We start from the raw sequence: 72,089 nt of genomic DNA on the forward strand, positions 1-72,089 counted from the left end.
TTCTAACATGTCTCCAACTAGTTATCTCACCTTGAGCTTGGCACATAATCACTCCATCTTACTTTTGCATCTGTGACACAAGAAAAATACCACCCACCTCAACACAGATCTTATGAAGATTAAAATAAGATTATGAAAGTAAGATGCTCAGCACAATGTCTAACCTAAAATAAATGCTCAGCAAGTAGGAACTACTATAATTATTATCCAGATCAAATATTTTCTCCTCTATGAAGCTTTCTTATTCTTTCCCAGCTAGAATTACTTATTTTCTTCCTTGCTTTCTATACCACACTTTAGTCACCACCATGCTGGCACTTGTCTCACTGCATTATAATTATTTATGTGCCTGTGTCCCATCACCAGAATTTGGGACTTAAGCTTCTTTATACCACCAGCATAATTGTTTCATGTGTGCTCATTAGGTAATGGAATAAAATGGATGAATGAATGAATGAACGGGACTATAGTACTAAATGCTGTTAAAGATGTAATTATTCTAAAGTGATCAAATTGCTGGAACATGAGTAGTTCAGATAATGAGAGACTGTCATAGAATTGCTTGATAAAATCTAGTCAATAAAATGGCTTGACAATATAACCTTTATGATTTCTTTAAACAATCATTCACTTCTTTCTGAAGTTGAGAAGAGGAGATTCCTTCTCCCATCTTTATATTTCAACAATGATAAGAAAACAAATTGATCTCTGGGATCAGTGCCCAATACCATTAGTGGTATGCATCTTACAATTCTTAATTAATTTGTGGCATACACATACCAGTCTCCACAGCCAGCTTCATCTGCATACAGCAGCATAATCACGTTTTCCTTATAGTAAAGACTTTTTATGAATCATAAGTCTTCTCCAGGGGGTGTGGTTATCATCTGGTAATCACACCCTTGGGAGGTTAAAAACACTTATCTTTGGATCATGACTTGCAATGCCCCAGGGGTGTGATTATCTCAGGCAACTCACACTTTCTGTCATGCCTAATTGCTTAATTATTATAGCTGTGAGTTCACACCACCACACTGGAACTCAAGTTGTGTCAGCATTTCCACTGTAAATTCCTTTTCCAAGAGTCTATAACTCAGCCATAAAAAAAAAAAAGAAAAGAAAAGAAAAGAAAAGAAAACCTGTGGTTCACTGAAGCACTGCAGCAAGGCTCTTATTCCAGGAAACATTTCTGCAGTAGATGAATTGTATCTTAAAAATTGGGTCCTGGTCCTCCTAGTTAGGTCACCAAAGAAATAAATGATAATTAAATGTCTCTAAATTATATATTTTTCTGTATGGCTGGGAAAATAATGTAAATCCTAAAGATATAAATATTTTTAAATTTAAATAAGAATGGCTCATACAATTTCCAGTTTTTTGGAAATACACTTACACATATTTATGAAATATTATATAAGTAGAATGAGTTAAACCATAGAGAACATTGTCATATGCAGTCATGTACTACATAACATTTCAGTCAAAGGACAGTATGTGGCAGTGGTCACATAAGATTATAATGGAGCTGAAAAGTTCCTATTGTCTAATGAGATCATGGCTGTCATAGCCATCATGGTGGTCATGACCATCCGAACATTGTAGTGCAATGTGTTACTCGTGTGTTTGTGGTGATGCTGATGTAAACAAGCATCTGCACTGCCCGTTGTATAAAAGTGGAGCATATACAATTATGTACATAGAATTATGCACACACAATTATGTACAACACACAATATTTTATAATGACAATAAACAATTATGTTACTGGTTTATGTATTCACTGTACTATACTTTTCATTATTTTACAGTGTACTCTTTCTACTTATATATAAAAAAAAGTTAACTGTAAAACAACCTCTAGCAGGTCCTTCAGGACATATTCCAGAAGAAAGCATTGTTATCCTAGGAGATGATGGTTCCATGCGTATTATTGCCCCTGAAGACCTTCCCGTGGGTCAAGATACGGAGATAAAAGACGGTGATATTGATGATTCTCACCCTGTGTACGCCAAGGTAATGTGTGTGTTTGTGTCTTAGTTTTTAATAAAAACAGTTTAAAAAGTTAAAAAAAAATCAAATTTTAAAATTAGAAAAAAGCTTATAAAATAAGGATATAAAGAAAAAATATTTTTGTACAGTTATACAATGTGTGTTTTAAGCAGAGTTATTACAAAAGAGTCAAAGAGTTAAAAATGTAAAAGTTTACAGCATAAAAAAGTTATAGTAAGCTAAGGTTAATTTATTATTGAAGAAAGGAAAATTTATAAATTTAGCATAGCCTAAGTGTACAGTGCTTACAAAGTCTACAGTAGTGCACAGTAATGACCTATACCTTCACGTTACTCACTGATTAACCTAGAGCAACTTCCATTCTTTCAAGCTTCGTTTCATTTTCAGTGCTTTATATAGGTGTACCATTTTTATCTTTTATACAGTATTTTTACTATCCATTTTCTATGTTTAGATACACAAATATTTACCATTGTGTTATAGTTGCCTGCAGTATTCAGAACAGTAACATGCTGTATAGGTTTATAGCCTAGGAGCAATAGACTATACCATATAGCCTATGTTTGTAGTAGGCTAGACCATCTAGGTTTTGTAAATACACTCTATGATATTGGCACAATGACAAAATTGCTTAATGATGCATTTCTCAGAACATAATCTCATTGTTAAGTGATGCATCACTGTATATGTAAATTCCAAACCTCAGCCAAATATTTTCTTAGCTCATATACTGTTTATTATCTAGAGGATTGAGTAAAGAGCACAAAACTAGATAATGGAAAACAAAATGTAGCCCAAACACTGTGTCGTTGTATATGACCAGGTGCCTCAGACCGATGAATGTCTCAAAGCCTGGAAGAGGGGTACTCAGGTAGATCAATTCACAAGAGCCCCAAGATTATAAACTACTCAACTAATGCACTAATATGAGAGGTATATTTACCCTGGTAGCTGTTATTCATCCATGGTAACACCATCCCAACAACAGCATTTCTGAGATGCTAATAAAATGTTTTGCTATAAATATGGAATCAGATTAAATAAAATGAGAATGTTGAGTGGTATTTCATACAGATTGTGCTGACAGCTAAATGCTCTTGGTTTTTTTCTCTGGGGGATACCCCTCTTCTGTTAACTCAACAGTCACTAGAATTTCCAGAATTTGACCTTCAATTTTGTTATGCTACAGCCAGTGTGACTCAATGTATGCATTTGAAAAACATATGTCTTGGATTGAAATCTCCCAAGAAATTAAAAGAAAATAAGTTATTACTAATTCCTTAATTCTTCACTCATCCTTTCAGTATATTTTTGTAAGTTTCTTGGTCATCTTTTTCTTTCAAGAGGTGCTACAATTTCTTCATTAAATGGCACAGAGTTGATGAACACCTGACCCTCCAACAGAGACCATGTTTGCCAGACTATTTTTTTTGTATCAATCTGTCTTAATCTATATTTTTTCTTCAAAAAAACCCCTGCATAATGTTTTATATAATTTAGAACAAAATACAAATATCATATTTTCTTATAAATAAAACTAAAATATCTCTGGATAGTAAAAGTATGTGTCCACTTCTCCTCATGTGTAATCAGACCATCTCACATTGTTGTATCCAAGATCAATACATGCAAGTGCATTTCATGACTTTTCTTAAAAAGTTAAAATGTTGAATCCTATCTTACTTTTCTTAACACATAAGCATATGCTCCAAATGTTTTGTTTTGTTTTTCTGATAATAAGGCACTAAGTAGTACATCGGGGAAATAGAAGGAAAAGAAAAATCAAAATAGAAACGCAAAACTTCTTTCTTTTTTATTATTAGAAATATAAATTTTGCTATAACTCCTACTTGGAAAAGTGTCTAATCGCTTTACAGGTACATATGTTGGCAGCACCCACTACACGGTTATTAGTGATAAGGTAACAGCAGATGAAAACACAAAATGAAAACATTTTGTGACTATGGAGATCAAGATGGTTTCTTACAAGACGCAAGAGTAACAGTTGCTAAATGTTAGTCAATATAGAAGCCAATATGTATATGTGTTTATGTTAATGTTTTATGTTGTATTACAAAACAAAAAGAAAAAATAGATTCACCGGTATTTGAAGATGATTTGGAAATATACAAATGAAAAAAACGAGGTATTGAGAGGAAAAATATGTGGCAGAATATTACACAACTATTCTGAAGCAAAAAAGTTATGACTTTATCTTGTTCGGTATTCTTATTTATGCACAAAAACATATCAAGAGTGTTGATGGCAGACATTTTTTAGGTTAAGTGAGAAGGAAAAATAGGTTATTCTACTCTGTGAGGCTTTTAACGGGGGAGAGACTTTCTAATAATATGTGGTTAAACATAAAATATAAAGTAGCCAGGATTTTTTAAATACAGAGAATTTATTTTTTAACCTTTTGGGAGGTCTGGAGGTCTGGCAAAAATAAATATTTGTATATGGATACACACAAAATTTAGCATGTAATTTCAGAGGGCTCATAGATTCTTTAGCACTCATGCAGAGCCATAAGTTAAAAACTTCAACTACACAGAGAAAGCATACAATATATAATTGTTACTGATGACTAAGGTAGGCAAAATCTCTCCCCCCTGCTCCCCCACAAAGTGGTTCAGGAAGATAGTACTTACTTGAGTGTTGATAAATATATACAGCTATTAAACTGCAACCACAAACATGATCTTGGACATCTTCATCACTCCAAAAAGTTTCTTCATTCCCCTTTGCAAGCAATTTCCACCCTGCCACCAGCCCTAGATAACCCAAGACCTACTTTCTGTTCTTGTTAATTAGATTTGGCTTTGTCTAGAGTTTCATATAAATGAATTCATACAGTTTGTACTCTTCTCTGTCAGCTTCTTTTGCTCACCATAATGTTTTTGAGATTCATCCATGTTGTATATAACAGTAGTTTGCTCTTTTTGTTGATAGTAGTCCAATTTATGGATATACTATTGATGGATAATTGTGTTACTTTCAATTTTGGGCTATAACGAACAAACCTGCTATGAACATTTGTGTGTAAGTTTTTGTGTAAACAGATGTCTTCATTTTCTTGGGTAAAGATCCAGGATTACAATTGTTAGGTCATATGATAAAAGTAGATTTAACTTTAGGAGAAACTGCCAAAATGTTTTCCATAGTGGCTGTGCCATTTTACATTCCCACCAGCAGTGTATGATAATTCCAGTTACTCCACATCCATGCCAATACTTGCTACTGCCAGTCTGTAAAATTCTAATGGCCAAAATTAAAAAGGAAAGGGGACGTATACTGGCATCTCATTGTAGTTTAACTTTGTATTTCCTTGATTGCTAATGACGTTGAATGTCTTTTTATATGCTTATTGGCCATTTGAATATTTATTTTTCATGATGTGTCTGTTCAAATATTTTATTCATTTTAAAATTGGATTGTATGTCTTATTTTTGAGATTTTAGAGTTCTTTATTCTGGGAAAAGATCCTTGGGAGATATCTATATCTATATCTATCTATATCTATCTGTATCTATCTATATAAAATTTTATTCCAATTTGAGACTTGCCTTTTCATATTGCCAACGATAAATTTTGAAGAGCAGTTTTTTGTTTTATCAATTCATAAATTAGTCTAAATATTATTATTTTTCTTTATTTTACATGCATTTTGTGTCCGTCCAATAAATTTTAGCTAACTCAAGGTCAGACAGATTCCCCCTTTGAAAGAGAGAGAGAGAGAGAGAGAGAGAGAGAGAGAGGGAGAGAGGAAGAAAGAGAGAGGGAAGTTAAGGGTTGAAGTTCATTTTTCGCCTTACAGATATCCAAAAATGTTCCAGATCAATTTGTTGAAAAGACAGTCATTGCCCCATTGAGTTGACTTTACTCCTTTAGCAGAAGTCAATTGACAAAATATTCATGGATCTATACTGGCAGACTCTTGATTGTCTGCCATTAATCTATTTGTCTGAACTTACATAAATATTATACATTTTAGTATACTTTTATCTTGATAGTAAATTTTGAAGTCTGGTAGTACATTCCTGAACTATGTTCTTTTTCAAAATTATTTGAATTTCCGTATGAACTTTAGAATTAACTCATTACTTTCTAAAAAAATGCTTTGTAGAGTTTTCATTGGAATTGCATTGAATCTGTAGATAAATGTGGAATTTTGTTGAATTCATGGAATTGAATGAAATTGTATTGAATCCGTAGATAAACGTGAATAGAATTGACATCTGACCAATAATAGTCTTCCAATTCATAGAGCGCATATATTTCACCATGTACTTAGATCTTAAGTTTCTCCAGGATTGTTTTATAGCTTGCAGTGTATAGATCTTTCAAATGTTTTATTAAATCTATTCCTCAGTGTTGCTTATTTTAAAAATGCTATTGTAAATAGTATTAAAGTTCCATCTCCATTTTCAATTGTTTGATACTAGTGTATAGAAATAGCATTTGATTTTTGTATACTGATTTATCATCCTGTAACTTTGCTTTGCTAAACTCGGGTGCTAGGTCTAGTAACTTTTGGTTTATGCTTTTTTGTACTTTTTACATACAGAATCAAGTCATCTGTGAGTAAGTATATTTCATTTGTTTCTGTCTGCTTTTTATTTATTTTCTTGCTTTAGTGTAGTAGCTGGGAAGTTGCATAAAATATTTAAAGGAAGTAGTGAAAGGGGACATCTTTAGTGTTTCCTTGACTTTTCAGGTAGGATATTCTGTATTTTACCATTAAGTATGATATTAACTCCAGAACATATTTCATAGATGTCCTTTATTAGCTTGAGGCTATTCCCTTTTTTTCATAGTCTGCTGAGATTTTTCCGTCAAGAGGCTGAATTTTTCAAATGCCTTTTCTGCATCTATTGAAAACATACGTGTCTCTCCTTATTCATTTACTATGATTAATTATGCTGATTAATTTTGAATATTAAACCAAGTTTGTATTCTTAGAATAAACTTCATTTGTTCATGGTATGCTACTCTTTTCATACACTGCTAGTATTGATGGATTCAATTTGCTAATATTTTGATAAGATTCTTTTCTATGTTCAGGAAGCATACTCTAGCTTATAATTTGGCTTTGTTAATTTTTTGCTGTTTAAGTGTTTTTTTGGAATTTTTGGAATTTTTGCCTGGTTTTAGTATCAGGGTAATCTTGGTTTCATAAAACAGTTGGTGTATGTGCTTCCTTCCTCTAATTTTTAAAAGTATTTTTGTAAGACAGTTATTATATCTTTTTTGAATTCATACAATTTATTGTGAAGTCATTTTTCTTTATGGGAAAGTGTTTCATTAGGAATATATATACCTGAGGTAGAAATATACACAATCTACTTTTTCATAAATCAGCTTTTGTAATTTTTGTCTTTCAGTGAATTTTCTCATTTACTGTAAATTGTTGCATTTACTGGCCATATATATATATATATATATATATGCACACACACGTACACACACACACACACACACACACACACACAAAATGTCCCTGTCTCTTTGTCCCTGCTCCCCCTGTGCCTTTTGCCATGAGTGAAAGCCTCTTGAGGCCTCACCAGAAACCATTTATTTATATAAATTCTTATTATTTTATTAGATATAACAGGACTCAGCAAACTTTTTCTATTAAAAGCCTATTAGTATATACCTTAGGCATTGGAGGATGTATGGTCTTTTACAGCTTCTTAAATCTGCTACTGTAGCATGGAGGAAGTCTTAATGAAATTGTATCTATGAAGTGGTTGATAGGACAAGATTTTGCCCATGGGCCATAGTTTGTGATTCCTTGATCCTGTAGGATTTGTCATGTGGTATATGCTTTATTCACTAATGTTGGTAATTTCTGTCTTCTCTCCGTCTTTTTTTTTTTTTTTTTTTTTTTTGATTGGTTAGAGGTTTATCAATTTTATTGTATTAAAGAAGCAAGCTCTAAATTTTATTTCTTAATTCATATTTGTAAATATCAATGTCATAGCATTAATTTCTGCTGTTTATTGTTTTCTACATTCTAATTATTTTTAGTTGAATTTTATCTAGTTTCTCAAGATTGGTACTTAGACAAATTATCTTAAATATTTCATCTTTTCTGATACAACCATTTACAACTGTAAATTTCATTCTAAGTACTGCCTTACGCAGTACTTATGCAGATCTGATGAGTTCATATTTCCCTGAATTTTCTTGATGTTTGTGGACGTATGTTGATGGTTGGGCAATAAAAAATTATGTATTTATTCCAATCTTTGTAACAGTCTTTATTCAGAGGGTCTTCCAGGAATTCAAAGGAGACTGACTGTTGTGCTCCTGTAGTAACTGCAGCCATTCCGGCACAAGAGGACACCCTAAGGCCAAGTTCATCGTGACTCTGGCGGACTCTGAAGTTCCTGGCCTGAGTAGACCTAGGGGAGATGAGGGAGGGTTTTCTGGGTTCCAAGGGAAAGTCTCTTACTCACTTTCCTCCCCTTTCCCCAAGGGAAAGAAGCTTGTCATTACACTGCTGCCTAGAGTTTGAGGAGGGAGTGATGCAGTCAGTGCAAGACTGTTTTTTCTGTCCTCTTTGATGTGTCTTTTATCATTATGCTAAATCGAGGTCCTGTTTATTTAGGTCTTGCGAAGGTATTTTCTTCAGTAATTGTTTCAAATTGATGTTTCTGTGGGGAGATGATCATTAGAGGTTTTTATTCTGCCCTCTTCCAGTGGGAGAAGATTGTTTGTTTAACAATTTGGGGAAATGCCAAACTGTTTTCCATAGCAGCTTCACCATTTTGCATAATTTCCAACAACATAGGATGATTCTCATTGTTCCACATTCTTGCCAAAACTTATTTCTTTTTTTATGTTTTTAATTATAGCCATCCTAGTGGGTATAAAGTGGTATCTTATGGTTTATGTTTGCATTTTCCTGATAAATAAAGATACTGAGCATCTTTTTATTAGGTACGACCATTTGTATCTCCCTTGGAGATAAGTCTGTTGAAGTCTTGGACTATTTTTTAAGTGGTAAGTTTGTCTTTTAGTTGTCGAGTTGTAAGAATTCTTTTTATATATATATTCTAGATACTAAACTCTTATCAAATGGCTTGCAAATATTTTCTCCCATTCTGTAGGTTGTCCTTTTCACTTTCTTGATAGTGTTCTTTTCTGCACAAAATTTTTAAATTTTGATGAAGTTCAATTTAACTATTTCTTTTTATTTTGTTGCATGTGTTTTTTATGATATTTCAAATAATTCATTGCCAATGCCAAGGTCATAAAATTTTACCTCTATATTTTCTTCTAAATTTTATAGTTTTAACTCTTAGATTTAGGCCTTTGATCCATTTTGAGTTCATTTCTGTATATGGTATGAGGTACGGATCCAAGTTCATTCTTTTGTATGTGGATATTCAGTTGTGTCAGCACCAGTTTTATGGATAAATAATTTTTCTCCATTAAATGATTTTGGCACTTGATATGGTTTGGATATTCGTCCCCTTCAAATCTTTTTTTTTTTTTTTTTTCTTTTGAGACAGAGTCTCACACTGTCGCCCTGGTTAGAGTGCAGTAGCACAATTTCGGCTCACTGCCACCTCCGCCTCCCAGATTCAAGTGATTCTCCTGCCTCAGCCTCCCGAGTAGCTGGGATTTCAGGCACCCACCACCACACCCAGCTAATTTTTTTGTATTTTTAGTAGAGACGGGGTTTCACTATGTTGGCCAGGCTAATCTTGAACTCCTGACCTTGTGATCCACCTACCTCTGCCTCCCAAAGTGCTGGGATTACAGACATGAGCCACTATGGCCTTCAAATCTTATATTGAAACGTGATCCCCAATGTTGGAGGTATGGCCTGGTGGGAGGTTGGGTGGTGGTAGTGGATCCCTCATGAATGGCTTAGTGTCCTTCCAGTGGTCATGAGTGACTTCTCACTCCGTAGTTCACATGAGAGCTTATTGTTTAAAGGATCCCGATACCTCCTCCTCCTCTATCTCTTTCTTGTTCCTGTCTCTCTATGTAGTATGCCTGCTCCCCCTGTGCCTTCTGCCATGAGTAAAAGCTTCTTGAGACCTCACCAGAATCCAAGCAGATGTTCATGCCGTGGTTGGACAGCCTACAGAACCTTGAGCAAATAAGACCTTCTTTCTTCATAAGTTTCTATAGTAGTCTATTTTCACATTGCTATAAAGATACTACCTGAGATTGGGTAATTTATAAAGGAAAGAGGTTTAATTGACTCACAGTTCTACACGGCTCAGAAGGTCTCAGGAAACTTACAATCATGGCAGAAGGTAAAGGAAAACAAGGCACATTTTCTCATGGCGGCAGGAGATAGAGAACCCAGAGGACACTGCCACTTTAAAACCATCAGATCACCTGAGAACTCCTTCACTATCATGAGAACAGCATTAGAGAAACCATCCCCATGATCTAATTAGCTCCCACCAGGTCCTTACCTCAACAGGTGGGGATTACAATTCCAGATGAGATTTGGGTGAAGACACAGAGCCAAACCGTATCATTCTGTCTCTGGCCCCTCCCAGATCTCATGTCCTTTTCACATTTCAAAACCAATCATGCCTTCCCAACAGTCCCCCAGTCTTAATGCATTTCAGCATCAACTCAAAAGTCCAAGTCCAAAGACTCATCTAAGACAAGGCAAGTCCCTTCTGCCTATTAGCCTGTAAAATCAAAAGCAAGTTAATTACTTCCAAGATACAATGGGGTTACAGGCACTGAATAAATGTTCCAATTCCAAATGGGAGAAATTGGCCAAAACAAAGATACCATGGGCCTAATGCAAGTCTGAAACCTGGTCAGGCAGTCATTAAATCTTAAAGCTTCAAAATCTCCACTCCTTATCTCACATCCAGGGCACATTGATGCAAGGAATGGGCTCCCACAGCCTTGGGCAGCTCCATTTTGGTGACTCTGTACAGCCCCTATGGCTTCTTTCACAGGCTGACATTGGGTGACTGTGGCTTTTCTAGTTACATGGTGCAAACCATTGGTAGATATACCTTTGTGGGGTCTGGAAGATGGTGGCCCTCATCTCACAGCTCCACGAGGCAGTGCCCCAGTGGGGACTCTGTGTGGAGGCTCCAACCTCACATTTCCCTTCTGCTCTGCCCTGGCAGATGTTCTCCATGAGGGCTCTGACCCATACTATATACTTTGAAATCTAGGTAGAGGTTCTCAAAGCTCAACTCTTGTCTTCTGCACACCTCCAGGTCCAACACCATGTGGAAGCTACCAAGACTTGGGGATTTCACCCTCTGAAGCAATGGCCCCTAGCTGCACCTTGGCCCCTTTTAGCCACTGCTGGAGCTGGAACAGCTGAAATGCAGGGAACCAAGTCCTAAGGCTGCACGGAGCAGCCGGGTCCTGGGCCCAGCCCACAAAATCATTTTTCCCTTCTGGGTCCCTGAGCCTGTGATGGGAGGAACTGCCATCAAGATCTCTGGCATGCCCTTAAGACATTTTCCCCATTGTCTTGGCCATTAAAATTAGGCTACTTATTACTTCTGCAGATTTCTGCAGCCAGCTTGAATTCCTCCCCAGAAAATGGGTTTCTGTTTTCTACCACATGGTCAGGCTGCAAAATTTCTAAGCCTTTATGCTCTGCTTCTCTTTTAAACATAAAAATTCCAATTTCACAACATTTCTTTGTGAACGCATATAACTGAGTGCTTTCAGAATAAGCCAGGTGACATCTTGAAGTTTTTACTGCTTAGAAATTTCCTCCGCCATTTCTCAAGTTCATCTCTCTGAAGTTCAAAGTTCCACAGATCTCTAGGGCAGGGGAAAAACGCCACAAGTCTCTTTGCTAAAGCACAGTAAGAGTGACCTTTTTTCCAGTTCCCAATAAGTTCCTCATCTGCATTTGAGACCACCTCAGCCTGTACTTCATTGTCCACATCACTATCAGCATTTTGGTCAAAACCAATCAACAAGTCTCTAGGAATTTCCAAACTTTCCCACATCTTCCTGTCTTCTTCTGAGCCCTCAAAACTGTTACAACCACTGTCTGTTACTCAGTTCCAAAGTTGCTTTTACATTTTCAGGTTATTTTGTAGCTGTACCCCACTCTGCTGGTACCAATTCTCTGTATTAGTCTTTTCACAGTGCTATAAAGATACTATCTGAGAATGGGTAATTTTTAAAGGAAAAAAGTTTAATTGACTCATAGTTCCGCACGGCTGAGGAGGCCACAGGAAACTTACAATCATGGTGGAAGGCAAAGGGGAAGCAAGGCACATCTTATGATAGGAGAAGCAACAGAGAACATGGGGGAAATTGTCACTTTTAAACAATGAGATCTCCCAATAACTCCTTCACTATCAGAAGAGCAAGGGGGAATCCTCCCCCATGATCCAATTGCCTCCCACCCAGACCCTCCCTCAACACATGGGGATTATAGTTATCCAGTTTCAGGTATTTCTTTATAGCAAGACCAAATAGATTAACCCAGTGTCCTTAATGATAATCAATTCGTCATAGATACATAGATTCACTTCTGTAGTTTCAATTATATTCCATTCCTCTATATATCTGTACTTATTCCAGTACTACACTATTTTGATATCACACTGTAGCTTGGTAATAACCTTGAAATAGGAAAGTGAGTACTCTAAATTATTCTTCAAGTTTGCTTTGACCGTGTGTGGCCCTTTAAAATTCCCTATGAATTCAAGGATAGGCTTTTCTATTTCTGTTAAAAAAAAAAAAAAAATTGTTTCAGTTTTGATAAAGATTGTGTTGAATTGCTTTGAGTAATATTCTATTAAATTATTTTTAACCTTTGTGGGTACACAGTGGTGTATACGTTTATGGAGTACATGAAATATTTTGGTATAGGTATGCATATCATGGAAATTTGGGTATACATTTCCTCAAGCATTTACCCTTTGTGTTACAAACAATTCAGTTATATATTTTTAGTTATTTTTAAATATGCTATTAAATTACTATTGACTATAGTCACCCTGTTAGGCTATCAAATACTGGTTCTTATTCATTCTTTCTGTGTTTTGTTTTTGTCTTTTCCCCATTAACCACCCCTACTGCCATGCCATGTCTCCACTAACCTTCCCAGCCTCTGGTAACCATCTTTCTACTCTCTATCTCTCTATCTTCATGAGTTCAATTGTTTTGATTTTTGGACCCTATGAATAAGTGAGAGTATGTGAAATTTGTCTTTTTGTGCCTGGCTTATTTCACTTAACATAAGGACTTACAGTTCCATCCAGGTTGTTGCAAATGACACAATCTCATTTTTTTTTTTCCTTTATGGCTGAAGAGTACAACACTGTTTATATGTACCACATTTTCTTTATCCATTCATCTGTTGATGGACACGTGGGTTCCTTCTAAACCTTGGCTATTGGGAACAGTTCTGCAGCAAACATGGCAGTGCCAATGTCTCTTTGATATACAGACTTACATTCTTTTGGGTATATACCCAGCAGTGGGATTGCTGGATCCTATGATAACTCTAATTTTAGCTTTTTGAGGAACCTCCGAACTTTTCTCTATAGTGGTCATACTAATTTACATTCACACCAACAGTGTACAAGGGCTCCCTTTTCTCCACATTCTCACCAGCATTTGTTATTTTTGTCTTTTTTATAACAAACATTTTAACTTGGGTGAGATGATGTCTCATTGTAGTTTTGATTTGCATTTCTCTCATGATCAATGATGTTGAGCACCTTTTCATATTCCTGTTTGCCATTTGTATGTCTTGTTTTGAGAAATGTTTATTCAAATCTTCTTCCTATTTTTAAATTGAATTATTAAATGTTTTCCTCTAGAGTTGTTTGAGTTCCTTATATATTATGGTTATTTATCCATTGTCAGATGGGTAGTTTACAAATATTTTTTCTTATTCTGTGGGTTGTCTCTTCACTTTGCTGATTGTTTTATTTGCTGTGCAGAAGTTTTTTACTTGATGTTATCCCACTTGTCCACGTTTGCTTTGCTTGCCTGTGCTTACAGTGTATTACTCAAGAAATTTTTCACCAGATCAATGTCCTGGAGAGTTTCCCTAATGTTTTATTGTAGTTGTTTCATAGTTTGAGGTCTTAGATTTAAGTGTTTAATCCGTTTTGATTTGATTTTTGCATATGACAAAAGATAGTGGTCTGGTTTCATATTTCTGCATGTGGGTATTCAATTTTCTCATCACCATTTATTGAAGAGATTGTCTTTTCTCCAATGTATGTTTTTGGCACCTTTGTCAAAAATGACTTCACTGTAGGTGTGTGGATTTAATTCTGGAGTCTCTATTATGTTTCACTGGTTTATGTGTCTGCTTTTTATACCAGTACCATGCTGTTTTAGTTACTATAGCTCTGTGGTATAATTTGAAGTTGGGTAAGGTGATTCCTCCAGTTTTGTTCTGTTTACTTAAGATAGCTGTGGCTATTCTGGGTCTTTTGTGGTTCTATATAAATTTTACAATTATTTTTTCTTTTTCTGTAAAAAATGTCATTGGTATTTTGATAGGGATTACTTTGAATCTGCTCTGGGTAGTATGGACATTTCAACAATATTGATTCTTCCAATCCATGACTGTGAAATATCTTTCCCTCTTTTATTCCTCTTCCATTTCTTTCATCAGCATTTTATTGTTTTTATTGTAAAGATCTTTCACTTTTTTGGTTTATTCTTAGGTTTTAAATTTTATTTGTGGCTATGATAAATTTTTATGAAACTTTTTAAATTTCATTTTCAGATTGGTCAGTGTTGGCATATAGAAATGCTACTAATTTTTGTGTATTGATTTTGCATCCTGAAACTTTATTGAATTTATTTATTAGTCCTAATAGCTTTTTTGGTGGATTCTTTAGGTTTTTCTAAATGTAAGATCCTATCATTTACAAACGAGGATAAATTTGACTTCTTCCTTTCCAGTTTGGATATCCTTTCTCTTGTCTGATTGCTCTAGCTAGGACTTCCAGTACTATGTTGAATAACAGTGCTGAAAGTGGGCATCCTTGTCGTGTTCCAGATCTTAGGAAAAGGTATTTTGTTTTTTTCCCATTCAGTATGATACTAGCTGTCGGCCTTTTATATATGGCTCTTATATGTTGAGGTATGTTTGTTCTATACCCCCTTTTTTGAGGATTTTAATCATGAAAGGATGTTGAATTTTAACAAATACTTTTTCAGCATCAACTGAAATATTATATGGTTTTGTCCTTCATTCTGTTGATATGGTGTAGCAAATTGATTGATTTGTATATGGTGAGCCATCCTTGCATCCCCGGGATAAATTCCACTTGATCATGAGGAATGATCTTTTCAGTGTATTCATTCAGTTTGCTAGTATTTTGTTTAAGGTTTTTGCATCAGTGTTCATTAGAGATATTGGTCTGTAGTTTTCTTTTTATTATTTGTCTTTGGTTTTGGTTTCAGGGTAATACTGGCTTCATAAAACCAGTTTGGGATTATTTCTTCCTCATTTTTTTAGAACAGTTTGAGTAGGATTGGTGTTAGTTCTTTAAATATTTGATAGGATTCAGCAGTGAAGCCATTGAATACTGGGCTTTGCTTTACTAGGAGACTTTTTACCAACGCTTTGATATTGTTGCTTGTTATTGGCCCATGTAAGTTTTGGATTTCTTCATGGTTCAATATTGGTAGGTAGTATGTGTCTAGAAATTTATTTCTTCTAGATTTTCTAATTTCTTGGTATATAGTTGCTCATCGTAGCCACTAATGATTCTTTACATTTTTGTAGTGTCAGTTGTAATGTCTCCTGTTTCATCTTTTATTTTATTTGGATCTTCTCTGTTTTTTTCTTCATTATTCTGACTGAAGGTTTGTAAATTTTGTCTTTTCAAAAAAAACAGCTTTTTGTTTCGTTGACCTTTTTATTGTTCTCATCATTTCAAAGTCACTTATTTATGCTTTCATATTTATTATTATATTTTCTACTAATTTTGGGTTTGGTTTTCTCTTGCTTTTCTGGTTCTTTAGAATGCATCATTAGTCTATTATTTGAAGTTTTTCTTTGTTTTTGATGTAAGCACTTCTAGCTATAAGTTTCCCTCTTAGTACAGCTTTCATTATACCTCGTAAGTTTTGGAATGTTGTATTTTCGTTGTCATTTGTTTCAATAAATGTTTCAATTTCTATGATTTTTTCATTGACCAACTAGTAACCCAGAAGCATATTGTTTAATTTCCATGTGTTTGTATACTTTCCCAAATTTCTCATATTATTGATTTCTAGTTGTATTCGATTATAGTAAGTGAAGATGCTTGATGTTATTTCAATACTTCTGAATATTTTAACACTTGTTTTGTGACTTAACATATGTTCTATCTTTGAGAAAGATCCATGTGCTGAGGAGAAGAATGTATATTCTACATCTGTTGGATGAAATACTCTGTAAATATCTATTAGGCCCATTTGTTCCATACTGCAGATTAAGCCCAGTGTTTCTTTGTTGATTTTCTGTCCTGGAGATCTGTCCAATGCTGAAAGTGGAGTAATGAAGTCTCTAGCTATTATTGCATTATTGCTCACTAATTCTTTCTTCTGAGGTCTGTCTCTCTCTTTAGCTCTAATAATGTTTGTTTTATATATCTGGGTGCTCCAGTGTTGGATGCATATACATATATAATAGTTATAGCCTCTCACTGAATTGATAACCTTTATCATTATATAATAACCTTCTTTGTCTCCTCTAACAGTTTTTGTCTTGAAATCTATTATTTCTAATATAAATATAGCTACTCCTACTCTTTTTTGGTTTCCATTGGCATGGCATATCTTTTCTCATCTCTTTATTTTCTGTCTATGTGTATCTTTATAGATGAAGTATATTTCCTGTAAGCTACAGACCATTGGATCTTGTTTTTTCCATCCATTCAGCCACTCTGTGTCTTCTGATCAGAGAGTTTAGTCGATTTACATTAAATGTTATTATTGATAAGTAGGGACTGACTTCTGCAATTTTGATAGTTGTTTCCTAGTTGTTTTTCTCATCCATCTTTTTTCCCTTCCTGTCTTTCTTTTAGTGAAGGTGATTTTCTCTGATAGTATGCTTTAACATCTTGCTTCTCATTTGTGTGTATCCTTTGTTTTTTGATTTGAGGTTAGCATGAGACATTCAAATAATATCTTTTACCCCATTGTTTTAAACTGATGACAAGTTAACACTGATTTCATAGCCAAACACAACAAACATGCAAAAATACAACTAACAATAACTCTATGGTTTAACTTTGTCCCCCTGCTTGTTTAACCATTTAAAATTTCTCTTTATGTCTAATTGTACTGTCTGTGACCTGAAAAGTGGTGGTTGTTGTTACTTTTGATAGGTTCATAGTTTAGTCTTTCTGCATATCCTAAGAGTAGTTTACATACCACAATTACAGTGTTAAACCATTCTGTGTTTTTTTGTGTGCTTACTGTTACCAGTGAGCTTTGTACCTTCAGATGATTTTTTATTGATCATTGACATCCTTTTCTTCCAGATTGAGGAACTTTCTTTATCGTTTCTTGTAGGACAAGCCTTGTGTTGATGAAATTCTTCAAGCTTTTGTTTGTCTGGGAAGGTCTTTATTTTTCTTTCACGCTTGAAATATATTTTTGCCAGATATACTATTGTAAGGAAAAAGATATTTTTTCCCTTTAGCTCTTTAAATATGTCATGCCACCCTCTCCTGACCTGTAAGGTTTTCACTGAAAAGTCTACTGCCAGATATATTGGTGCTTCATTATATGTTATTTGTTTATTTTCTCTTGCTGTTTTTAGGATCCTGTCTTTATCCTTGACCTTTGGGTATTTGATTATTAAATGTTTTGAGGTAGTTTTCTTTAGGTTAAATTTGCTTGGTGTCCTATAACCTTCTTGAACTTGAATGTTAATATCTTTATTTAGGTTTGAGAAGTTCTCTGGTGGTTTTTTTTTTATTATTAAACTTTCCACTTCTGTCTCTTTCTCTACCTCCTCTTTAAGGTCAATATCTCTTAGATTTGACCTTTTGAGGCTATATGCTAGATCTTGTAAGCACGCTTTACTATTTTTATTCTTGTTTTCTTGTCTTCTCTGTTTACTTTCAAGCTCACTAATTCTTCACACTCACTAATTCTTCAAGCTCACAAATTCTTTATTCTGCTTAATCAATTCTGCTATTAAGAGATGATGCTTTTTTCAACTCCAGAATTTCTGCTTGATTCTTTTAAATTATTTTCAACTCTGTTAAATTTACCTGATAGAATTCTAAATTCCTTCTCTGTGTTATCTTAAATATCTTTGAATTTTGACAACACAGCTATTTTGAATTCTCTGACAGGTTATATATATATCTCTGTTTCTCCGGAATTGGTCACTGGTGGCTTATTTAATTCATTTGGTGAAGTCATGTTTTCCTGGATGGTGTTTATACTTATAGATATTCATCAGTGTCTGGGCATGGAAGAGTTGGGTATTTATTGTGGTCTTTACAGTTTGGGCTAGTTTGTGCCTATCCTTCCTGGAAAGGCTTTCCAGGTATTCAAAGGGACTTGGGCCCCAACCCCAATGAGGCTATGGTTTTTGCGGACTCATAGAGGGATTGCTTTAGTGGTCTTAAATACGATTAAGAAGAATTCTCTGGATTACCAGACAGATACTCTTGGTTTCCCTTACTTTTTCCTGAATATAAGGGTCTCTCTCTTTCTGTGCTGAGCCATCTGGAACTGGGGATGTGGTGATGTAAGCACCCTGGGGCCACCATCACTGGGACTGCACTGGGTCAGACCTGAAGTCAGCATGGCACTGGGTGTTGCCCAATGCCATTCCCTTCAGAGTAATGAGTTTTCCCAGGTCCCAGTCATGTTCAGAAATTCTGTTTGGAAGTGACGTATTGTGATCAAAATCCTTGGTAATTTACCTGATACTCTCTTATACTGAGACTAAGCTGGTACTCAAACTACAATACAAAGTGCCTCCCACTCTTCCCCCTGATTTCTACAGGTAGAGGAGCCTTTCTTTGTGGCCACAATCACCATCAGTCCCCAGAGGCGTTCTGTCAGGCCACTGCCAGTGTTCACTTAAAACCCAAGGGCTCTTCCACTGGTGAATGCTGCCAGGCCTAGGACTCAACCTTCAGAACACTGGGCTCCCTTCTGTCCCAGAGCAGGTCCAGGAATGCTGCCCAAGAGTCTAGGCTTGAACTTGGGGATCCCAAGAGCCTGCTTATTGCTTTACCCTCCTGTGGCCAAGTTGATACTTAACGTGCAAGACAAGATCCCCTTTACTTTTCCCTCTGCTTTTCTCAAACAGAAAAACTATTTCTTCATAGCCACCACAGCTGTGAATGTGCTGGGGCACACCTGAAGCCAGCATTTCTCAGAGCCCAAGGTATGCGGTATACTCTCTGGGGACCAGTGCTGGGCATTCATGGCCCAAGGACTCACAGGTGATGAATCTTGCCAGGACTGGTTACTTCCCTTTAAGGCGATGGGTTCCCTTTTGGCCCAAGCTGTATCTAGAAATGTTTTCCAGAAGCTAGGATCTGGAAAGGGGGCCTCCCAGCTCTGCCCGCTGCCCTATCCTACTGGGGCTGAGCTGGTATCCAAGATGCAAGAGAAAGTCTTAGTCTTCACTCTTCCCTCCCAATTTTTGGTTCTTGTGATGGCGCTTTCCTGTGTGAGGATAATTGTTAATATTTGGTGATCAGTCGAGGAGAGACAAACAGTGTAGGCTTCTATTCCACTATCTTGCTCTGCTTCTTTGGGTAATCTTAAAATCTTGATGATAGCAAGTCTTCCAAGCCATGAACTTATGATGTCTTTCTATTTATTTAGTCTTCTTCAACTTCTTTCAGCGATTTTTTTTATTTTGTTTTGTTTTTCAGTAATTGAAATACAAATCTTGTACCTCCTTGTTTAAATGTATGCCTATGCATTTTATTCTTTGGGGTGTTATTGTGAATATAACTGTTTTTGTAATTTTTGATTCAGATTTTTTATTGCTGCTGTATGGAAAAAAATAATTTTTGTTTATTGGTCTTGCACTCTGCAAATTTGCTGAAGTCATTGATATGTTGTAATGTGTGTGTGTATGTGTGTTTGTGTGTGTGTATTCTTTGGGTATGTATATAATCATATTGTAAATTGATATATTTTTACTTCTTTCTTTCCAATTTGAATACTTTTTTTTTTTACCTAATTTTTCTAGCTAGAATTTGTTATATAAGATTGCATAGAAGTGGTGAAAGCAGATATCTTTGACTTGTTCGTGATCTTAGGTGTAAAACTTTTGGTCTTTCACCATTAAATGTAATATTACTATGGACATTTCATAAATACATTTTGTCATGTTGAAAAGTTCCCTTCTACTTCTTATTTTTCTAAGTGTTTGTTTTTTAAAAAGAGTGTTCAATTTTGGCATTTTTTTCTGCTTCTGTTGTTATGATCATATTTTTAAAACTCTATTAGTAAACTGTGTCATACTGACTGATTTTGTTATCATGTGGTAATGGTATGCTCTTGGATTTGGTTAACTAGTATTTTGTTGAAGGTTTTTATATTTGTATTAATAAGAATTGTTGGTATATGGTTTTTGTTTTTCTTGTGTGTCTTTGTCTGGCTTTGGTATCAGAATAGTAGTCACTTTATAGGAGGAGAAAGTTTTACCTTCCCTTCTGTATTTTGTAAGAGTTTGAGAATAATACATGTTCTTTAAAAGTCTGCAGAATTTACCATTGAAGATATCTGCGCCATGTGTTTTTTCTGCTGGGAGGTTTTTGATTGTTGATTAATCTTTTTAGTTGTTACAGATATTGTTAGAGAATCTTTTTTTTCTTCAGTTGGTTTAGGTAGTTTGTGCATTTATGGAGATTTGTTCATATCATCCAAGTCATCTAATTTGTTGGTGTACAATTATTGATAGGATATTTTATACTACCATTATTTCTGTAAGATCTGTAGTAGTGTCACCAATTTCATTTCTGACTTTAATAATTTGAGCCTCTGGATCTTCTCCTTTTTTGGTAAGCCTAGATAAAAGTTTGTGAATTTTGTTGATCTTTTAAAAAATAAACTTTTGGTTTGGCTAATCATCTATTAATTTTATTTGATCCATTTCATTAATCTCTACTAATTTTTATTATTTACTTGTTTCTACTAGCTTTAGGTTTAGTTTATTCTTTTCTATTTCTGAAAGCATAGATTTAGGTTGTTTATTTTAAATCTTTATTTTTTCTAATATGGATATTTATAACTCTACATTTTTCTTTGAGGAATACTTTTGTTACATCCTATAAGTGTTGGTATAATGATTTTTTTTTTATTGATCTCAAAGTATTTTATATATTTTTTGACTTACAGGTTTAAGAGTGTGTTATTTAATTTTCACATATTTGTGAACTTTCCACTTCTTCTTTTATTAATTTCTAGCTTCTTTGTATTGTGGTTGAATAAATTTGAAAACTATGTTTTATGATTTCAATCTTTTAAGATTTATTGAGACTTGTAATATGACCTGATGTATAATCTATCCTGGAGAATATCCCATGTGTTTTGGAGTGTGGATCTCTTTTCATTTGTATTATTTGGAGATAACTGAACATCTTGGACTTGTGAATTCATGGATTTCATCAGATTTGGGAAATTTTCAGCCATTATTCTGAAGCCATTATTCTGTTTACCTCTTTCTTCTCCTTCTAAGACTTCCATGGTGTGTACGTTGGTTCACTTGATGGAGTCACAGAAGTTATTTTGGGTCAGTTCACTTTCCTTTATTATTTTTTCTATCTGTTTTTCAGACTGGGTAATTTCAATTGTTGTATTTTTAAGTTTCCTGATTCTTTATTTTTCTGCTCAAATCTACTGTTGGTGCACATTGCATTCTAGATTCCACAGTATACGTAGTGAATCTTCCATACTCTGATTCCTCCAAAAAGTATTCCTCCTCAGCCTCTACCTTTCCAGGCTTTGGGTCTGTATGCTGCTTGTCTTGCCCACCATTTCTTTTCCTGCATGGATATAGATAGTGTACTTCTTTAAATGCTTTTAACAGATGTCACTGAGAAAGTTGCTCCTGATAGGAGTGAAAACAAGATCAACTTTTGTGCTTGTCCCTTAGAGAATAACTCAAAAGGCTAAAACACACAACGACAATTTATTGGGAACAAGGTTTATATTCTGCCCCCCACCACCTACCCCCAGCATGAGTAAGGCACACCCTGAAGGATGATCACCTTTCCAGTGGCCACCACAGCACTGGAGATTGGGAGATGGTAAGCAGCTAAGCAAAAATGCCACAATGTTTTCTTACCAAAAATTCGCAGCCTTTTCTTCAGTAAGTACTTATTTGGTTGATATAAGTTTCTGATTAGATTCTAAAGTTTCAAAATAGTTGATTTTGTCAGTTTTTACCAGCTTAATTGTTGTTTCCAAGGAGGAAATAATTCTTAGAGCATCCTGCTCCAGAATTACAAATTTTGGCCCTGTATTTTTTTTTTTATTCATCAAAAATATTTTTCTAATTTTTCTTGTAATTACTTTTTTTGACTTGTGGCTTATTTAGAATTGTGCAGTTTACATTTCAAATACTTTATCACATTCTTTATACTACTAATTACTATTTAATTGTATTTTGGTAAAAAAGTACTCTATATTAGTCATTGTTTTAAATTTATTGTGACTTGTTTTATGGCCTTGCATATGGTTTATCTCAGTGAATATTTCCTGTGCACTCGAAAAGAATGTGTATTCTGCTGTTTTGGGGCATTGTGTTCAATGATGCCAAATAGGTCAAGTGGATTGAATGGGCTTTTATGTCTGTTTACTTCTAGATTTCTATCTATTTGTTCCATCAATTACTGCAAGATGAGTGTTGAATTCTCCAAGTATAATTGTGGATTTATCTATTTCTGTTTTTCTTTTTGTAGGTAAAGTTTTCTAACCAGATGCAGATACCGTTAGAATTATCATGTCTTTTTTATAAATTGATCTTTTTATCATTATGAGTTGTCCTTTCACTCTGGTAATCTTTATTATTCTGAGTTGTACTTTGTTTATTATTAACATAAATTTCATTTGGCTCCTTTATAATTAGTGTTTGCATGGTATGGTCTTTTCTATACTTTTACTGTTAATGTAGTCTGTGTCTTTATATTTAAAGCTTGCTTTCCTAGACAATATACTCGAATCTTTTAAATAAGATGTTCTACAGTTTAGAGTTTATATACTTATTGAAATGTTTGAGTTTTAGTCTACTATCTTGCTGGTTATTTTCTATATGTTCCATCTCTTCCTTCTTTTATTTTAAACCTTCTTCCTTTGGATTAATTGCATAACTTATAGGATGCCATTTTATTTCTGTTACTGACCGTGGCATAGGCAGCAAGACAGTTACAGAGAATTTTCACTTTTTCTTCATCACTTTTAAGCTTATTTATGACAGTTGTAGAATAACCTTTGTTCTAGTGATATTTTAGTCTCATTACTAAGTCGTAGCACTTCTTGGGTCTCTACTGAATATTCCAGCTCATCAAAGAGAACTCTTCATTCTGGCTGGTTGGAATTCAAATGCCTCCTAGTCCTGTGTAAGCTTTTGGAATCAATCACCTTGGATTTTTAGTAACTCTTTGTTAGGCCCTGTGGAGTTTTGTCTTACACACACACTACTCAATATTCAGCAAAGAATCAGGGTACTCAATGCATATTTCTGGAGCCAGTTTTCTAAATGGCTTCTTTCTTTCTAGAATCCACAACCTTCAGTCACTTCAACCTCCCTAAATTCTGATCTCTATTTCCTCAAATCAGTGAGATCCTCATCCTTCCCTTTGGGAACTTCCCTCATACAACCTTTGTTCAGAATGTTCCTTTGAGTGAAAAGTCAAATCAGTCCCAGGGCTTATGTTTGCTTGCTTATTTCTCTTATTTCAGGTTCTTAGACCTGTGTTTCCTCAAGTATAAAAATGCTTAACATTATATAGAGCAAAATACTTAGCCAACAACTGTTTGATTTTTAAGAATAACCACCTCATATAAGAAAGGAATAATACACGTGGCTACAGGAGAATAGAAAATTCCAGGCAGCAGTTTCACATGACTAGAATAAGGCAACTGTTGAAATAGCTACATAAACTAGGGACTGATAAGACCCTGAAAAACCAACGTGTGGGCTAAGTTAGCTGAGACCAGTTGGACCCAATATGGCACTGGATTTGACCTAGGTTTCACCTAGGACCTCTTATATGCTCACTAACATACTAAATCACAGCCCACCAGTGCCATAACAGTTCTACAAGCACCCATATTTGGTGTTAAATGGGTGGGACAACAGTTCTAAGCAACTGGTGCTATTTTCCAGGAATCTTCGTGAATATTTCACTCCTTGGCTAAAGAAACCCATAAAGGTAGAAGTCCCACCTCTCCATGTGTGTCACTTTCTCTTAAGTGTGCCCATGCTCCCCTTTCTTGAGTGTACTTTTCACTTTGCAATATATCTCCATACTTTTACTATTTTCCAACTCATCCTTGAATTCCTTCTCTCAACAGTGTCAAGAGCCTAGACACCAGATGGGTCAAGATCCCACTGGCATTTGGGGATGTCCCCTAGCCCACTGGTATCACATAGACGAGAAACAGTTTAATTCATTCTGTAAGATACACACACACACACACACACTGTTTTGGGGATGTAACAACATTCATTTAATCTTATAGATCCTTCCTTTTTAGTTTGTGGTTCATTGCTGATTTCATTAATAGAATTTTAATCTTCTCCAGACATTCTTGGGTTTCTTTAAAATAATGGGATCACAGCTGAAAATAAAGTATGCACTGATCACTGATAAGTTTAGGGAGTACCGATATACTTTTTAATATAATAGGTAAAGAGGAGGACTAAATTTCTTTGGAATTATGTAATAGGAATTGTGAAGAGAATTGACATCTACTGAGTGCCTATTAATACTAACAACTTCTAAACTTTTTTTCAGAAATTACTATATATTAGGTACTATGCTAAGCAAGTTACATGTATTAGCTCATTTACTTTCCACAGTAATTCAAAAACAAGTTTCCTAGGTTTAGAGTTGATGAGATCAAGGCTCATAAAACGAGGAGCTGAAGGGCTCAAAAAAGATTGTCTGGTCTTTGAACTTATGAGAGTTACAGAGTCAATTATTCACACAGCTGGAAATGGCAATATCTGGCAAAATATCATGTCTTTCAATTTACTGATTTTCTTCATAACTTATTTATCTTACATTACTAATGTCAGAATATTGATAATGTAAATATATTCTCCCTAGTGTCATAATTTTGATAATTCTTCTAGAAAATGGAATCTACAGATGGATTTTGTAACTTTGCTAAGACACTAGCTAAAGTAGAATTAGAATACATGATACATGATACATGATTCCTGGTTCTCATGGGGCTTTCTCATCACTTGACCACATAAGTTCATTTTTCAATTTTAGAAACTTGGCCAATTCAGATGAAAATATTCTAAATTGCTAATCACCCTCTGAAACAACTGTCCAAGAGAAACAATAACATATGCTGGTAACAAATTCAACCTTGCTTCAAATACATTTTATTATAAATAAAACAATTATTCTGTGACAATTAAAATAATTTTATTCATTATTTTCAGAACAGCTTTCCATTTGCTAAGTATGCTAACATTAATTGCTTACTTTATCAAAACTGCATGTCACTGGTACAGAGTTAACCCTGCTTTATAAATTCATTTGTCAGATGAATTTATATAAATTCATATATGAAAATATATGAATTTATATTTTGCAGCTTAGGTTCGCTATATGCTGAGTGTACATTGTGCAATCAAATAAATGAATTTACATTTTAAAATGCATTTTCTGCTTATTTTAATTTTCTTCTTAATACCATATTTCCTATGGCTAATGTACTACAGGCAATGTAGAAGTTACTAGTGTTGGTGAATGTTTAACTGAATATCTCTTGGATAATGAAGCCTCTTTTTAATACAAGTAAGGAATTAAATTTGTAGAAAGTTTTCTTTTGACATGTAAAGTTTGAGATAGTTGTTTCATATCAATTTTAAACATCTTAATTCTTTTTATAATAATTAATTTTTATTTTTATTTCAATATTTTTTGGGGTACTGGTGATTTTTGTTTACCTGGATAAGTTCTTTAGTGGTGATTTCTAAGATTTTGGTGCATCCATCACCCAAGCAATGAACATATTACTCAATATGTGGTCTTTTATCCCTTACGCACTTCATCCTTCCTGCTGAGTTCCCAAGGTCCATTATATCATTCTTGTGCCTTTGCATCCTCATAGTTTAGCTCCCACTTGTAAGTGAGAACATAACAATATTTGGTTTTCCATTCCTGAGTTACTTCACTTAGATTAATGGGCTCCAGCTCCATCCAAGTTATCATGAAAGACATGATTTCATTCCTTTTTATGGCTGAGTAGTATTACATGGTATATATATACCTCATTTTCTTTACCCACTCATTGGTTGATGGGCACTTAAGTTTGTTCTATATCTTTACAATTGCAAATTGCATAGTTATAAACAGGAGTGTGCATGTGTCTTTTTTATATAACGGCTTCTTTTCCTTTGGGTAGATACCCAGTAGTGGGATAGCTGGATCAGATGGTAGTTCAACTTTTTGTTTTTTAAGAATGTTTATACTGTTTTCCATAATGGTTGTACTAATTTAATTCCCACCAGCAGTTTAGTAGTCTTCCCTTTTCACCATGTTCATGCCAACATCTTTTTTTTTTTTTTTTTTTTTTTTTTTTTTTTTTTTTTCTTTTTTTACTTTTTAATTATGGCCCTTCTTGCAGCAGTAAGGTGGTATCTTATTGTGGTTTTAATTTACATTTCTGTAATAATTAGTGATGTTGAGCATTTCTTCATCTTTGTTAGCTGTTTGTATATCTTCCTTTGAGAACTGTCTATTCATGCCCTTTGCCCGCTTTTGATGAGATTGTTGGTTTTTCCTTGCTGATTTGTTTGAGTTCCTTATAGATTCTGGATATGAGTCCTTTCTTGGATGCCTAGTTTGTGAATACATTCTCTCATGCTGTGGATTGTCTGTTTAATCTGCTGATTATTATTATTTGCTGTTCAGTAACTTTGTAGTTTAATTAGGTCCCATGTATTTATTTTTGATGTTGTTACATTATCTTTTGGGATCCTAGTCATGAATTCTTTGCCTAAGTCTATGTCTAGAAGACTTTCTCCAAAACTATGATCTAGAATTTTTATGGATTCAGATCTTATATTTAAGTCTTTGATCCATCTTGAGTTTATTTTTTATAAGCCGAGAGATGAGAATCCAGTTTCATTCTTCTACATATGGCTTGTTAGTTTTCCCAGCACCACTTATTTAATAGGGTGTCCTTTCCCCAATTTATGTTTTTGTATGCTTCATTGAAGATCAGTTGGCTTGAAGTATTTGGCTTTATTTTTGGGTTCTCTATTCTGTTCCTTTGGTCTATATGCCTATTTTTATACCAATACCATGCTGTTTTGCTGACTATAGCCTTGTAGTATAATTTGAAGTCAGGTAACATGATGCCTCCAAATTTGTTTCTTTCGCTTAGTATTGCTATGGTTATGTGGGCTCTTTTTTGGTTCTGTATGAATTTTAGGATGGTTTTTTCTAGTTCTGTGAAGAATGATGGTGGTATTTTGGTGGAAATTGCATTGAATCTGTAGATTGCTTTTGGCAGTACAGTTATTTTCACAATATTGCTTCTACCCATCCATGACATGGGATGTGTTTCCATTTGTTTTTGTCATCTGTGATTTCTTCTGGAAGTGTTTTGTAGTTTTACTTATAGATTTCTTTCACCGCTTAGTTAAGTATATTTCTAAAAAATTATTTTATTTATATATTTTTGTAGCTGTTGTAAAGGCATCAAATTCTTGATTTGATTTTCAGCTTGGTCATTGTTGTTTTATAGCAGTACTATTGATTTGTGTACATTGATTTTATATCCTGAATCTTTACAGAATTCACATATCAGATGTAGGAGCATTTGGGATGAATCCTTAGGGTTTTCTTGGTATACAATCACATCATTGGCTAACAGTGACAATTTGACTTCCTCTATTTCCATTTGGATGCTGTTTATTTCTTTCTCTTGTCTGATTGCTCTGGACAGAACTTCCAGTACTATGTGGAATAGAAGGTAAAAGTGGGCATCCTTGTCTTGTTCCAGTTCTCAGGGGGAATGCTTTTAGCTTTCCACCATTCACTATGATGTTGGCTGTGGGTTGATCATATATCATTTTTATTAATTTGAGGTAAGTCCCTTCTATACCTATTTTGTTGAGAGTTTTTATCATAAAAGGATTCTGGATTTTATCAAATGTTTTTTCTGCATCTATTGAGATGGTCATATGGTTTTTGTTTTAAATTATGTTTATATGATGTATCACATGTATTGACTTGTGTATGTTAAACCATCCCTGCATTCCTGGTATGAAACACAGTTGATTATAATGTTTTATATTTTTGATATGCTGTTGAATTCCATTAGCTAGTATTTTGTTGTGGATTTTTGCATCTATGTTCAGTAGAGATAGTGGTCTGCATTTTTCTTTTTTTGTTATTTATTTTCCTGGTTTTGGTATTAGAGTGATACTGGCTTCATAGAGTGATTTAGGGAGGATTCCTTTTTTTTCCTATGTTTTAGAATAGTTTCAGTCAGATTGGCACCAATTCTTCTTTGAATGTCTGGTAGCATTCAGCCATGAATCCATCTGGTCCTGGCCTTTCTTTGTTGTTGCAATTTTTAAAATTACAGATTCAGATTTCATTGCTTATTATTGGTCTGTTCAGAGTTTCTATTTTTCCTGATTTAATCTAGGAGGCTTTTATACTATCAGAAATTTATCCATCCCCTCCAGATTTCCTAGTTTGTGAATGCAAAGATGTTCATAGTAGCCTTGAGTGATGTTTTGTATTTATGTGGTATCAGTTGTAATATCTCTGTTTTTATTTCTAATTGTGCTTAATTGGATCTTCCCTCTTCTTTTCTCAGTTAATATTGCAATGGTCTATCAATTTTATTTATCCTTTCAAAGAATCAGCTTTTAGTTTCGTTTATCTTTTGTAATTTTTTTGTTTTAATTTCATTTAGTTCTGATTTTTGTTATTTCTGTTCTTCTGCTGGATTTGTTTGGTTTGTTCTTGTTTCTCTAGTTTATTTAGGGGTGACATCAGGTTGTCTATTTGTGCTCTTTCAGACTTTTTGATGAAGGCATCTAATGCTATGAACTTTCCTCTTAGCACTGCTTTTGCTGTATTCCAGAGGTTTTGATAAGTTGTGTCACTATTGTCATTCATTACGATTTTTTTAACTTCTATCTTGATTTCATTGTTAACCCAAAAGTCATGAGCAGATTATTTAATTTCCATATATTTGTATTATTTTGAGCATTCCTTTTGGAGTTGATTTATAGCTTTATTTCACTGTGGCCTGAGAAGATACTTGATATGATTTTGATTTTCTTAAATTTATTGAGACTTGTTTTGTGACCTATCATATGGCCTATTTTGGGGAATGTTTCATGTGCTGATGAGAAGAATGTGTATTATGCAGTTGCTGGGAATAATGTGTATATATGCTAATTCCATTTGTCCTACAGAATAGTTTATATCCATTTTTTTCATTAACTTTCTGTCCTGATGACCCGTTTAGTGCTTTCGGGGGAGTATCGATGTTCCCCACTATCATTGTGTTACTGTCTGTCTCATTTGTTAGGTCTAGTAATAATTGTTTTATAAACCTGGGTACTCCAGTGTTAGGTGTGTATAAATTTAGGATTGTGACATGTTCCTGTAGGACTAGTCCTCTCATCATTACATAATGTGTGTCTTTGTCTTTTTTTACTGTTGTTGCTTTAAAGCGTGTTTTGTCCTATATAGGATTAGCTACTTCCGCTTGTTTTTAGTTTCCATTTGTGTGAAATATCCTTTTCCACATAAGGACTCACATAAACTTAGGTTAACGTTTTTCACATAAACTTTACCCTAAGTTTATGTGAGTCCTTATGTGTTAAGTGAGTCTCTCGAAGACAGCAGATATTTGATTGGTGGTTTTTTATTCATTCTGCATTCTGTATCTTTAAGTGGAGCATTTAGGCCATTTACCAATGTTAATATTGAGATGTGAGTTACTGTCCTATTCATCATGTTAGTTATTGCCTAGATACTTTGTTTTTCTCATTGTGTTATTGTTTTAAAGACTGTGAGATTCATGGTTTAAGGAGGTTCTATTTTGATGTTATCCCAAGCTCTTTTGCTTCAAGATTTAGAACTCCTTTTAGCATTTCTCGTACTGCTGCTGTGGTACTGACAAATTCCCTCAGGATTCATTTGTCAGAAAGACTTTATCTCTCCATAATTTATGAAGCTTAGTTTTTCTGGATATAAAATTTTTGGCTAAAATTGTTTTATTTAAGGAGGCTAAAGATAGGACCTCAATCCCTTTGACTTATAAGGTTTCTGCTGAGAAATCTGCTGTTAATCTGATAGGGTTTCCTTTACAGGTTACCTGATGCTTCTGTCTCACAGCATGTAAGATTCTTCCCTTCATCTTAACTTTAGATAGTAACCTGATGAATATGTGTCTTCGTGATGATCTTTTTGCAATTAATTTCCCAGGTTTTCTTTGGGCTTCTTGTGTTTGGATGTATAGATATCTAGCAAGGCCAGGGAAGTTTTCCTTGATTATTCTCTCAAATAAATTTTCTGAACTACTTCTAGACTTCTCTTCTCCCTCAGGAACACCAATTATTCTTATGTTTGGCTGTTTTACATAATACCGTATTTCTTGGAGACTTTGTTCATTATTTAAAATTCTTTTTTGTCTATGTCTGATTAGGTTAATTTAGAAGCCCGGTTTTTGGGCACTGAAGTTCTGTCTTCTACTTGTTCTAGTCTATTGAAACTTTCCACTGCATTTCATATTTCCGTGAGTGTGTCTTTCATATCCAGATGTTCTCATACTTTTTTCCCTTTATGATGTCTATTCTCTGGAAAATTTTTATTCATATCCTGAATTTTTTAAAAATTTCTTTAAGTTGGCTTTCATCTTTCTCTGGTATCTCCTTCAGTAGATTAATAATCAACATTCTGAGTTCTTTATCTGGCATTTCAGAGATTTCTTCTTTGTTTGAATCCATACTGGAGAGCTATCTTTTGTGGATGTTACAGAAGGCTGTTTTGTCATAGTGCTAGAATTACTTTTCTGGTTCCTTCTCATTTGAGTAGATTCTTTTTTCAAATTCTTTTAAAATTTATTTTTGATTGAACTGCATTTTTTTGTACTTTTGTTCCTCTTAAGAATTTAAATTTAATGTTTATAGTTTATTTTAGCCTAATTTGATTCTTGGTGACTTTAAGGGTGAAGACTGTATGAGTTACTTTGTTATAAAGTTTTTTTGTACGCTGGCTTTTCCAGATGCTGGCTGCTGGCTGTAGTAGTTACGTACTTGATGGGTAGGCTAGTGCACTGTCTCTTATGGGGTTAGATTGGCAGGAATCTCTTGGAGCTTATTTCATTCTCTTGTGGTGCACACTTTATTTATTTTTCTCAGTATTTTATTTGCTGAGTTGAGGATTCAGGTTTCAAGCCAATAGGCGAGGTATCCTTGGATAAAGCACCATTTATAGCTAAGGCAGGTGAGTAGATGGTCAGAGGCCCCAGCCCTGATGAAGGTGGCTGGGGGAGCTCTCAGTTGGATATGCTGAGGTTTTGTCAAGGTAAAAAGTGAGAGCTACCTCAGCTTCTCTTCCAGGCCAGCAGGAAAGGTATCCACCTCACAGCCTCACACCTGTCACACCCTTCCAGCTATTCAGATCAGACAGATTCATTTCATCTGTAGGAATGTTGATGTTTCAAGTAGGGAGGAATTGTGACTGTGCCTGTCATGCAGGCCTAGATCTGGGGAATGCTCCTCCCATCAGGCTGCAATCACCCTGAATTGTTCCAAGAGGGTTGTCTATAAGTTCCTCTGCACTGCATCCCTTGGGAGAAACCCCAGCTGTGTCTGCAGTGGTGTACTGGGGGAAAAAGGACCCCTTCTCCAAGGCCCTTCACAACCACAGATGCTGCCTGCCTGTTGGGGTAGAAGTGAAGCCTTTCCCTACTGCGCCCAGCACTGCAATTGTGTCTGTTCCCACCAGCAGAGAGATCTGGGACTTAAGACCTGCCATTCAGGTTTTTTTTTCCCCCCACAGAGTGTTCCCTTGATGTGGTGCTCTCCCACTTCCCTAGGAATGGGGCTTCCTGAGAAGTCCTGTACTGCAGTGGTTATTATCGCTCTTCTGGGTCTAGTCCCACCATGGGGCTATGAGGGTCTGGGCTGGTGCTGGAGAATGTCTGCAAAGAATCCAGTGATGTGATCTGTCTTCAAGTCTCCCAGCACTGGATACCAGCACCTGCTCTGATGAAAGTGGCAGGGGAGTGAGGTATACTCTGTGAAATTCCTTGGTTGTAGCTAGGCTTAGTGTGCTGGGTTTCTCACGTGTTGGTTATACTAGTAGTGAACTTGTCATGTGGACAGACTCAGGACTTCTGTTTAGCTAGAGCGTGGCAGGCAGCGGTGTTAGCTGAGATCACCAGCCATTTTCTTCTTCCTGGGAAGAGTAGTCTTCTGCCAAGAGGAATTGTAATACCCTGAGTTGGTTGGCCTCCAGCCAGGATGTGGCACTTCCAGTAGAGCCCCAGCTGCCATACAAGCAGTGGGATGTGAGCTTGCCCTAAGTTGTCCAGGGGAAGTATTCTGGTTCCTCATATGATGGGCAGGGCCGTAAAGCTCTCAAAACTTGATGTATTTTGTGTTAAGCTACCAGAGTGGGTGGAGAAATACCACTCTGTAGGGGCAGGGTTAGGAGGATCTGAGCTCAGTCTCTGCTTGGGTGGGGCTGGCCCTGGCCACTGTGGGGAACCCAGTAGAGGTAGCCACCGGGGTGATGTCCCAGAGGGGAGTACAACTGTCTTTTGTGTAGATGAGTTCCCAAAAGGAATGGGGAGGAGTGGACAGCAGTAAGCCTCACCCAACTCCCATGCAGTCATCAAGACCAGTCTCCTTCCTGCATTTTCCCACTAATAGCACTGTGTTTAGATCCAGGCAGCCTGTGCACAGAACTCAGACCTGTCCCAGGCCATAAGTACCACCACAGAGACAGCAAGCCTGGCTTTGAGGCTCTGCCCCTCCCCCTCTGCCTGCAAGACCAGGCACCCAGTTTCTGCCCTCCTGTCTGTGGCACACTTCCCACTCGCCCCGGTGTTTTGTTCAAGGGCATTCGTTCCCACTTGAAATGATATCACAGCATTTAATTGGGAACTTCTTTAACCTTGTGACTCCTCGCTGAGTCTGTTGGCTGACTTCCCCCGAGGACCCCTGTGAGATACAGTTGGGAATGGCTTCTCTCAGTTCATGACAGAGACTGGGAATGTCTGCCAGGCACATCCCACTGCTGCTTCTACTTCTACATTTCACACTGCTCCCTATGTTCATTCCAGCTCTGGGTAGGGATAAGACCTTCTCCCGTGGTCTGGATTTTCATATTTCCCGGTGGGGATGTGTGTTTAGAGGCCAGCCCTCCCACCTCATACTCTGGAAAATTACAGTTTTTCATCTCCTCACAGAGTAGGCTGTGGCCTGCTGCTTCTTTCAAAGGATGTGTGGATTTTTATGGCTTAGTAAGTTCCTGTGGTGGTTCTTGGAAAAAAAAAAATCACAGTGTGATTCTCTACCAATTATTCTGTCCTTCCAAGTAGGAAGCATAGATGACGCTAACACTGTCATCTATGCACCATCTTGAAAAACAAATAAAACATCTTAATTCTGGAAAGGGCACCTCACAAGAATCCAGGTCTCTTTGGAATATAAATTGTAATATTTGTCCTCATTTTTTATTGGTATCATCAAGAATCATAAAAGTTAGATGACTACTCCAAAGATGTATAAGAAGTATCAGCGACTGTGAAGAGAGAAGAATACAGGTTTTCCATATTCTGGTATATTAATTTGTTATTTTTTAAAAATCAGATTATCATTAGTCCCAGTTATCTGGCCCTAGTATTTCTATTTAAGACTAAAGGAAAGGAGGAATAACTCTGGCTATTTCCACATTATTTTAAGTCTATCAGCAAATAGTACATACTATATCTTTAATTTTGAGACTAAATTGTTGAACACCAGATGGTGAGTATGATGTTATATATCTAAATATTATATTTTCAAATACTGAACATTTGACAAACCAAGAAAAGACATCATTTCTGTATGCCATGTATGCTAGATGAAACAACTGGATCCCCATCTATATCAAAATGTCTTTCTGGGGATAAAAATGATCTTAATTGAACATTACAATCACAATTTCATGTGTCTCTAAAGCATATAAAAGGTTTTTATACAATATTTTAAAAATTCAATTTTAAATTTTCTGTTAGGCATTTGTATAGCCATTTGGTCCTTATAAACATCCCTTTGAATAGGTAGGATAGGTATTACCATCACTCCCACTTGAATGGTGAAAAGAAAAATTGAGGACAATTTAACTTAAATCACTTCCCAAAAGTTGCACTGGAAGTGATAGATGTGAACTCCTTCCAAGTCTTGACTCAAATTATGTTAATGATCCACCATATTCTTATACTAAGACCCTTGTTATACTACGGCCTGCTCATAAGTCAACTATTCATAATTAAGCCTCACTACCTGTGGCAGTAAAATAGAGGGAAATAAACATTCCCTCAAAAACATAGATGCTGAAATAGTAACAGTGAGGTTACAAAAATACTGTCACTGTGTAGTATTTGAGCCACCTGAACTCAAGCACATGTAATTCCCGAGTAATTGTAATCATTTATATTCAGGCTGCATTAATTAAAAACAAAAACTAAAAAATAAATAAGCAAAACAAGTAAATGCATAAATATATAAATACTGATGCAGTACACTCAACATTAAGAAAGAATTGGTAAATACTACAATTAATTCACATTCTTGGTGAAGAAAATGGTGGGTTTAAATGGTGTTGGAAAATGTCTAGAGAGTTTTGATCTATATGATGTTACTTAAAATAGCATAGATATTTGGTATAATATCTATAATATATGAAACACAGTTGTGTTTCTAGTATGTTATCTTCTGACATTTTATAAAGGTTAAAAATGCCAATTTTGCTTTTAACAATTTTGAAATTTCACTCACATATGGTGTCACTCCAAAATACCAAGTAGGTTTTCTAATAATTTTCAACTTAGCTTTGGTTTCTTGGAAGTTAAGAAATACTGTGGAGGCTACAATAATATTTACTTCAAAAAAATTATTACTCTGTCTTCCAAGTGATTTATACACTGGCTCAGATTTTTGCACTGCAATATCAATAAAAATTTAGTGATTTGTGTTTTTGCGAAGCTTCGAAAATATTTTATTCTAAATTGAAGGTGACATTATTGCTATATTGACACTCAGTGTCCTTGAATCTACTCTTCTTCCAAATATAAACTGAATATCTATATCTGTAACAGTTCTCCTTTACTTGTTTGCTTTAGAAACACAAAGAACCTTAAAAATGCCATTAATTGAGTGAAGCTAGTCTTTTCCTCCACAAAACTTGGTTTTTTACAAACTTGAACACTTGAATGAATTCTATTTAATCCCAGACTCTGGCAATCCATTATTTACATGCTTTGCAAGTTCTGTCTAGAATAGCAGAGGTGGCCACTTCAATGAGAAACTGTGACTATGACTGTGTTATAGTGATGTGTCTCTCTTATTCTCTGGTTTCCAAACTACATTGTCATGAACTCAGTTGTGTTCCTTCAAAATTGATATGTTGAAACCCTAAATCCCAACGTAACTGTCTTCGGAAATAGAGCCTTTAAAGAGGTAATTAATCTTAAATAAGGTAATAAAGACACTCTAATCACACTTGACTAGTGTTCTTATAGGAAGAGGAAAAGACACCAGAGAACGAACGCTCTTCAATTGCACAGGACAGGACCTGTGAGGACACAGCGAGGAGATGACCATTGGCAAACCAGGAAGAGGCCTCCTGAGAAACCAACCCTGAGGGCATTTTGATCTTGGACTTATAGCCTCCAGAACTATGAGAAAATAAACTGCTGTTGTTTAAGTCACCTACTCTGTGGTATTTAGTTATGGTACTTTAAGCAGACGAATCCACATATCTATCCAACTTTTCATACCTTTTGTGACATAGACTAAGCCTTTGTTTTTCTGTTTATGCTGTCCTTCTCAGAAGTGCTGCTTCTTGCTGCTTGGCAGTGTCTTTAGCATTTTACCTCCCATAGAAAGATGTCCAAACTTAAAAGATTAGAAATGACTCAAGTTCAAGAAACATTGTTAGAAAATAAAGAATGCAGTAACTATTCATCAAATAATAGATTTATGCAGTCCATATAAAAGCTCTCTCTCTTTTTTAAGAAAGAGAAAAAGCCATCCTAAAATGTATATGAAATCTCAAGGAACCCTGAACAGCCAAAACAATCTTTAAAAAGGAGAACAAAGTTAGAGGTCTCACATTTCCTTATTTCAAAACTTACAAAGTTGAAGTAGTCAAAACAGTGTGTTACTAGAATAAAGACAGAAATATAGTCAGTGAAATGGAATAGACAGTTCAGAAATACAACCTTACATATATGGTCGAAATATTTTCAACAAGGATGCCAAGGTTATTCAATGGGGAAAGGGCAGTCTTTTAAACAAATGATGCTGGGAAAACTGAATGTCCACATGCAAAAGAATAAAGTTGGATCCATATCTTATACCACATATGAAAATTAAGATAGATCAAGATCTAAATATATGAATTAAAACTATAAAAGTCTTAGAAGAAAACATAGGCGAAAAGCTTTATAACCTTAGATTTGGCAACATATTTTTGGATATGATACCAAAACACTGGCAACAAAAGTTAAAATAGGTAAATTGAACCATATAACTTTAAAGAAATGTGCATCAAAGGACACAACAGAGTAAAAAGGCAGAATGAGAAAATATTTTCATATCATATATATAATAAGGGGTGAATATCTAGAGAGAACGACAATTCAACAACAACAACAAAACAACCCAATTTTAAAAATGGGCAAAACACTTAAATAGACATTTCTGCAAAGATACCCAAATGGACAACAGATAGGTAAAAAGATACTCAGCATCATCAATTATTAGAGGAATGAAAATCAAAACCACAGGCAGAAACAGCATCACACCTTTAGGGTGGCTACTATAAAAAAGGAAGTAGCAAATGTTGATGTAGGGAAATTAGAACCTTTGTGTACTATTGGTGGTAATGAAAAGTGGTTCAGCTGTTATGAAATACCAGTGTGTTGGTCTAAAAAATTTAAAAATATAATTACCAAAGAATCCAGCAATTTCACTTCTGGGTATATACCTGTTATGATCTGATGTGTCCCCACAAAATTCTGATGTTGAAGTGTTAGCCCTAATACCTCAGAATGTGATTGTATTTGGAGATAGGGACTTCAAAGAGGTAATTAAGTTAAAATGAGGTCATTAGGTTGAACTCTAATCCAATATGACTGGTGTCCTTTTAACAAGATGAAATTAGGACAAAGATCTACATAGAGGGAAGACTATATGAAGACACAGGGAGAAGATAGGTATCTACAAATCAAGTAAAGAGGCCTCAGAAGACACCAATTCTGCCATTACCTTAATCTTGGACTTCTAGCCTCCAGAATTGTGAGAAATTTCTGTTGGTTAACCCACCCAGTTTGGGGTCTTTGTCATGGAAGCCCTAGAAGACTAATACAATACCCCAAAGAATTGAAAACAGGCTTTCTAATAAATACGTGTACACCATATTCACAGCAGCATTATTCACAATAACCTCACAATAAATATCAACAAAGTGTCCATCGACAAATGATTGGATAAACAAAATATGGTATATACATGCAATGGAATATTATTCAGCCTTAAAAAGGAAGGAGATTCTACCACATGCTACAACATGGATTAACCTAGAGGACATCATGCTAAGTGAAATGAACCCATCACAAAAAGACAAATACTATATTATTCCACATATATGAGGTACCTAGAGTAGTCACATTCACAGAGACAGAAAGTAGAATTGTGGCTGCCAGGGGCTGAGGGTAGGGAAAAATGGGAAATTGTCATTTAACGGATATATACAACAATGTGAATATACTCATCACTACTGAAAGGTACACTTAAAATTGGTTAAGATGGCAAAATGTGTGTTACATGTATTTTTCCACAATTCAAAAAATATGTTTAAAACACACTTAGAAGGAATAAGTTCATTTAAGATTGGTGGAAAAGTCATTGCAATTGTCACCATAAAAGTAATGGCAAAATCCACAATTATTTTTGTACCAACCTAATAGTATCTGATAGTAAAATGGAGAAATTATAGTTAACAATGATTTATTATATATTTCAAAAAATAGCTGGAAGAGAAAGAATTGTAATGTTCCCAACACAAAGAAAAATGTTTGAGGTGATAGATATCCCAAATGTCCTGATTTGATCATTACACATTGTAAACATATATAAACATAGCACATGTACTTTCAAAATATACACGACCATGATATAACAATAAGAAATACCAAAAATCAAAATCAAAATAAATGAAAAACAAGTTTCTGTAATGTGATGGTCCTGTAGCTGTTAGTGGCTGCATGTTTTTAAAATCAATATGAGCATTAATTTGGCTGTAGTATTATCAGAATTGGAGTTGCCAGTTGATATCCAGCTAAATTTGAATTTCAGATAAACAATGAATAATCGTTAGTACTAGTGTGTGTCAAATATTATATGGCACATAATTATACTAAGATAAAATTTGTTGTTTATCCAAAATTTACATTTGACTGAGTATCCTGTGTTTTTATTTGTTAAATGTGGCAAACTTAACAAAAAGAAATGTATAGTTTATATATTACATGTTTCAGATACTTTACCAGAGAAAAGCTCATGTTATTCAATGTAAAAGAGATATAGTATCTTATATTTGAGTATTTGGAATTATAAAGGAAGGAATATCTGGAATGTCAAATTTCCCAGTGCCAGCGACATTTGAATGCCACAGGTGATCCTGGTAAAAAGATACCATCCACAGATACTCTTTCCAGTTTTAACTCTAGTCTCTTATTTACTCTCCTTTGGCCCTTCAAATGTTTCTGTATTTAAACCTCTCCTACCTCTTTTTCAAATACGATTTTTTGGTAGGGGTAATTTTTTTTTTTTTTGAGACAATATTTTAAAAGCATTTCTTTGGATGTAAGATAATTGTTTACATACACACACAGACATTCACAAACACACACACCTTTATTTCTGGGATAAAATAAATCTATTAAATGTTGAGTCAAATTTTTGAAAAGTGTATTTTAATTGACAGCTAATCATTGTCACCTTAAATTAGTCAATCAAACAAAATAGTCAAATACCAAAAAGGTGACAGTGGAAAGCACATGTAACATAATCAGAAAGTCTTTGCTATTTTATTGCACTGGTGATCATGGGCAAGTCATATAGCCTCTTTAGTAACATTGGCATGATCATCATAATACCTACTATTCAGGATTATTGTGAAAATTGTCAACTTGTTTCATATACAAAAATATGTAGAAAGCTATTAGTTTATGACGGCTTTGGGAGGTGTAAATGAGAATGGAATTAATTAGAGTCTGAAGTGCTGCCATTAGGGGAGCGAAGAAGTAGAGTTAGGGTACTCAGGAAGTGAAAAAGAGAAACAGACCAAAAAATAGAAAAGAGGCAGACACAGCGACTCATGCCTGTAAACCCAGCACTTTGGGAGGCTGAGGCAGGAGGATTGCTTGAGCCCTGGAGTTTGGGATTTTAGTCAGCTATAATCACACCACCACACTCCAGACCAGGTGAGAGAGTGACACTCGGTTTCAAGAAAAAAAAAAAAGTTGAAAACTATTAAAGTAACAAGACAAATTACAAACTTTCTATGTATTTCTGGGTCTTTCTCAATTTGGATATGAGAAATTAACAGAGAAACAGAATCAGCTGTTTGGAGTAGAGAAATTAGAAAAGAGAAGGCAGCAGTTAGAGTATAGGAGAGATTTTGGATTTTTCCATTATCTAATTTACAGATTAGTATTAATACACAGAATATACTCTGAAACAGAAAAGAAGAATAAAATATATTGAACAACTGGGGGCCAATTATTTCATTAAAATTTTCACATCCACACACTCAGTACTCAAGAAGATATGCCGATTGTTTTTACTTATGAATCCCATCTTCATGCTAACCAATTTGCATTAGTACATTAGGAGATGGGCAATTTTAAATGAACAGATAATTTTTTTTAAGTTTTAAAATTTTCCAACAATGTGTTTTTGGATCCTATATTATATTGAGCACTTCATCAAAATAATGTTAATACAATAGTAGATGTATTCAATGAGAAAGGGTTGACCTATTTAATAATCAGTGTATCTACCTGGAAGCAATTAAAAATGGATACCCATATTACACTATTTATAAAAGTTAATACGAGTTGAGTTAAATAATTATTTTCTTGCAACACTGCCAAAAAATCTTGGTACCTAATGTGTAATACCAGAAACCTAGAGTGTTTAAAACTCAGAGGTAGCTAAATAAAATTTAAACCATTTTTAGAGCAAAAAAAATGAGCAAAAATAATAAACACGTGATGTATCTGGAAAAAACGACAATGAAAATAACAGGCAATGTGCTCATTTTAGTAATACACAAAAAGTTCTTACAAACTGACAGGAAGATGACAAAATATGCAATATGAAAATGGACAAAAGCTATACATACTCAATGTACAAAAAGCCAACTTAAATACCTAACACTTTGAAAAGGAAAATTCACTAGTTACTGGGAAAATAGAAATGAATATAACAATGATTTAATCTGAAAAACTATATAATGTTCTAAAACCTAATGCTAGTGTGGTTATGAAGTAAAAGGATAGTCTCTTAGATGGCTGGTTGAACTGTAAAGCAATTTAACCTTGTTTAGCCTCTGTTCCAGAGGGCTCAGTGAATTAATCTTTAAAATGAGAATCGGGCAATATCTTTCCTAGAAAGCAACATTTTTTAAAAAAAAAAAACAGTTTCTTTTTGTAGAAAGCTATTCTGTAGAAGCAAATGTGCCAATCTGTAAGAGTCTGTATATAAAGATACCTATTGCATAATTGTTTGGATTAATAAAAAGATAACAAAACAATTCTATATATGTAAGATTGCATATGTGCTTACATAATATGTGTATATATATGCACATATTATATATGTATATGTAAAGAGAGAAAGTTTATAAAATAATTAAAATATGGAGAAAAATACATGTGGACAAAGCTAAGTTGTGAATATTGGGATATTTGAGGGCATGGGGATCAGGATGGGCTGCTGTAATCAGGAAGAAGAAAGACAATAAATCAGTATTTAGAAAATTCCTATGCATGATGTAAAAACTAACTAAAAATTCAATTAGTGAAACCACATTATCAATTGTTCTTTTAAAATACACCTACATGTAGAGGCAATAACCTTTTTTTAAAAAGCTTATTGAAAATAAGTGTAACAATACTGAATAAAATAAAGTTTTGGAGATTAAATTGGCCATACCATCTCTAATAGAGTCTTTACATTATTTAAAATAGGACAAAAGCCGGGAGACTGTTTCAGTCCAAATATTATCTAATTGATAGGAAATGATCTAGGAATCTGTTTATTTAATCTAGGCTTTTGTAAGTCTTAAAGGCAAATTAGAACTATTGAGTAAAATTGCTTTCAAAGTTAAACTGCCTTTATTATTTTTTTTTTCTTGGTAGTTTGCTTGACTTCACTTAATCTGCTGGAAGCTGATCCTTTTCATGTCCATGTTTAAGGAAGTGTTGAAGGTCACATCACTCAAAGCCAACATCAGCAGGCATCCTACCAGGATAATCTCTGAAGAGGTCAGAGGTGAGAATGACACAGAGAAGAGGCAAATTTTACCAGTCCAGTTCAAGGAATTTGTCACTCTTTCTTATGGGGGAACTCTTTTCAATAGAAAAGGAAAGGGTGCCAGTAAAAAGACAATAGAATTCCTTCCATTTTATGTAGATTTATTTTGTTCATGAGAAAAAGGAATAAAACATTTGTTTTCTCAGTGTTTTAAGGAAGGATATAATGTTTTGTTGAAGGTAGGCCATTTTTGTGGGTTTACTAGTGCTGTGGACTAAATTGTGTCCCCTCTCCACACTTCACATGTTCAAACCCTAACCCTCAATGTGATCGTACTGGTCCTGTAAGGATGTAAAAAAGGCTAAATGAATTCATAAGGGTTGAACTCTAATCCAACAGGGCTGGTACCCTTAAAGAAGAGGAAGATATACAAGAACTTTCTTTAGGCAGTGTGAGGACACAGTAAGAAAGGTATCCATCTGCAGTCAAGGAAGAGAGTCCTCCCCAGAAACCAAACCCTGTTAGAATTTTAATCTTGAACTTGCTAGCCTTCAGAACTGTGAGAAAATAAATCTCTGATGTTTAAGCCACTTAGTCTATGTTACTTTAGTATGGCAGCCTAGAACCTACTAAGACAACTTGTAAAACAATGTGTCAACGTGCTTTCTGTTTCATTTGTATTGGCCTCCATTCTTTTGATATCTAACAAGGGTTATGAATGTTCATTTGAGTCAGCAGTTCCATCATTATCATTATTTCTAATTTAATAAGTGTGTTTAATTTCAAATACATTTTGTTCAAAATCTGTGATTTTATATTGCAATTTATTTTTTATTTGTAATGAGTATTAGGAAAATAAGAATTTGGCATTTTCTACTGTTTCTACTTAAAAATCAGATTCATACCATTTATGTAATGTGGAATTTGAAATAAAATAATGATGTTTAAAGCTTTGTTGATGCAAAATTCATCCTTCATATATGTTTGAAGGTGGATAATTAAAGGTTAATTTCTGGGATTCAGTATTTTAATCTTAGATGAATAAGGAGCTTTTTGAACATCAATTCCAAAATTTTAGTTTTACAAACAGAAACTTGGGCTCAAGGAAATTTAAATTACTTACCCTCGGTTATACTTTTGTTAGTGTTGATAAAGGGAAAATTTATTGGCAGAGAGGTCATGAAAGAATAATTAAGAATTGAAACAGAAACCACACTTACAAAGTGTACCCTGAATCATAGAGATAAATGGTATCAGAAAAAAAAATCATGATGTTTATCACAGACTTTTCTAAACTCCCATTATTTTAGCACCAGCAGTTTGTTTAGACTCATGTGGTTTTGATAAGACCACACACAAACTGATTAACAGTGGTTCCACATGGTCTCATAAATTTTAAAGATAAGAACCTCTGACAGTTCCAGCAATACACTGGTTTACACAATCTGACCAGTTTCTCCAGAATCATCCAATGACTCCAGCACCCAAAACTCTGTAAGCAACTTTTCTTCAGTTTTATCCTAACTCCTTTTGATGTATCCTATGTCTCCCATGCTGTGTTTTTTGTGATTTGTGTTTTGTTTTTGCTGTAAGAAGCAATAACTTACCTTTGTTGATCACAGATGTGTTCCTGGTAGTCTTTGAATGATGGGAACAGAGACTGTCCAAATCAAGAATTAGAAAATATGTAATTTTTGGATTATTTTCAAGAAAGACACCCTCCATTAACTCTTAGATTTTATCCTACCAAAGAAACTACTGTTTTTTTTCAAATCTGATTTCTGTCTTTCCATTTCAGCCTTTTATTTATTTTCATTTTGAAGACTATTAATTATGTCACTTAATGGGGGAACATCTTCAAGGATGTTGGTTTCTGAATTCTGCACCTATGGCAAAAACTGTAGATACAGTTGTCCCTTAGTATCCATGGAAGATTAGTCCCAGGACCTCCTGTGGATACCAAAATCTGCAGATCCTCATGTCCCTAATATAAAATGGCACAGTATTTATATGTAACTTAGGGATACCCTCCATATACATTAGATTATCTCAAGATTATTTATAGTACCTAGTACAATGTAAATGCTATGTAAATGGTTGTTGTACCGCATTGTTTAAGGCAGTATGATAAAAATAAATACTATATATGTCAATATAGAAGCATTTTTTTCAATATTTTTGGTTCAAGAACTGGTTGAATCCACAGACGCAGAACCCAGGTACAGACAGCAGACTGTAATCACAAAGCTCTAGAAAAATTATTCTGAATTCTTAATTTAAAATATAATATATTGTTTTGGGTAGATATGTATATTTAAAATAATAAATTATGTACCAAATAAAATTATGACATATTTATGCACCTACATATATAAAATAATGCACTAAATATTACACATTGTACATACACATGTTATAATTTGATAGGTCAATTTAAATAATTATTTTTATTTTTCTGTTTTTCATGACCTTCCATAGATAAGTGAAATTCACAAGCAATATAAATGTATGGTAATACAATCAGGTATTCCTTAACATTGGGTACATTCTAAGAAATGTGTCATTAGGTGATTTTATTATTTTGTGAACATCATAGAGTGTACTTATACAAACCTAGATGTTATAGCCTACTGCACACCTAAGCTATGTGGTATAGCCTATTACTCCCAGGCTACAAATCTGTACAGCATGTTACTGTTCTGAATAGCATAGACAATAATGCATTAGGACAACTGTGACAGCTATAATGGCTGTGACGTCACAAGGCAATAGGTATTTTTCAGCCCCATTATAATCTTCTAGAGTCACTGTTGTAAATGTGGTGCATGACTATATATATTTTTGTTTTATTTGAATGCATAGTATTTCCTAGGCTATTTGTTGTACCAGTATACCCTAAAATGCTGCATTAGGAACAATTTGAATTATTTATTAAATGGTCATGCTAAGAGGGAGTGTGGAAGATCTACCAAATTTGCAATGCTACTGTAACTACTGTCAACAACTAACCAAGTTATCCTCAAAAGACTCCAAACATGCATTTTCAAATTATCTTGGGATCACAAAATTTAGGAATATTTAAAGTAAAATATAGAATAATGCAATTAAATATAGAATAATTCCATATGTGGGAGCATTAGATTTTTGTCAGAATTTAAATATCAAAAGCTGTAATAAAATATACTAGATTGTTCAGAGAAAATATGCAACAGTATTAGCAGAAAAACTTTTGTTGTTTGAGTCTGAAAATAGTATTTAAATTTGGCCATTTCAGATACTTGCAGTATCATCATGGACAAATAACATAAAATCTATAAGATAATGTTTGTTCATCATGTTAATAGATGTCCTCTCTTCAGGATTATTGTAAGGTTCAATGTATATTCCAATTTTGTAAGCTATAATATACTAGGAATCTATGCTCATATTCAATTAAAATTAGAAATTCTAAAATCACAGTGGAAAGTAAGCAATATATTTCAAAACTTAAATATTTCATGATAGAAGTATCATTTTCATGAAAATAAATATTTTATATCGTGTTAACTGTTATGTTCAATTAAATATTGGCTGCAAAGATGTAGTGAAAAACACAGCTCTACCACACTGCAGCTACATGACCTTAGTGAAATCACTTATCCTTTCTGGACTTCAGGTTTCTCATTTGCAAGTTTGGGATAAAAAAGAGAAAAGTTGAAAAATTACAATAAAATGAGGCCTCTAGATATGAAGACTATATGGAAAAACTGTGCCTGAGCCTTTCCACCCTTTCTTCAATTCCCTGGTATGTCAATATTTCCCCATTCTCTTTCTCAGCCTCCTGTTTCCTCCTCATAAGTAGTCCCCCACCTTTCATGTCATGGCTAGAAAACAAAACAAAATAAAAAGCTATTTCCCAGGTCTCTAGGCCAATTCCCCTCAGTCTTCCAAACCAGTTCAGCCTAGACGTACTTATGTTTTCATATAAGAGGTTCTGTTCCACCTGATAAAGAATTATATTCAGCCTTTTCTTCCTATGCAAACAAATTAAAGGTATAAAAACAGAGAACATAAAGAGATGGCTTAACTTTAAAAAATAAATCTTCCCTAGATTTTTTTAATACATGCCATCTCACTAAATATTCTTGTTTATTATTTGGAAGATTATAAGGCACTGCAACTATATATTTTCACAATAAACTTGTTACCGTTTTCATTCAAATGAGAATTCCTTTCCTATTCAATGTAATATTGACTTTTAGAAGCCAACCAAGAGCAGTAAATCAAGGTTAGTACACGTTATGTTGTCCCCTAGCCTGAGAGTCAAATGAATCTTCTGCATCATTGATGATATATTAAATATCTTTGTATTGCTGTGTTTTACTCAGAAATCAGATGCATTATTATCACACATGACAAAATATCTTTTGCTATACCTCAACATTCAGTGTGAGCTTACAAATTACAGAATTATTTTTAAGAAGACTTTAACCTAGTATGAATAACTTTCCCATTTTCTTTTATAAATGTTGATAGGGAAGACTAACAAAAAATGTCTTAATAGCCTGCCAGTTGTAATAGGAACATATACTGAATTAAATACGAATTAAGAAGCATAAGCACTAAGTTGACATAACTAAAGACAGAGAATACCCTATTATGCAATGAATTCAGATTATGTAGGCAATATAGGAAATTATGAGAGAGACATCCCAAAATATGTTTTCCCCTTTTGGCAGCAGAATTTTTAAGTTGTAAATTAATGAGATTGGATTTTATGCTTTCCCCTTCATATTGTCTTACTTTAAATCTCCATAAATCATATCTAAGTTTTTTCTAGCCAAAATGAATGAAATGACAAAAGCTTTTAATAATTCATAAAGCGGCAAAAGAAACAACCTAAAATTATATTCAGCAAGCAAAGCAGAAATTCTATGATTTCTTTTTTTGATTTATACCGCATTTTTATGGTAATTATAAAATAAAACATATGTCTAGTTCACATGGTTTATTTAACTTTCAGTTTTTTACAGAGACTCTGACTCTGACTTTGTGCAGACAGGTAGAACTAAAGTTCATATTTATATTGGGAAAAATCATATTATAGCAAATGTTTTGATTGGAAGAGTGCTTGAGTTTAAATAATAGTGGCTTATTTATATTCCATCACAAATGAATATTTCTTTGGGATTTATTTATTGCTTAGTCTTAAATGAAACTCCATAAATGTTGGTATAAGCATTACATTTTAATCTTAACAGGCTATGACATGTTTGGCTACAGACCTACAGGAAGGCAATCAAGATGTTCTATCAGTTTTAAAGAAAATTGCATGATTTTAGCTGTCACTTTCCTAATCCAGGTTTTTGTGTCACTGACTTCCTAGTTCTAACAGAATTAAGTCCTAAATCCTCAGCCTGCATTGAACTTTTTCTACTTTAAAGACTACTGTGGACTGAATTGTATCACACCCACCCTTTCCCAGAGTGCCCAAGAATTCATATGTTGAAGCCCTTGCCCACCATGTGACTGTTTTGGGAGACAGAGCCTTAAAAGAGGAAATTAAGGTTAAATGAGGCTGTAGGGATTGGACCCTAATCCCTTAAGAGTGGTGCTCTCAAAAGAAGAGGAAGAGACATGAGGAAGCTTTCTCTCAACACATGTGCACCGAGAAAGTCCTGGGAGGGCAGAGCAAGAAGGTACTGTCTGCAAGTCGAGGAGAAAGGCCTCATAGTTACCAAGCCTACTGGCACCTTGAGCTTGGACTTTCAGACTTCTAGCCTCCAGAATTGTGAGCAAATACATTTCTGTTGTTTAAGCCACCCCATCTGTGTGATTTTATTATGGCAGCCTGAACTGACGTATGCATGCACTTAGTCTTCCTTTTGAGTCTCATCTCCCTCTCTTGTAATTACATTCATTTTAGTATCTTTCACTTATAACCTTGCTGCTGCTTATTTGTCTCTCACATTTACCTGCTAGAATTCTACCTAGGTTTTAAAGCCTATCTTAGATGACCTTTCAATATATTTACTTCCTCTTTCCCACGTATTCTCCTCCCCCAATAGCATATAATCTTTCCTACATGGAACCCCTTAACACTTTTGATATTTGTTATAGTATATCAACTCACATTTTAGCTATTTGTCATTTATCTTATCATCTCTATTAGATCTGTTAAACAATACATTACGTTAGTTAATTCTTTCTGCAGGCCTACCATATGCCAACTTATGATTACCTGCTGGGTGTCTTTGTTGCTATGGTTAGGTGGAAGTTAGAAAAAAATATTATTATTATTACCATTAGGTAGAAATTAGAGAAAGGCAAATCTCAAGTCAATGGGAGGAAGTTCTTTCTTGCAGCCAAAAGTGCCAGAAAGTAATCAGTAGTATTTCTCCATCACTGGAGTTTTTCAGACAACATGTCAGAGATGGCAGTCAGTCTCTTATGAGGAACAATGAGATCTGATTACCTCCATGTTTCTTGTCAGTTATTGTCTACACTGCTTTTAAATAAAATATTCAGTAATATTTTGTTCTATTTACTTGAGTTGGTTGAGTAGCGGGGTAGCTAACTAGTACAATCCACATGCAATTATCAGCAAATTGCAAGATGTGTAACTAAACAAAGGTAAGCAACACACACTAATTTATATCTCACTACACTGTATGGCTTTCTTTATGCTGGATCCTTTATGTGGAACTCACGTGAGCTCACTATTGAATTTGTGGGGATAGGAATCAATTCTCTCATTTAGAAAGAAGAAGCTATGTAAAATTTTGCCCCAGATTCTTTACTTAAAATAGTTCCCAGTAGAGAACATTTTCTTTCTAATTTTTCTTCTCACTCCAGCTGCCTAAAAATCCTTTTTTTCCCTTGCTATCATTCTATGAATTATTCTGTGTCTGGCCTTAATATAAAATTTCATGAAACAATGGGATATATAGATATCTTTAGGGATATCTGTGTCTCTATAGATGTACCTACATTTTAATGGAGATTTAGGAATGCAAAGTAAAATATTAGTAGGCTGAAAAGAACTGGCCTGAAGATAACTTTTATGATATTTATATTAAAAATTAAGCTGATAACTAACATAAGTTTCAAGTGACCTACTTGACACACCATTTTAAGTTAATTACTAGTTATTCTTATCTTTCATAGCATGTGTGAAAAATGATACAACAGATCATAGAGCCATTACTTGGATGAGTTTTGCATCTTTAACAGAAAACATATTTTAACACAATGTTTACTAAATTAAATTCTGTTTCTTCCCAATTAATCTAGTTTGAAAATGTTATGATTATTTTAGCATTCTAATTGTTATGTAAAGATTTCACATTTATTCTCTCTCTTCTGAAGGAAGATTATATATCTATACCCTTTACTATGCAGTTTGTCTGCTTTGCGTAAAATAAGTATACCCCTCCACCCAATTGACTTTGGGCTTGGCCATGTGACTTTGCTTGGTCAATAAAATATAAGCAAAAAGGATAGTGCACCAGTTCTGTGGAAAAACTTTACTAACCATTGCACATATTTGCCGGTTTCTATTTTGAATATTACCATGAAGAATGGCATATACTGAGAGAGGCTGCCCCTTTAGCCTTTGCTCCACAATGGGAAAACATGTGGAGTAGACCTACACTCTCAATCAGAAAACCCGAGTCTGAGACACAGCCTTAAATGGAATCATAGCTGACTTGGAGACCATCTACTAAGAGAGACAGAAGTTTACTGTTCTAAGCCTCTGAGATTTGGGATTATTTGACTAACACAAAGAATTTAGATATTCTATTTCCTGTAATGTCTGACAAGCATAGTCTACTATTTAAGACCTAGCAGTTGACTGGGATTCAAGAGACTTCGAAATCTAGCTTAATTTAATGAATTTATCTCTGTTTAGAATATTTAAAAATTCACCAAATTATGTTTTTAGGCTACTATCCTTTAAAATGTGCCCCTAGAGACTTCCATTTCTAGGTAAATAGAGTAGATGTACTTTATTATTTCTATCATGTACAACTATAAACCAGGACATTTTATGCAAAACAAGCATCAGAAGACTATGAAAGATAGAGAGAAGAAGGCAGACTATCCAGAGACCTGGGAAACAGAAATAACAGTGATGACTACTCTGGGTTTTTATTTTGTCTCCTATATTTGAGACTTGAAGCTAAAGAAACTGGCAACACAGAAATACCAATGAACACAGACAAAAGCCTACTGTCTCTAGCCAAAGTAAAATGAAAGGGGTAACTAGGCAGAACAAAAAACTTTTAGACAATCAGTAGTCTAGCCAAATATCATAGGAAAAAATGTCACCCCACCCCACCACTCTAGCCAAGGCGGAGTGGGGAATTTAGACTTCACTCTTGCAAGGTTGTAATGAGGCAATTCAGTGTCTCCACTGGGTTTATGTCAGAGAAGACCAGATAAGAGTGAGAATTTCATCCCTGCTAGATAGAAATAAGGAAGCTTCCCCTTTCCCCACTAGAATGGTGTCAAAGGCAACCTAGTGGAGAGTCATAGCATTTACTACTACCCAGTTGTAATGAGGCCACTCTTACCACCATGTCAATGGAGACCACGTAAGAACCAGGAGCTCCCAATATTCCTGGCAATAAAGATGAACTTTCCTTACCTTTGGGTGTCAATAGAAACTATTTCTACCACTTTTTGTAATAATGGGTCAATATTTCTGTTCCCCCTTTTCCCTGCTAGAGCAATATCAGAAAAAGCCAGCTAAAAGGTTTAAAGTTTAAATAAGATACAGGGTTTTGTAACATAATATGAATATGAAAATGCCCTGGTTTCAATAAAAAATTGCTCATTTTACTGAGAACTAAAAATATTGTAGAGTAAATGCAAAACTGTATCAATTGTTGCCAATGTAGAGATGACAAATAAGTTAGAATTATCTGACAAAAATCTTATATCTGCTATGATAAAATATTTCATGAGCAACTAAAAACATACTTTAAACAAATTAAAGAAAAAGAAAGCAACATCAAAGAAATTTTTTTATAAAAGCAAAAAAGACATAAAGAAAAACCAGAAATTTTAGAATTAAAAAATTAACTAGAATGAAAAGCCCGCGGGATGGGCTCAACAACAGAATAGAGTGGACGATGGAAAGGATGAGTAAACTGAAAAATAGCATAATAGAAATTATTCAATCTGAACATCAAAGAGAAGATACAATGGTGCAGGGAGGAATGCAACCTCAGGAACCTGTGGGACTTTAACTTTCATATCACTGGAGTCTCAGAAAAAGAAGAGAAAGAGAGCAAGGCTGAAAATGTATAGGCAAATTGAAAATAAAATGATATGCCATGCAAATATTTATCAAAGAAAAGCAGTAGTGACTATAATACTGTCAGATAAAGTAGACTACAGGGCAAAGAAAATTACCAGAGAGAGAGAGAAGAAAGAGAGAGAGAGAGAGAGGTATTATTTAATGCTAAGTCAATCCATCTCACTTAGAAGAAATAGCAGTCCTGATTGATTGTATATACACTGAGCAACAGAGCTGCAAACTGAGACAACTGAAAGAAAAAGATAAAACAAATCCACATTGTAGTTTCAGACTTCAACACCACTTTCTCATCTACAACTAACAAGAAAATCAGCAATGGTTTACAAGAACTCAATGACACCATTAATTAACAACATCTAATTGATATTTATACAACTTTCCACCCAACAACACCAAAAACCACATTCTTTATAAGTACTCAAAAACATACACCAAGATAAATAGTATATTGGATCATAAAATCAACAAATTTTTAAAATTTGGAATTATACAGTGTTATCTAACCACAATGAAATTAAACTGAAAATCAGTAACAGAAAAATAAAAAGAAAATTTTCAAACTCTTAAAAATTAGAACACATACTTCCAAATAATCCATATATCAAAAAAGGAAATCATAAGTAAATACAAGTATATTAAACTGAATAAAAATGAAAATATATCAAAAGTTGTGGGTCATAGCTAAAGCAATGATGAGAGGGAAATTTGTAACACTAAATACCTACATTAGAAAATAACAAAAGTCTCAATATAATAATCTAAGTAACCACTTCAAGAACCTAGAAAGGGAAGAAAAAATAGATATAATGAAAACAAAGAAGGAAATAGAAGAAATCAATTAAATTGAAAATAGAAAAACAACAGAGATAATCAATGAACTAAGAGCTGGTTCTTTGTGAAGTTCAGTAAAATTAAAAAATCTTTAGGAACACTGACAAAGAAGAAAAAAGAGATGACACAAATTAGAGTATCAGAAACAAAATGGGGTATTACTGTGGGTCCTGCAGACTAGTAAGAACATACTACAAAGAACTCTATTGACAAAAATATGACAACTTATGCAAAATGGACCAGTTCCTCAAATAACAAACTACTACAACTCACCCAATATGTGTTTCAGATAAATTGAATAGCCTAATAGCTATTAAGAAAATTGAATGTAACACTTAGCAACTCTCAGAAAAGAAATCTCAAGACCCAGATGGTTTAACTTGCAAAAGTTTACCACACGTTTAGGAAAGAATTAATGCCAATTCTACACAATCTCTTCTAGAAAACAGAAGAGGAGGAAACATTCTTCTATTGATTTTATGAAGATAATCATAGCCTGATAGCAAACTAGCCAAGGAGAGCACTACCATCACCAAGAACAACATTATCAACAAAAAACAAAACTAAAGATCCATAGCTTTCATGAATATAGACACAAAAGTCCTTAGAAAATATTAATAAATAGAATTAAGCAACACACAAAAAATTATGTCATGACCAAATGTGGTTTATTCCTGGGATGCAAACTTAGTTTAATATTTGAAAATCAATGTTATTCACCATATTCATAGGCTAAAGAAGAAAAATCACATGATCATACTATTCAATCTAGGAAAAAAATGACAAAATTCAATACCCATTGACGATAAAAGCTCTCAGAAAAGTAGAAATAAAGGAAAACATTTTCTCAGTTGATATAAAAAATAATTCAACTATCATTATACTTAATAATGAAATACAAAACATTTTTCTGCTAAGATTGGGTAGAAAGAAGGATTTTGCTGTCATCACTCTTATTTGACATAGAGCTAGAAGTTCTAACAAATGCAATAAGGCAAGAAATGAAAATAAAAGCAATAAAAACCAAAAAGAAAGACATACAATTGACTCTATGTGCAGATGACATGATTGTCTACATGGAAATCTTCAGGAATCTAAAATTGGCCCCACATTGAACCCTTTATTGCTATTTTATTGATCTTGTTCCCACAGATTTCATGAGAACATGGTATGAGAGTAAGTACAAGATGTGACACTTCAGAGCTTTCAATTATCTGCATCTGTTTTGTTTATCTGCGTCTGTTTAGCATATTTAACTCTATTCGAGACAGGATATATAGCATTATAATGTTTTGAAGTTATAATCAGAGATTATTTAGACCCCTCCACTGTTGCTGTTTATGATAGGGCCACAGTCAAGCCCCAAGGCGAGTTCTCTGGCCTAAGGGTAGGCAACTAGTAGTGACTGGTAGAGGGAGAGGAGGAGGGAGGGGAGATGGCATCTGAGGGAATTTCACAGATACATGTCAGGGGCCAGCTTCTTAGGAATGGAAAAGTCATCTAATGAGAAGCATAAGAAAAAGTTGTATATCTGAGCAGCTTTTAGAATCTAACCCTGTTTATGATCAGCTATAAAATGTATCTGTTATGGATTATCTTTCCATAACCTTCTAGATGCTGGTGAGAATAATGAAAGGTTATAAAAATAGAACTTTAAGAAATGTTGAAATGGAAGGTTAAATTTTGCTGCTTCCTACCCTTTCATTTCAAAGAAATGTGTTATGCCATACGTTCAAATTCTGACAATGTGACTCAGCTTCTTTCCTTTTGGCCAAAGCCATGGCTTTCTCTTGAAGTTGTATACCTGAAAATGAGACTGGTATTCTTTCTTTCACACAAGCATGCTGGGCCAAAGACATACTGTGTAAATAAAACAAGTTTTTGCTGGTAACATGTAAAGAGGGTTTTAAACAAAACTGTTTTGTTAAATCTGAAATGTCCATTTGCATCCTGACAGTAACTTAGATCTTTAGGATGATTTGGATATATTTATAAATAATAATATAGATCTTCAATGAAATTTATATGCCCGTTAACTTAGTGAAAGCCCAAGCTAGAGAACAAAATTATAGTTATATTAATTATTCAAGGCAAATAAAAACATACGTTTGTGTTAGATAATGTTCAAAGTAATAGCTAAATGATTACTTGTTAACTGAAGTCCCCTTGGAGTCTTAAAAAATCCGCTTTATTAAAGAGCTATTTTGAATGATACAAACACATTTATACATGGAGAGAGAGAGAGAGAGAGACAGAGAAAGAGAGAGACAGAGCATTTTAAATGTAAAATGTTAACATTTAAGAAATCTTAGTGAAATCTTTGTGAAGGGTTTGGAAATTCCCTAGCACTACATTTGCAACTTTTCTTTAAGTTTTAAGATTTAAATGATTTCCAGATTTTTAAGAAGAGCTGTTTTGAAAATGAAACTTCATGAAAGGTTTTCCAAATTAAGATTGTTTTCAGGGGCAAAGGTGACAGTTGGTATCATCAGCGCTGTCCAGATACATAAGCAAAATAACGCTTATCTTAGTAATGCTTATCAGAATTCAAAGACAGTTTTATGAAGATTAGAATTTTTAGCATTTTAATGGTAGAAGCAGTTCTTCCATATCAGAAAACAATAGAATTACTTAGCAGACTGGAGACAATTTCATAATTAACATGTAACATTACATCCATGTAACAAAGCATTGCATTCACATTCCATCTTTTCTCCTCCATCCAAGAATAGAGGATATATGAGTCACTTTCACATAGCATCAAGTTGCTTTCTTTTCTGTGGTGACTTTCTAATGTGCACATAAGGAATACTATTTTTGAAGGGAGAAAATGGATATCCTGGTAAATAACAACAAGGTTACGAAATGTGTAATATATAACTGACATTGATTTAAAGTAAACAGGTTTCTGTGACATACATTCTGATAATGAGAAGGTTCATTTCCTAAAACAAGGTATATTTGGAAGTTAAAAAAATGACTAATTCTGCTGGATTTTTGTCCACCTTAAAATTCAAATATAAGCCAAATAAGGAAAACTAAGATTTAAGAATTGGGTCTGCTTTGTAGCTTCTAGTTTTTAAGGAAAGTTTATGAACCAGCAAATGAACAGATTTAGATGCTGCTTTCCCAACTGAACATAAAGTCACTAACTTTGTCTTTGGATCCTGAAGAGTGATAATTAAAAAAAAAAAAAAAGAATGTTATTTATTTTATTTTTGTTGATTTTAGTTTTTACCACATTTTCTTACTGTATTTTGGATATGAAAACCATTGAACTTTCAGAAGTCTAAAAGTTATTAGATATAAATGAATTGTTAGAATTAAATAAATGCTTTCCACAGAGCAGTTACTCCGTTATATAAAGTTTAGACATTGAATGGAACAGATAAAAATGCAAACTAAAATCTGTAAGTAAGAATAATTTTCATAGTTTTTCAGTGTCTTATCTATGGATTGAGTTTTGGGGACTTTGGTTAGATTTTTAACAATTTTCCTCTTTTTCTAGAATTTCTCTCACTGGCTACTAAATCTGTCTTTATCTTTATCAGGAGCCATTTCCTTTTTAAACACGTTAAGTCATTTTTATTCTAGACTTTAACTCTAATATGTAGTTTTGTACCAAGCTTTAAAAATTTCCTAACCTAAAACAAACTGGACCACCACTCCAGCCTTGATTTATTTTCAGAGCTTTAAACAAAAAGTTTGCATCTGTTACCCTTAAAGTCTATAATTAGTAGTTGAACCACACAAAGAATCAACATGATGTCATGTCTAGACAACATGTAAATTAATATGAAAGCAATTGATTTACAAACACTGTACTAATACAAATTAATCTGAATTAAGTTTAATCCCCAGTTACTAACTGATTAAGTGTGGCTGTTGGTAGCTGCAGAGTGGTGATTTCCATCTGTGATTTTTAAAGACACAACTCAATCATTGAATCTGTGTGGAGATGTAGTTAAAACACATACCATATACAGTGATGTTCCATGTCTGTTCTCTGCACAGAAGAGCTAGAGAAGCAAAACTGAAATACACAATTTAAAAACATATAGGAAGCTCTTCTTAAGTGTCATAATTAACTTTTGGCAAAAGGGATGTTTCAGGCATGTTGACTTTGGCTGTGACTGGCACAGCATCCTTCTTAGAAAGTGCATTCATCTGTTCAGAAGAAGAACTTGCTCTTGCTTTGAGGAAACATGAAATCAAAATTGCCAATATGTTCTCTCTTTTCAAGCTCAATTATTACAATTTAGTGTGGACAGAAAAACACATGGATGTTGAATACCAGTTCCTGTGAAAGATACTCGGGTTTCAGGGTAACAGCAGTCCCAAGTCTTCAGAACAAATCAACAGGTGCATGCTCTCAAACCACAGTAGGTTATTATCCTGCCACCTTATATGTGCTGAGAGTGCTAGAATAATGTTGTATTTGTCCAATTTACTAAAAATATATTTATTTTCATGTAAATATTATAGGTGTCCCCAATATTATGTTTGATTTGTTTTTGTCTTGAGGAATGTTTGTTCAAGTAAAATTAGCTTGTATCCACTTTAGAGTGTTAAAAACACCCACCCCATAATATCATCAAGATATTTTAAAAATGTTGGTTTCACTTCTATTAGCCAGTCCCCATAATTGCATTAATAATATTTTTCAGATAATTTAGAAACCAAGAACAATCATACCAAATTATGAAAAATGTTTTACTCTTTTGATTTGGTAGTCATGTTCTGTTTGTCAAAAAACTCTATAGCTTATGTTGGAACAAATTAAGGAGTGTTTTATGAACATAATATACATAGGTTTGATAATTAAAAAGCAACTATGTGATATCAAAACGAGGGTCATTGTATTTATATGTACTCTTTTATAGACATCCTACTCATTGTCATAATAACTGAGGCTGTCATGACCATGGACTGTGCTTCGCATGATGCCCTAAACAATTCTGACAGGCTGCAGCTCATTAAGGGACAGTCATTTTGTTGAAATGTCTATCAGCTCGCAGGGATGCACCAAGATGAATAGACCCAAAACAATAGGCCCATTTGTTAGAGCAGTAGCTTCTCTAATACATGATGAGACAATCAAGCCAAGCTGCCTTCGGCACAAAGACATAATTAATCAAATGGACAAATGGTTCAAAAATTGCTCTAGTATATTCTGTAGTGGACAGAGGTTTCCATGGAAACATTGGCGTTTGCATCACAGTTAATGACCATTCTGTACAATGAAGTCTCCCCCTTCATACACACTTCTTTACTCTCTCCACTATGCCTGTTCTTCCCACTCCTCCAACATTAAAAAACACAACCTGGAGAAAAACAAACAAAATAGGGAGAACAAGGAAACATAAAGAAGAACCCTGAGTATCTGTATTCCCTATCAGAAAATCTAATAGCTCTATTTCAGCATTTATGAAACTGATTATGAATATTTTCTTATTTTCAATACTTAAATACAAATGGAGTAAAACGGCCTGAAATTGTTACTTTTAATGCTATTAGATAATTACAGCAATTTCATCCAAGTATTTACAGATATAGCTTAGCTCGTTGTAACGATTTAAAATGTATTTGGAAAAAATTAAATTGCAACACTTAATGCCTAAAATGTTAAATGAAATTTTAGTAGTCCTGAGAGAAAAGGAGACTTTAAATTTGACTTAAGTTTCTAGAAAACAGTTCATAAATATTTCTTAAGTGTGATTTTTACCTTTCATTCTGAAGTGTCATTGATCAATATTTAGTCAGGCTAAAGAAAATCTCCACTTTGACCACTAATAAAACGTATTTCCGAGAGGTAACTGCGTCTATACTTTGAAGGATAGTTTTTTGTTACTATACAATGGTATATGAGGTCTTAATCATCACCTTCCAACTTTCTCCCAAAGTGTAACTTATCAAAATATTCTTTCCAATTGCCATAAGAACCCTCTTTTAGAGATGTCCTGATAAATAGAATATTCTCTATCTTGATAGTTTATGAACCACAAAAATGGCCAAGTTTGATGCCTATTTAGGGGTCTTGTGTAATACTTGAAATAAACAGTTTGATTCTTTAAAAACTACATGGCAGGGTAGTTGTAATAAAATATTTATATGTTTTTTTTTTCTCTCTGTGTTTTCCTTTTCTACTTTCTCTAAACTTCATGTGTAACTGTATAGGCAGCTGGATTGCTTTGTAGTGTCTCTTAAAGTCTTCTTCCCTTCCTGGTATTCGTGTCTTTAGTTTTTAAAGCCTGTGTCAATAGAGTCTTTTGCGGGTGGGGGGAATGGGCAATGGAGGGAGAGAATTATGATGCTTTGGAGTGAAGATAAGGTGGAGACCAAAGCAGCAGGGGAGCTAATGGTATTTTCTAAGACTGGAAAGGAAGAAAGGTCTGCTAGCCCTGCACAAATAAAGAGTCCAGACCACTGTCCTGGGCAACACACGGAAAATATTTCCAAACACAGAGAAGATCAGCTACATAGTGCACTTAGGGAGTTTGGAACTGAGGCTTTCATTCTGTGCAGAGTTCTTTCCTCGGAGTTCATCTTGGGAGCCTGTTTTCAAAAAGCTATACTAGCATGAACCACAAGGATGTCTGTGGTTGCCAAGATGAATGGAAGCCCACAGAACACTACATCATTTTCCTTCACCAGATTTGTAGCCCATATTTTTACACCATCCTAGAGCCAACTGAGACTGAATTTCATTACTTAAATTAAAAATTTTTTAAAGATATTTAAAGCACACCTGGGTATGTACAGTAAATTATATCCTTATCCCAAAGTTTGGTTGTAGAGAAGAATGAATGAGATACCCTTCTATTTATCTCTAAGGTAGATGGAAGAACATGGCCATAAACTGTTATTCAGTTAAACTATGTGGTAGGGGCTTAAGCCATGGAAACTTTTGGGAAATTTTTTTTTAAGTATGACATATACATAGAAAAAATGCACAATGCATAAATATAATCCATAATCAACACTCAGCTCACAAAACAGAGTGCTACTCATGTCTCAGAAGCTCCCTAACTCACCCTGCAATTATTACTCCACCGAAAGTAACCACTATACTTCTAATGCTGAAGTTTAATTTTGCTTCTTTGAAAAGTGAATTCTAAATTTTGTAATGATATTATTCTAAGTATACATTTAGGCTGGAGTAGCTGAACCAATATAAAATTTAAAAATATAGTAACAGAAATAAAAATAAGAGGAAATAAAATAAGATAGAATGGTTACTTGATACCAGATGGGACAGTCTGATTATTAAGCATCCTGATATAGGTATCCATACAGTTGGCTTACATAAAGCACTGGCCTGGTTCACTCAATTCCACAGGGTGAGACTGACTCTAAATGGATTCATCTTTTAATGGTATTAGTTATTTATTTGAGGAAGACACAGTCTCTTCAGGACTCAATTCCTTTAGTCATAGAAATAGAACTTTAGGAAATGTTGATAACCATCATGATGCTATTAGAAAATTAATAAAATAACACATGTCCTGAAAGCCCTTTGGAAACTTTAAGAGCCCCAAAGTGAGACCATGAGTAAATAGAGACTGTATTATATTACCAGAGGAAATGAAAAAATGATCCCTTCACTGTGAAAGAGAAGGTGGAAACAGCAACCATAAATATAGCTATATTTTCTCTTTGATCCACCAGTCTTAATTCTGGAAATCTATCCTACAGAAATGCTTGTCCATGAATGCGACAACTTATATATAGTATACAAAATTATTCACAGAATACTATTTTTATGAAGGATTAGAAGCACCTAAGAGTGCAAATATAGAGGACTGTTTGAATAAATGATGGTATATCCACACAGTAGAATTCTATACAATTGTTAAATGAGGAAGACCTCAGTGAAAAATTTGCTGGGGTATATTTTGAGTGAACAGATCAGTGTGCAGGAGAGGACAGGATAATGAGTATGCTACTGGCATGTAAGGAAGGAGATAAAGTACATATTCACATTTTTGTATTTGCATAAGGAAACAGTGAAAGGATAAACATAAAGATAATAAACATGCAGAATGAGGGGAATATAGATATGATGGAAATGAAGCTAAGATAGAATTTCAGGATGTACTTTTCAAAAAATAATTACTTTTTATTATTGTTATTTTTGCAACAGTAGTATATAGAGTCCTATGTATCTTTCATCAAGTTTCCACTAGTCTTAACATCTTATGTAACTAAAAAATTAATATAGGCAAATACTATTAATTAAACTGCAGATTTTTTGAGACTGCACAAGTTTTTCCCATAATGTTTGTTTTTTGTTTTTAGAATTCAATCAAGTATTTCCTTGCATTTACTTGTTACGACTTCTTAGTCTCCCCAGTCTGTGACAGTTACTCATTTTCTCCCTGATACAAGGACCTCAACACTTTTGAAGAGTGCTTGTCAGGTATGTACTGCAGTTTGGATTTGTCCTATATTGTCTCACAATTAAGCTTAAGGATATGCATTTTAGGGAAAAATATCCCAAGATGGTGTGCCCTTCTTAGGGCATCTTAGGGCATCATATTAGGGGCACATGACGATGGGTCTTATTTCTAGTGATATTAAACTCCAAGGTGCTAACTGTAGGTTGTCCATGGTAAAGTTACTATTTTTCCTTTGTAAGTACTAAGTGTTTTAATGAAGATAATTTGAGAAAAAACTATGTAAAACTGTGTTTCCTCTTATCCTTTGCCAACCAATTTTGGTACTCACCAACGAATCTTGACTACAGCAATTATTACCAGTGTATTCTAATGGTGATTTTCCTATTCCCTCACTCATTCTAAATTTATTAGTTTAAATTCTTTTGTTAGGAAAAAATCTTTCTCAATGTTTATTTATAAAATCATTTGTTTATATCAGTATGGATGCATGGTTATTTTATAAGATTTTATTTTAGTTCCTCTCTAGTAATATCATTTCTTCTTCATCATCTTTACCTCCTCTTCTTTTTTCCTTCTTTCCTTCCCCTTCTCCTTTCCTCTTGCTCTTCCTCTTCCTCCTTGTCACTTTCTTTTTCCTCTTCTCCTTCTGCTTCTTCTTCCTGTCTTCCTTCCTTCTGCTCCTCCTCCTATTCTTCCTCCTCTTCCTCCTTCTTGTTGCTTCTAAGTTACTAAAAGTGGTTTTTCTAATATCCATTTAAAAATTAACCAAGCAGGCCAGGCACAGTGTCTCCTGCCTGTAATCCCAACACTCTGGGAGGCCAAGGCAGGAGGATTGCTTGAGCCCAGGATTTCAAAGGTAGCCTGAGCAACATAGAGAGACTCTGTCTCTATTTAGAAAATAAAATTATCCAAGCACATTTTCAAATAATAATATAATGCTTTATGTGTAGAGCAAGTGTCTTTTAACCTAGTACCCAATTCTTTCTCTTGTGACATTGCTGCTATTTATTTTACATGTAAAGTGTTACTATTACTGCTCCAATCAGTAGTTTTTTTAGATCAATTAAGAATAAGGAAAATAAAAGAATTTACATTACCTTCATGAATTAACTTCTCTGATGCTTTCCTTTTTCTTTACGTAGATTCAAGCATCTGATCTACGTATCATTTTCCTTCTGCCTAAAGACCTTCTTTTAACATGTCTTGCAGAGCAGGTCCAGTGGGTGGGAATTTTTAGTTTTTGCTTGTCTAAGAAAGTTTTTTATTTCTTCTTTTTGAAGAAATAAATAATAATTTTAATGAATATAGAACTCATGGTTGTAGTCTTTTTCTTTGAGCATTTTAATGATTTCATTTCATTCTCTTCTTGTTTGCATTATTTTTCATGAGAAGTCTCTGGTAATTTATATTCTTGTACCTCAGTATGGAAAGTATTCTCCAATCCTAGATTCCTTAAACATTTTTTCTTTATATTTGTTTGTTGCAGTTTGAATGTGATATGTCTCTGTGTGGAGTCTTGGGTGTTTATTCTGCTGATATTCTCTAAGCTTCCTGGTTCTGTGGTTTGAAGTCTGTTCTTAATTTGAGAACTTCTCAGTCATTATTTCTGCCAATTTTTCTTCTGCTCCATTTTCTCCTTCTTCTCTTTTTGATATTCCAATTATATACATGTTGCAACTTTTGATATAGCTCCACAGTTCTTGTCTGTTGTGTACATTCTATTCCATTCTCTTCTCTTCTCTTCTCCTCCTCCTTTTTTTTCTTCTTTGCATTTCATTTCAAATATTTCTGTTTACCTATGCTGAAATTTACAGATTCTCCCCTTAGCCTCAGTCTGTGGATTAACTCATCAAAGGTGGTCTTTATTTCTGACACTAAGTTTTTTTACTTTTAGCATTTCCTTTTGATTCCTATAGTCTCCATCTCTCTGCTGACATTTCATCTGGTCTTGCATGTTGTCTACTTTTTCCAGGAGAGCCTTTATCATTGTAATCACAGTTATTTTAAATTTCCTATTAGATAACTCCAATATCTTTTTAATATCTGAGTCAGATTCTGATGCTTGCTTTGTTTCTTCAGACAGTGCTTATTCTTGCCTTTTGATATACGTTGTAAATTTTGTTGAAATCAGATATGTTGTATAGGATAATAGTTACTGAAGTAAATAGGCCTTTAGTATGAGGATTTATGTTAATCTAGCTAGGAGTTGGAGTGCATTTAATGTTTATTTTAGCTACAGACACCAGAGGCTTCCAATTACTGTAGTAAGCTAATTTTTTTCCTCCATACTTGGCTTTGTTTCCCTTTGTACTGCTCTTTAGAGGGAGCCTGTGTCTTGTAGCTCTTTAAGTTGTAATCCACTGCTATTATTCCTGAAAGCTTGTTAGAACTATGATGGGTTGTGGAGGAGAGGGAGTCTGCTGGAATCTTCTGAATAAATCTCAGTGTTTTAATGGTCTTATGTCTTGGGAATCTGGTTAATGAAGTGTTTCTGCTTCTCCTCCTGGGATAGAGCTTTTGCCCTTCTTGTTTTCTAGTCCTTCTCCAGCACTAGTGTTTCCATTACAGTAGTCCCCCTCCCCACCACCTTATCCAAAAGGGATATATTCCAAGACCCCCATTAGATTCCTGAAACCATAGGTAACACCAAATCCTATATATACTATGTGCTTTCCTATATATATATATCTACCTATGATAAAATTTAATTCATATATTAAGTATAGTAAGATATTAATAACAATTATGAAGTAGAACAATTATAACAATACGTCAGCATCATTATGGTGTGAGGGGGCCATCATGAAGTAAAATAAGGGTTACTTGGATATAAACACTGCAATACCATGATAGTCCATCTGATAACTGAGACGACTACTACTAAGTGACTAATGGGCCGGTAACCTACGGAGCGTGGTTATGCTGGATAAAGGGATGATCATGTATTGAGCAGGAAGTAGTGGAACAGTGAAGATTTCATTGTGGAACAGTGAACGCTTCTCAGAATGACTTGCAATTTAAAACTTACAAATTGTTTATTTCTGGAATTTTTTATTTGATATTTTTGAACTGCAGTTGAGTGCAGTTGTCCGCAGGCAACTGAAACTGCAGAAAACAAAATTGCAGATAAAGGAAAATGACCACATTTTTCCTTGAAGCCCTCTTTCTTGTTGATTGATTATGGCTTTTTTCGGCTTAGGTGAGACAGAAAGACAGAAGCAGACTATAGGTGGAGTGAATTTCTGGGCTGCAGTTTCAGAATTGCCCTCTGGTGATGCCCTTCATCCTGGAAATTAGTCTGTGTTAGAGAGAAGAGTCATACAGTGTTTCTGTATGGTTCTTTGTGTCTTTCTCAAGTCTTACATTATCCAGGCAAAACACTGTTTTCCAGAGTTATGTAGGTTAACTCTTCTCCACTCACTTCAATGTGATTTCCGGTGATTTCTGCAGGCCTATTTTCAAGTGTACGGAGTCTTTCCTTGACTCTGTCTAGCTTACCACTAAGCCCTTTAAAGCCATTCTTCCTCTCTGTCACTGTGTTTTGTATTTTTAGTGTTTCTATATTTTCCCTATAATTTCTATATCTTTGTTAAATGTAACTACCTGTCATGCATGTTATTTTTTCCTTTAGAACCTTTAACATATCAATTATAGTTGTTTCAGATCCCTTTCATATAGTCTCAATGCTATGTCATAACTGAGTTTAGTTCTGATGATTGCTCAGTTTCTTAGTATTGTCTTATTTTTCTTGACTTTTTTTTTAATGCTTCCTAATGTATTCTTAAAAGGTGAACACCTTGTATAGAACATAAGAGAGAGAAGTAAATAGTTTATGTGCATGGGAATGGGCATGCCTTTCTTCCTGCTAAGACCCTAGTATGTGGAGATTGAGAAAAATTAATCTGTTAAAGCTGGTTTGGGGTTTGTTGTTGCTTTAGTTAACCTTAGTGTCCTACAGTTTCAAAATTCTAGTGATACTTTGTGTTTAGGGTAGGGGCTCTCAGAAGGCTTTTTATTTATTTACTTTGCTTTTTTATTTTTTATTTTTATTTTTATTTATTTATTTTTAATCCAGATCCTTCACAAGGCTTTTTATTTCCATATCTGCTCCTTCCTTATCTTTTGGTCTTCCCTCTTTGCTGGGCCTTAGGGAGGATATGTATTTTGCAAATTACTTTTATTCTCCTTCTCCTTCTCCTTCTCCTCCCCCTTCTTCTTCTTCGAGACGGAGTTTTGTTCCTGTTGCCCAGGCTAGAGTGCAATGGCGTGATCTCATCTCACTGCAACTTCCTTCTGGGTTCAAGTGACTCTCCTGCCTCAGCCTCCCAAGTAGCTGAGATTACAGGTGCCCGCCACCACACATGGCTAATTTTTTGTATTTTTAATAGAGACGGGGTTTCAACATGTTGGCCAGGCTGGTCTCGAACTCCTGACCTCAGGCAATCCACCCACTGGCCCCACTTGATGCTTTTTATTTTGGGGAGAGAGAGAGAGAGAGAGAGAGAGAGAGAGACACTGTGTTGTGTGTGTTTGGTGGAAAGGGGTAGGGTTGCTATGGGTTGCAATTGTTCTAATTAAGTCTGTGTATTAGGTATTATTTTGCTTTTTGCCAGTGATGTAGGTTGCACAGTAATTCTGAGTCCAGTATATGTTCTCCCTTTCCAGAGTTGAGATTTTGTTTCTCCAGTTTTCTTCCCGTGTCTGCAGTGGGTTTTCACCAGTGCTCTTAAAGCACTGGTGTATGCTGACATTCTTCTAACAGATTAAGATTTTAGCTTGGTTGGGGAAGATAGAGAAGAAATGTCTCAGATGAGATTTGAGATGGCCCCTCCCCCATAATGGCTTCTGGTTTTTCTCCCAGTTTTGCGACACAAAGAAAATTCCTAGGAGTCTACCAAAATTTTCCGTGTATCCTCAGTTGGCAGACTCCCCAGGTTTGGGTCCCCAGGGACTTTGCTTTCTCTTGCCAGGGTGCACATTCACCATCCATAAATTTGCTATAGCCCTGGCTGAACCCTTCTTCTTGTTTTCCAGCTGCATTTGTCCTGGTAAAGCCCCTGCTTGTGCTGTGTGTTTCCATGCAGGCTCTAGACTTTTCTTAGATGTTTAGACCAAATGGCTGTGCTATAGCTTCAGCACTCCAACTTTGAGTTCTTGAAAAGTTGTGAACTTGCCGTTTTGTGTTTACGTTTCCATATCACTGTGAATTTTGAACCATATAAATGTATTTCCAACTCACAAATTTTAAAAAGAAAGAAATACAGAGGAAAGTGTATCTACTAAAACTTTTACATGGGAGAAGCATTCTGTTCAAAGAGGCATAGTAAAAATAGTTCTTGATAGGTTATTAATATGTGCACCTTTTTGCTTAACTATATTGGAAAAGGTAATACTAAAATTTCCCTTATTAAACTCTAAAAACCTTCCTTTTTCTAAAAATAAAAATAATAAATAATTGGAAGCGTGCACATTCAGATTAAAAGAGATGCAGCAATACAATTGTTTCTGAGTGCTAATGGAATTTAATGATGCCCTTTGCTTTCAAGATTTGAATTAAGCTGCACTTCTGTACTAAAGCTTCATTTCTATTTATGACATAGTTATGCACTAATAGCCTTCCTACCTTTGGTAGTACTCTTATGTATCTGGCCTTATATTGTTTATTTTTCCACTGTTATTACTTCAAAGATTATTTCATTGAACTTTGTTTTTATTTATAACAAGTTTTCTTTCCTTCTAGGAATTTATTCTTCTTATATACATTCATACACACATGTGGATGCTTTTATTGAAACCAGTTCATAGGTATGTGTGTATATCTATACACACATATATATTTTTGCTTGTGATACATTTTAGCCATTCTAAAATTATCCTTTATCTTTTATATATTCTACATATTTCATATATAAAACTTATGTTCTTGTGTATGTGTAATATATGCATATCTTTTAATAAAATGTATTATGCATACAACTTCATAGTTGATGCTATAATTTGGCAGATTCTCTGGTTTTACAAATAAAAAATGTAAATAAACAATGCTAGGCATAAAGGAAGTGCTTAGTTTCCCATTTACCCATTGGATTGGTTGAGAGCTAGAATTAGAATGTAAATATTCAACAACAAACTTTTCTGCAGCTTTCTTCTTCACAGGGGCGAAGTGACATGTATCTGGAAAAGCATCCTTCTCTCAGATATACCTATCTCCTTCTGCCATAGACTAAAGTATTTAATTTGGAAAGAAATACTTTTTGTTAGCATTTGCCACATCCAGAATCCTTTTATGTACTGAAATAAATTTTTGCCATTCCCTTTTTTTTTTTTTTTTTAAGACAGTGTCTCACTCTGTCACCAGGCTGGAGTGCAGTGATGCCATCTCGGCTCGCTGCAACCTCTGCCTCCTGGGCTCAAGCGATTCTCTTGCCTCAGTCTCCTGAGTAGCTGGTACTACAGGTGCCTACCACCATGCCTGGCTAATTTTTGTATTTTTAGTAGACACGGAGCTTCACCATGTTGGCCAGGATGATCTCGACCTCTTGATCCACCTGCCTTGGCCTCCCAAAGTGCTGGGATTACAGGTGTGAGCCACCACGCCAGGCCTAATTTTTGCCATTACTTTTAATGACAAAAACTGTGATAACTTTTACATCAGCCTAATAAATAAAGGCTCAGGATAGAATAATTACCAGACCCTGCCAGCCAAGAGCTTAGTCTTCAAGAGGGCCAAACTTACAATAGCAAGACTTTAATCAGACCTGTTGATGATTTCCTGTGATTTCCTGAATGCCCAAATTGCCTAGAGTAGTACGAGATTCCTTTCAATGGACTGAAGACACTGTATTCTTTGGCAGTTAAGAGTTGGTGAAATTCGCATTCTTTTTCACTAAGAAGGGGAGCCTGTCTATTTCTAGATGCCACGGATCACTCTGGTTTCTTTCACTCTGGCTCTCAGACATGGACATAGACCAGTCACAGAGCTCACTAACTGATAGGTAAACAACCATCTAGAGCCTTTCAAGATGGGGTGTCTTTGCTTCCAAGCTAGGAACTAATACTTACACCTAGTGTAAAGAGAAAATTTTTTAAAATGAGCATTTAGCTTGATCGAATACTTATATTTTGTGAGGTATAATAATACAACAACAAAAATAAAATTAAAAAAAGAAGACATTCACAGAGGAGTAGAAAGAGGACAAAACCAGCTTAAAGTTGTCAAGAAAGAAAAAATTATAATTAAAAAGAACAGAAGGGTTGGAATAGAAAAGAATAAAGTATTAAAAAGGGCCTCTACATTTTATTGCGTTGGTATATATTCCAAATCTTAAATGAGAGTACAGAGGGTTTTTCCAATTACATGAAGGGGGTGAGGGTGCAGTTAGTTATCTTAGGGTGAATGTGGTCAAAAGTATTTGGGGTTTTTTTTTCATAGTAAAAAAATATGAGAAGCATTAGAATGGAGAGACAGTATTGGTTAGAGATACAAGTTTTGAATCCATGCTGCCAGAGTTGAACGTCCACAAGCTGTGTGATCTTAGGGTTAGGTTATTAAACTTCTTTGTCATTCAGTCTTCTCATTTCTTACTTGGGAATCATAAAAATATCGAAGTAGAACTATGTAGGATTTAAAGTAGAAGCATACCTATGTAAAAAGAGGAAATCATAAAGTGTAGAAAGATAAGTATAAACCAAAAACTAAGTGGCCTCCAACAAAATTTCTAAGATCCTTTAAAAAGATTTAAAAACAGCAATTCTTTAAATGAATCAAAAAGAGGAAATGGACTAGTAGTGGTACAGAAGATAGGTGCAGTAGTTTCCCTTGTCCATGGTGTTGGTGTCGGTGGTTTTAGTTACCCATTGTCAACCATGGGTCAAAAATACTAAATGGAAAATTCCAGAAGTAAACAATTCATAGATTTTAAATTGCTTGCCATTCTGAGTATTCTGATGAAATCCCATGCAAACCACTTTGTCCTGTGAATCATCCTTTTGTCCAACATAGCCACACTGTGATGCTCTCCTGCCCTTTAGTCATGCAGTAGCCAACTCAGTTATCAGATTGCCTGTCATGGTATCTCTGTGCTTGAGTTCAAGTCACTCTTATTTTACTCAATAATGACCCCAAAGCACAAGAGTAGTTTGGCTATGCCAAAGAGAAGCCATAAAGTGCTTCCTTTAAATGAAAAGGAGAAAGTTCTCAATAAGGAAAAAAATCCTAAAATCTACACTAAGAACTAATCTATCTACGAAATTGTGAAGAAAAAGGGAATTCATGCTAGTTTTGCAGTCGTGCCCCAAATTGCAAAAGTTGCAACTACAGTGCTTAATGAGTGCTTGGTTAAGATACAAAAAACAAAGTCATTAGATTTGTGGGTGGAAGACATAAACAGAATCATGTTCTGATTGAGGGCAATTAGGGTGGTTCTACTAGTGACTTCAGGCATCTATGGGAGTCTTAGCTTGTATTCCCTAATCATAAGGGAGAACTACTGTGGTTGAGTTCAACAGACTCTAACTGTGGGTGAACTTAGTACCCACAGTAGAATAAAGACATGGTTTCTGCCTTCAAAGAGACAGGAATGAGTGAGACCCTGAGAAGGTCTATCATTTGTTTAAGGTTTATCAGAGAGTAAGAGGCTGAATTGATTTGGGGACAGACTTCTCTGGTTCCAAAGTTTTTTCCAGAACTCCCACAATCCTCTGAGACTGAACAGGACTCTTCCAGATGGGACTACTCAACACTCATCTAAGCAATCAGCCAATTAAGGAAAGTCTGCAAGGGTTTTGCAAAAGGAAATAATGCATCAGGTGTTTGGAGGGTGTAAAATATGTATAAGCATAAAGCAGAAGTAGTGAGATGTTTAAAAGTCTTTTAATAGATACCACGACAAGAAAAGAAAATGCTTTTTTTTTTTAAACTGAGTTTTTTTATGGTAGAATTCCAACTTATAAATGTAGGAAAAATGATGGAATTAGAAAACTGCCACTTGACAACCATATGAGTGATAATTGTTTCAGGAAGAATCATCAATGGATGCTAAAACTAATTGGTGAAAATGTAATGAGAAAGAGGATAGTTCCACAGATCTTCCCCCACAAGATATCATAACTAATTATTATAGTGGAAAAACTTGGTATACGCTGCTTCATTCAAGGGAGTATAATTGATATCAACAGCAATGGGATAAACAGACCCCATGATGTGATGCGCTGAGGACACAAAATCCCTTCTGTGATGCTCCTGCCAAACTCCATCAGTGTACTGATGAGGAAACAACAGGCAAACCCTAACCAAGCGACATTCCACAAAATAACACACCAATACCTTCGAAAATGTCATCAAAGACAAGGAAAAACTGAGGAATAGGAATTGTTCCAGATTAAAAGTGACTAAAGTGACATGACAAATAAATGGAACTTGTAATAAAGGTTTGAATCCCTGGACAAGAAAAAAACTTTTGTTTTCCCCTAGAAAGGATGCCAAAGGAAAAATTGACAAAATTCAAAATTCAAATAAAGTCTCTATGTAAGGACAAAAAATTGAGAATAATAATAGTATCTACCTCCTAGTACCATTGTAAAGATTATATGATAAAACATGTTATCAATAAGTGTTTGTGTTAACAGGTCACATACATGATACCCTCAGGGTAATATGTCCCATGGAATTCACAATTTGGGTAATAGAATCATATATGATATGTTACATAATATCTCTCATGAGTTCTGGGGAGGCCCACGTGAATATGAGGCAAATTAGATTAACTTTCATACAAAACAGAATAAAGGATATAAATAGCTTCATCTGAGTTTCATTTCAGGTGTTAGTGACACATAAGATCTGGTCAGGAGAGGATTTTACTACCAACTGAAATTACACACACACACATACACACACACAATTTCAGTTTTCAGAGATTTTTGGAAACATGATTTGTCTATAAAAGGGGTGATGATGATGATGATGATGATGGTAATGATGATTATTTGTCCATAAAAGATGATGATGGGCTGGGCGCGGTGGCTCACACCTGTAATCCCAGCACTTTGGGAGGCCAAGGTGGGCAGATCACGAGGTCAAGAGATCGAGAGCATCCTGGCCAACATGGTGAAACCCCATCTCTACTAAAATACAAAAATTAGCCGGGTGTGGTGGCGTGTGCCTGTAGTCCTGGTTACTTGGGAGGCTGAGGCAGAATTGCTTGAATCCAGGAGGCGGAGGTTGCAGTGAGCCGAGATGGTGCCACTGCACTCCAGTCTGATGACACAGTGAGACTCCGTCTCAAAAAACAAAAAGGTGATGATGATGATAGTGATCATCATCATGGTCATCATCTTAAACTAGATCTGAAGGGTCAATATCAGGTGCTAAGTTCACTCTTGACAAGGAGAAGAACTATTTCTTACTTAGAGACTTGGAAGCATTTTAAGCAGTCACTGATGCACAGAACCCTTGTTTTTGTATTTTCTTATCCTGTAATAAGATCTCTCATACAAGGTTAATAATTATTTGTAAAAGCGGCATCTTTTATTACAGATTTTAAAGGGAATATGTGTAAATTTATTTGCTAAATGTGTACACATAATATAGCAGTGTAATTTTCCTGTTAAAAGTACCAGAAAACTTGATGAAAATTCAGTGTATTCGTTAGCTTATCTTGTATGACTCACAAAATATTCATTCAAATACCTTTTTTCTACTAGTGGCTTTCTATGTTTGATAAGCTACGCAGGATGTCTTTGTTTTCTGTGTAAGAAGCTAAGCAAAGATTTTACAGTAGGACTTTAATGAAATACAAAATGGATATGAATATATTCATGTATAAGTATTATATATGTATATGTGTGTATTCCTCCCTGATATTGTAAACATTTTTAGCACCTGTAAGATTAATAAAATACAGGAAGACATTCATTATTTATTAGCTTATTTACTCATTAATTCAACAAGTACTTGTGGGGCATCTACTGTGTATCAGGTGTAGTTTCGGTGCAGAGAATATAGCAGCAAAGAGACACAGTTACTGATTTCATAAAACTTATATTCTAGTGGAGAGGGACATAAGTAAACAGGCAAATGCATTATATAACTTTAGGTGTGTCAAGAAACAAAATTACAATAAATTTAGTCAAAAATCTAGTTGCCTTTTATTCACAATTCATGAATTGAAGTAGCCTCCATTTTGCTAAATAGAATGAGAGCATCCACTGGGAAATGGCTGAAGTGTGGTTTTTTGGTAAGAGGTAACAAGGAAACAAAATAGAAAAAAAGCTGATTGGTTAGCATCAGCTTACTTTAGCTTACTTATAAGCATTAAAGCAGAGGGAACTTCTTTTTCATGCTGACTCAGGTACAGTGGACTCTCTGATGGGTTGTTGGGAGTCTTCTGTTTTCAAGAAAAATTGGTCAGTTTGGGAATCTACCTGGTAATTTAATGTTTCAATTTGATTATGTGTTACTTAGCATGAGTGCCTCCATTTTGGTTTGGTATGATCTGTTAGGGTCTAATTCAGGAGCTCAGTCTAAAACAAATGCCTCCCATAAATTATTTTTACAAAGTGCAGATAATTTTCTGAGAAAACAAGCTGG

The 72,089-nt window shown here is 34.6% G+C and overlaps 2 long non-coding RNA genes across 3 annotated transcripts in view; both read left to right on the forward strand.

The window, feature by feature from the left end:
* Positions 1-1,865: 1,865 nt before the first annotated feature.
* On the forward strand, positions 1,866-48,168 carry LOC126937352 (uncharacterized). The gene is made up of 4 exons (XR_007719700.1): positions 1,866-2,013; positions 41,851-41,983; positions 45,621-45,749; positions 47,430-48,168. It is a non-coding gene; the product is annotated as an uncharacterized LOC126937352 (long non-coding RNA).
* Positions 48,169-56,265: 8,097 nt separating this feature from the next.
* LOC126937353 (uncharacterized) overlaps positions 56,266-72,089 on the forward strand; it is an 18,497-nt gene continuing 2,673 nt past the window's right edge. Inside the window, exons 1-2 of one of the 2 annotated variants that reach the window (XR_007719701.1) lie at positions 56,266-56,482; positions 60,399-60,519. This is a non-coding gene — a long non-coding RNA (uncharacterized LOC126937353). The remainder of the gene's footprint in view (positions 56,483-60,398; positions 60,520-72,089) is intronic. The other variant, XR_007719702.1, reaches the window with a different exon arrangement.

The sequence above is a fragment of the Macaca thibetana genome, chromosome 15 (genome assembly GCF_024542745.1).
Source record: "Macaca thibetana thibetana isolate TM-01 chromosome 15, ASM2454274v1, whole genome shotgun sequence".
Classification (NCBI taxonomy): Eukaryota; Metazoa; Chordata; class Mammalia; order Primates; family Cercopithecidae; genus Macaca; species Macaca thibetana.